This window comes from Gobius niger, assembly GCF_951799975.1.
Source record: "Gobius niger genome assembly, chromosome: 21".
NCBI lineage: Eukaryota > Metazoa > Chordata > Actinopteri > Gobiiformes > Gobiidae > Gobius > Gobius niger.
Window position 1 is genome coordinate 4,361,498 of NC_136872.1, and position 71,912 is coordinate 4,433,409.

At 42.5% G+C, this 71,912-nt stretch overlaps 6 protein-coding genes across 6 annotated transcripts in view; 3 read left to right on the plus strand and 3 right to left on the minus strand.

Moving 5' to 3' along the window:
• Nucleotides 1–334, plus strand: part of LOC306980719 (nuclear factor 7, brain-like) — a gene marked incomplete at both ends in the record, with an annotated part of 1,347 nt that extends 1,013 nt beyond the window's left edge. The window contains one exon of the mRNA XM_079580148.1: nt 1–334. This exon is cut by the window's left edge and continues 1,013 nt beyond it. Coding sequence (XP_079436274.1) covers nt 1–334 — 334 coding nt within the window.
• A 2,160-nt stretch (nt 335–2,494) lies between these two features.
• LOC306980720 (E3 SUMO-protein ligase ZBED1-like) lies at nt 2,495–6,334 on the minus strand (the record flags this gene model as incomplete). Its single annotated transcript, XM_079580149.1, has 5 exons — nt 6,318–6,334; nt 6,108–6,247; nt 4,705–5,758; nt 3,673–3,845; nt 2,495–2,509 (listed from the first exon to the last, which is right to left on the minus strand). Exons 1-5 carry the CDS (start codon nt 6,325–6,327, stop codon nt 2,495–2,497), a joined length of 1,392 nt encoding a protein of 463 aa, XP_079436275.1. The 5' UTR covers nt 6,328–6,334.
• A 4,291-nt stretch (nt 6,335–10,625) lies between these two features.
• Nucleotides 10,626–35,198, minus strand: LOC306980721 (uncharacterized protein). Its single transcript, XM_079580150.1, has 8 exons — nt 35,016–35,198; nt 34,863–34,924; nt 34,704–34,782; nt 26,493–31,178; nt 19,153–19,401; nt 18,822–19,082; nt 17,704–17,964; nt 10,626–15,308 (listed from the first exon to the last, which is right to left on the minus strand). Exons 2-8 carry the CDS (start codon nt 34,866–34,868, stop codon nt 10,642–10,644), a joined length of 10,209 nt encoding a protein of 3,402 aa, XP_079436276.1. The 5' UTR covers nt 34,869–34,924; nt 35,016–35,198; the 3' UTR covers nt 10,626–10,641.
• Nucleotides 35,199–39,755: 4,557 nt separating this feature from the next.
• LOC306980722 (up-regulator of cell proliferation-like) lies at nt 39,756–46,864 on the minus strand (the record flags this gene model as incomplete). The annotated part of the gene is made up of 3 exons (XM_079580151.1): nt 39,756–44,401; nt 46,510–46,734; nt 46,819–46,864. The coding sequence occupies 3 exons, from the start codon at nt 46,862–46,864 to the stop codon at nt 39,756–39,758; spliced, it is 4,917 nt and encodes a 1,638-aa protein (XP_079436277.1).
• Nucleotides 46,865–54,707: 7,843 nt separating this feature from the next.
• LOC306980723 (nuclear factor 7, ovary-like) lies at nt 54,708–56,108 on the plus strand (the record flags this gene model as incomplete). The annotated part of the gene is made up of 1 exon (XM_079580152.1): nt 54,708–56,108. The coding sequence occupies one exon, from the start codon at nt 54,708–54,710 to the stop codon at nt 56,106–56,108; it is 1,401 nt and encodes a 466-aa protein (XP_079436278.1).
• A 4,914-nt stretch (nt 56,109–61,022) lies between these two features.
• The window catches only part of LOC306980258 (up-regulator of cell proliferation-like), an 11,731-nt gene continuing 841 nt past the window's right edge, over nt 61,023–71,912 (plus strand). The window contains exons 1-2 of the mRNA XM_079579568.1: nt 61,023–61,097; nt 68,070–71,912. The exon at nt 68,070–71,912 is cut by the window's right edge and continues 841 nt beyond it. Coding sequence (XP_079435694.1) covers nt 68,078–71,912 — 3,835 coding nt within the window. The 5' untranslated portion in view covers nt 61,023–61,097; nt 68,070–68,077. The remainder of the gene's footprint in view (nt 61,098–68,069) is intronic.

Genomic DNA, 71,912 nt, shown 5'->3' on the forward strand with positions numbered 1-71,912 from the left:
TGTGGGTGTCGTCAGCCAGTCGGTCGAGAGGAAGGCACCGGTGAACAGTGGAGTTTGGAAAATCTTTCTGTATCACGGTAAATACTTTGCCTTTTCCCCCCCGGACCCGCTTATACCTCTGTCTGTGAAGAAGAAGCTGCAGAGGGTCAGGGTCAACGTGGACTTCGATGGAGGGACGGTGTCGTTTTTTGACGCTAACTCCTCAAAACAGTTGCACGTGTTCTCGCACACTTTGGATGAGACTGTGTTTCCGTACTTTGAGACGTTTAGCGATGAGCAGCTGAATATTTTACCAATTCAGTTCAGTTCGATTGTATTCAACCCGTCAGCGTAGCGATACGGCCTATCAGACCTTTACAATCCGATGTCAGAAGAAAGTTGTAGTAAAGTAAAGTATTTTTGATACATTTGATACATGCAGTGCAAAGGTTATTCTTTCCTTTTGCAACAATGATGTTTTTAGCCAGTGCAGACTAGGGATGTCACGGTAACCGGTGTAGCGGTAAACCCCAGTAAAAATTTTGACGGTGAAAATTACCTTCTTGTTTTGTGTTATTATTATTATCTCGGTGAATAACCGCACCCGCGGTGTACGCACGCTGAGCCTCACCAGCCACCGTCTCATCTGCTGCAGTTTCCGCGCATGCGCACTTTGTTGTTTGCAACCCAAACAAAACTTTCTTGAAGCTGGAATCATGTCCGACACGACAGCGCAGGATCAGCCTCAGAGTTCAGTTTGCGGAGCGTGCAGGAAAAAGTGTCTCCAAATGCAGCAATACTTCGAACCTCTGACTCACCTGCGTGACCGTCTCCCACAGCTCTATAGCAGTAAGCTAACGTTAGCGTGACCGTCTCCCACAGCTCTATAGCAGTAAGCTAACGTTAGCGTGACCGTCTCCCACAGCTCTATAGCAGTAAGTTAACGTTGGCGTTTTAGCTGAAATGCTGATGTGGGACTTTGGGTTGAGGGAGAATGTAACGAGTCGCCCCATAGTGCGGCTGCAGCGCCACCACCAGTACATAAACATGTCGCGGATACCTCCGCACGATGGCACAATACGTTACGGGGCTCCCGGTGGCAGATTCACTCTCGCCACAGTTTTATGAATTTAATAATGATGGCATTTTCCCAAATCTGCAAAGCGAAAGCTCACTGGAAGGACAACAACAATTTTCCTGATATAGACGGTTTATCTTCGTTTCTGACGCTATAAATAGTACATGTAAAACCCTCGAAACATCAACAACACATCGTTATAGTTCCTTTACTTTGATGTGAAAAGGCTTTGTCTGTATATTTTTATGTAACAAGCACAGTTACACTTTTTTGAAACGATTTCAGTTTGTGTAGGACCATCAATGCTTTCTGAACATATTAACACACATTTAAAAAAAATACCGCGATAATACCGAAAACCGTGATAATTTTGGTCACAATAACCGTGAGGTAAAATTTTCATACTGTGACAGCCCTAGTGCAGACCCTCCTCAGTAAGTATGTAAACTGTTGTGGACGTTAGCACTAGCCGCGTTAGCATTAGCGAGTGCGTTGAGATTATTCATTTATCATGGAACCAAGGTTATGGCTGTACTGCAGAGATGGAATGGCCGAACAGAATGACCCAATATGATACATTTCCATTAGTGATCAGGTGATACTGACATCAACATCAACATTGGCATAGCATGTATTTCGGAAGTGAAGAATTGAAAACCGTTTTCACAGAAATATTTGCTAAAGCAGCAGTGAAAAATATCTGCTTAACAGAGTTTTTACTTCTACATTTTAGAGCTTGGTGGTTTAAACACATGTATTTTAACAGTGACCTCTGTGTGACCTCAGTTGATGTATCTAAAGCTGCAGTGAAGTGGTCCAGAAGCATCACAATAATAAAGTGTAAAACAACCAGTGACTCATTCAGCCTTTCTTTGACCTGGTTTAGTCTCGGTTTTCACCTAGATTAGCCACAATTTAATTCAATTAAAATGATCTGCACAAACCAAACTCCTTTCAAGTTTACTGAATAAATGTTTAGTGTTACTACAGTGCACGTCGTGTTGTTCCCACAGCTTGGTTAAAGTCGGAACGCATCTGAAGCTCAGACGCCGACCCGCATTGACCTTATGGTTGACCTAATACATCAGGTAATTCAGCGACTTTGATACATCATCACCAAACTTGATCTGGTTTTGGCAGCCCTCAAATTACCTGAGCTACAATTTAGCCATATTAACTTAGCAGCCCTTGTTTATTGGGCTGTCTTTTTTCCCCCCAATGATTGCACTTAACCAGGTAGATGGAGACAAGCACCCCCTGCTGGCCATTTTGTATTTTGTGCTTTTGTACTTTTGTCAGCTTTGAACAAAATGCCTCAATGCGCATAATTTAGGCGCTGAACTCAAATCAGGACTAATCATGGACTAAACCAGTGCCAAGGATGATTAATAAGCATTGTCTGGTACATGATTATTTTTCTAAGCCCTCACTTATAGACTAGACATTCCAAGACTGGAGAAAGAGAGGACCATTGACAATTTTTACATAGACAACAAATTAGCCTCTTTTTCTCAATTACAGTCAAAATATTCTCTTCCACACTCACATTTTTTTTTAGATATCTACAAGTTCGACATTTTTTACAAAACAACAAAATGTTCCAAATTATACTGCTAGACCAAATAACCAAACTTTCTTTGATCTTCTTCATTCTAATCCAACCTCTACACAACTGATAACACGCTTTGCCTATGTCTTTACAGAACCAACGTTGGCCGAGCACATCAGGGAGGCCTGGTCCGAAGACCTGGGTATATCTATAACAGAAGATCAATGGATGGAGGCGCTCAAAAACACAACGCCTTGTTCCGTTAACTCAAGATATAGGTCAATTCAATTCAAGGTAGTCCAGAGGTTGCATTACTTCAAGGTCAAATTGAATATGATTGATGTAATGTGGCTGCTGGTTCATTAGCTCGCTTGTTTTGGCATTGCCCTGTGATACAAACATTTTGGACAGATATATCCCAGTGGTTCTGCTCAAACTACAGTGTGGGGATGGTTCCGGATCCCTCCATAGCAGTATTGGGCTGTGTCAACGACCTCGAATCACTTCCTTGCCATGTAAAATGCACTCTGATGACTGGGATGGTTGCAGCAAAAAAACTCATCCTCTGTACTTGGAGATCATCATCCTCTCCATCAGCGAACGATTGGTTCAACAAAATGAATCTAGTGGCCAAGCTCGAATGCGTTCGCTTTGAGCAAAATGTAGCATTAGATGTGTACAACACCATGTGGTCCCCATTCGTTCGCTTTTTGAATAACCAAGGTCTATAATATAACTTGTAGGATATAGTCTATGTACAAATACCATGAAGGTTTGAAAATGTGGATCTGTTTATTAGCAACATCTTTATCTGTCTTTATACATTTATTTTACTTTTTACTTTTTGTTGTTCTCTTAGATGGTGCTTGTGCCAGAATATTTCTGTAACATCTAAGCTGCTTCCACAGGTGCTTTCAAAGCAAGAGCAGCATTTTGATCTTTTGTGTCAGTACAGGGTATGTGCAGAGCAGCATGGTGGTCATTTATGAAGTTTTCAGTGTACAGAGCACTACAGAGCCTAGCCTTAAAAAGTGTGGCAGTGTGGAGGGCATCTGCCCTCCCCTACCTGTTTCTTGGAGCGCTCCTCCTCCCGCTCCTCCTTGCGCTCCTCCTCACGCCCCTCCTCGCGCCCCTCCTCGCGCTCCTGGCTTGGCACTGATTGTGGGGTGGAGACCCGAGGGGATTTAGGATTAGGTCCGTGGCTCAGATCTCTCTTGCCTCTTCCCCGCACGGATCTTTCTGTGGGTCCACGACGTTGTCTGGGGAAGCGTTTGCGGTGGCGTTACACGCCGTGGTCACCGTGCACTAATCACCGCTTTTACTCCACATTGGTGAGTTTGTTTGCTGCCTTTTACGCACAATCCCTGAACACTTGGCGCTAGTGATGGGTAGATGAGGCCTCGTGAAGCGTTTCGGCACATCCCCCAAACTGTATTGATACTGTGCCGGTACAGTGTCGCTCTGTTGCTCTATACTGACACCTGGTGGATCTTATACATCATTGCATGCAACTCAGTTGAGACTCACAGGACACGCGTATTCAATGAACTGGTCATACTCGCATACACAATATGAAGTTAGTGTATTTCTTACGGTACTAGGTCACATATTATGTGAAAGTGAAAGTTGCGAATGTGATTAACCAATTTAAATGACATTGAGTTTGTTATCATGAATTTTTATTCAAAAAAATAAGTTTGTCCAATGTTTTGGCATTAAGCCTATTGCGTTTTTTTGACACTATTTCCCCAGCTTTGGAGAATACACGCTCACAGGGTACAGATGAAGCTGGGGTACATAAAAATTGTAAAGACAGCTGGAAAAGGTTTGGATAGGTGTTCCTCTGGTTCCCCCAATAAGTCAATGGATCCTCTGATCTCATTATGTTTCCCTCTCCCAAGTAGCGCTGGACCTCGATGATGGAGTCAGCAGTTGCATTCGTGGTTTGTCTGCCAACTTCAGCATCAAGTTGCTGCCACAAGTTGTCTGAAATAAAAATAAAAAATACAATGTAGTGTCATTTATTGTCATCTCCTCCAAGTTCGTGCATACTAGCAACAAGATAAATGCACAAATAAGATGATGACACTGAACATGCCTGAAGAGGGTGACTGCTCTGATGAAGGTCCAGGCTGTGGCTCAGATGTTGTGCGAGCAATTACTGCAGCACACTCACTTTTCAGTCGATTAATCGCCTCACTGCACTTGGAGGAGCTACGAAACCCAAGTGTTTTAAATCTGGGGTCTAGCAGTGTGGACAGGGTCAACACACTTAAGGTCTCCAGTTGAGAAGCAGCGTCTGTGACACGACGCCTAAGTTGGTCCTGGAGATGTATGGCTGCTTGTGTGTGTAAATGGGAAGAATTGCGCTCAAGTGCACAGTATAGCATTTTCATCATCGGGATGACCTTTGATCCTGAAACTCTCCTCTCCTCAGACAACTCCACTGTGGCTTGATGGAAAGGGGCTAGCACAAGAAGCGCTTCCTTTAAGGTGTTAAACTCATCAGCCGTAAGTGGAGTCAAGTCTGTTTGAAGAGAGGCAAGAGACACCCACACTGGTTCTTTCTCCTCATGTAGCCGTGACAGCATCTGATATGTGCTGTTCCAGCGTGTTGGTACCTCGTTGATAAGTTTCAGGGCAGGCCGTCCCATCTGTTGCTGCACTTGAGCGAGCTTTTCTTTGGCTGTGGTGCTGGATCTGAAGAATGTTACTATTTGTCTAGATTTGTGTCTTATGGATGAAAGTTCAGGGATTTGATCACAGGATTTCTTGACAAGTAGATTTAGTTTGTGTGCAATGCAGACTGAATGCCGAATTTGGAGTGTTCTGGTTGCTGCGATCATGTTTGGTGCTGCGTCGGTCACAAGACACCTTACCTTATTTGTTATGGCCCAGTCATCCATAATGCCCCTTTGGAACTGGGCCAAATTGTCTGCAGTGTGACTTTGTGGGAAGTGTTTCACTCCCAAAACTGATGTGCATAACTGCATATTGTCAGTGATGTAGTGACAGGTAAGTGCCATGTACGCCTCCATGTTGCAGGAGGTCCACATGTCAGCTGTGATGCTCACTGCCACCGCTTGCTGCACTTCCATCTTTACCTGTTCGACTTCCTCTGCATGATTTTTGTCTAACTTTTCCTTGACAGTCTGAAAATGGAACAAAATCAAATTAATATACAGTGCTTCACAAATGTATCAGACCACCGGTCAATAAAGCAAGACAACATCCAGCATTATGAAGTTCTCTGCATTTTGACATTTTGAACAGAAGTGAGACATTTCAAACTGTATTCAGTTGTTACACCTAAATATGAGCTGAAACACTGCAGTATGTCATTTCAGTAACATAACAAAATATTTTGGTGATCACAAGTGCTGTTTATTTATGGTTGCTGTGGTATACACCTTTAATCAGGTGATGGTCTAATAAATGTGTTAATCACTGTACTTGTATAAATATTACATGAGTAATGTCAGCAACATTTTCTATACAAACCTTTCTACATGGCAAAATATATGATGGGTCAAGGAGCTGGATAAGCTCCTTGAGCGCCTCACTCTCCACAATGCTGAGGGGTAGGCACTCCTTTATGATCACATTCAGAACGGCCTCGTCCAAAGCATTCTTTCTAGACGCTGATGTTAGAAAATAATGTAACATATATTAATACAGAAACCATGAGGAAGCCATTCAATGTCTGTATACCTGTGTTCATTCTGGGTGTATTTGTCACCTCCTCATGTTCGTGCTTTGCTCTGTAATGCCTTAGCATTGAGGAGGTGCTTTTATTAACATATGACAGCTCTGTTGCACAAATGCGGCATTTAACCTGCATAAAATGAAATGAGTGGAGTCACATAACTATGCGTTATTAATTCTGATATAGATCAAGTGTAAAAATGAAATACAAACAGTTACCTTATTTGCTGTTATAAGATCAAAATGATCCCACACAGCGGAAATTTTTCTTTTTCTCTCGGGCTCCATTTTATTGATGTAGAAGGGGACGTTTTGTATCTTTGGAAGTTTAATGATCTTTCTCTGACAGTGATTCATCCCGTTGACACTTGCAGCTGCGGTACCTTTTAAACACAGTTTGGCGCGTCGGTGACGGGCGAAACAGCAGCAGTATCGGTCACGTGACTTATTCTTACCGCGACACACGCACCGACACGGGGCTTCGCTCTATGAGCTCAACACATGCGCCGGTGCGTCGGTGTTGCAGGACCCATCACTACTTGGCGCTCAACAGTGCTCTCTTTCCAGTGCTCTGGCGCATGTTGACGCCTGGTCGGCTGTCATATACCACAGCTGCTGCTTTGGAATCACCGCTTACACCTCTCTGGCACATAGTTGCTCATCATGCTGCTGTACTGTGCACGGCAGACACTCACGAGTGTTCTTCCTCCTTCCCCAGGTTTGTTGGGCCATCAGCGTGGGATGTTTGGGTAAGCGGCACGCCTTGCCTTGTTGACCCGTCTAGCTGTGCATTGCCCGTCCTAATTCCTTCTTCTCTATTTAGTGTGGTGCTTTAGCAAGTGCATTTTGCACACGTTGTTTGTGGGGGCCGGGAGCGCGCCTCCGTCGGGGTCTAGAGGCCGGTGCTTTTCCTATCGGTAAGTTGCTGGTTTCTGCCTGACTCTTTTTTAAATTCTAATCCGTCGGTCTCCTAACATGGTGCGTTTCCACCTTAGCGGGACCAACTGCACCTCCCGTGTCTGCTGGGGATACCGCCTTGGCCCACACCATCTACGCGCTGCTACCGGGGGCGAAATTCCTCCCACCCTGCTGTTCTGGATGACTCCAAAATTGGTAAACCTCTCGAGCTTTATTTGGTTCTACCAACTCTCTGTTCAACTGGGATACTCCATTGTATATATTATATATTTTTAACTGTAAATAACCGCGTTTGATTTATTTTGCAATCTGCATGGTTTGTATTTTGTTTGGGTTGACTTTATTTTGTCCATTTATACAATTTTAAAGAATATTGGTATTTTAAAGTGTTAAATAAAAAATCATGTTTTATATTTAAAGGTCTTGTCTCTGCCCCGCAATTAACAAAGGTAAAACGAACCTGTCTGCCTTGTGCAGTGTCCTAGGCCCATCCTAGGTGGCGTTGTTGACAATCATAGCTATTTATTTACCTGCATTTCTCACCATGCCACATTAGCATATATTTAAAAAAAGGTTTTGCTCTGTCTGAGTCTGTGTTCACAAGAAAACATTAAATTTGACTTGCATCTGCCTATACGTATAAACCCTGCCTGTACTTATGTTTTGATTATTGGTTTGGCACTGTGGCGGTGTGTTTTGTCTTGTTCCTTTTCTTCAATAAATAAATAAAAAAATAAAAATAAAGCATTGTCTGAATCTATAAAGAGAATACATGCTGTTTGTTTTTGACCCCAAGATTCCTCCAATAAAATCCCATACTCTATACTCTGTTAACATGAGCAGCGCCCCCCGGAGTCCGACTGAGGCAGTGGTCCATGCAGTTGCTCAAGGCGTACCTGTCTTTACTGTTAACTTACCTCTACATTAACTTCCAAAGTGGACATTCAAGAGCCTGTTTTATGCTATTACGCTTTACCCCTTTAACAAATTATAATCTTATTTAAAATAATGACATGAGTTCATGGATGATTTTCATGAACTTCGGCATGAATTCCTGCAGGATTTCATGACACATTCATGCATTACTAAATCATGACATCTCAGGAACAACCATGATCACATGTTGATTCATGGATGACTTCATCCCTGAATTAAACTAACTACTGTAATGAATGTACATGAAAATCTTAATCATTCAAGTTCATGGGGATCCATCCATCCATTTTCTTCCACTTGTCCGTTGCCGGGTCGTGGGGGCAGCTGTTGGAGTTGCCCAAATCACATTGCACCAGCCCCTTATGGCTCCTCCTGCAGGTGGTGGGTCCACAGGAGGACGGCCTCACGATTCTAACCATTCTAACCAGATTCATAACCAGTGTTGGTCTCTCATAAGAGGCTTCTGAACCGCTCTTTGTCTGACCCGTCATCTAGGACCTGTTTGCCATGGGAGACCCTACCAGGGGCACGAAGCCCCCGACAACAGAGCTCCCATGATCATTCGGGTGCTCAAACCCCTCCACCACGTTAAGGTGGCGGTTCTAGGAGGGGATCATGAGGATCACATGAGAATACCATGAATTCACTAAAACAGCAATGAAATGACAATAAAATAATCTACCAATCATGATCAAAGGATTATGCATGAACATCATGACTCATATGGAGGAAATCTACTTGTAAATGATGTCCCCTGAACTACACTGGTGCAGTTCCCTAAACTTTTAACCTGTTAAGACCACCTTAGTCCTGAAGAAGAAGCAATGATTTATGGATTGTTTCCGTAATTGTGATTTTTGTGTTCAAAAAGTACCGCATAATCAAATAAGATCTCCAGAGACCACTTTAGTTGAAGGGACACAATCATAATGAAATCATGATGTATTAACGATCACCAAATGATAAGTTCATGATTGCTGTAAATGTTATCTTATAAAGTTATACGTTGTGTTCTTGTCCATAATTTGCAAGTAGCTTTTTTCCATATGAGTCATGATGTTCATGCATGATCCTCATGATCGGTTGATTATTTTATTGTCATTTCATTGCTGTTTTAGTGAGTTCATGGTATTCTTCTGATCCTCATGATCATGATAAAGACTTTCATGTACATTCATTATATGAAAATGTTAATGGAATTCTGTCCATCTTCTATTTCTCACATTCTCTGTTTCTTCCTCTGATGTCATGAGGTGGTGTCTTCCTTCTCCAGAAAATGCTCCACCATGATGTCCGTACACCACCTGAGCACAACAGTGCCTGAAGCATAAATAATCCATATTAACCTGGGCTGAATATGAAACTATTTAACATCGCATGTTTCAGGTTGAATTTCAGCTTCACCTCACATCTGTGTTGTGTAACGTACAGTGGTTATGAGGTCATGGTTTGTAATAAACAAGAAGGTCCGAATGTTACGGCCAATGGTGTAAATGGAAGCGCACAATCTCCTCTGACTGTGGCGGGAGTCACACATGCAGACACTGACAGATTTCTGCTGGAAGAACTCAAACCGTGTGATACTTCGTTGATCAAGCTGGAAGATTTAAATGTGTTGCTGTTAGCATGAACTATTTAGAGAATGTATGGGTGTTTAATATCCGCTGTTTGAGAAGATAATGGGACCAAACCTGTATCAGCACAGTAGCCTGTTGTGAGCACCTCTGTCATTGTGTCACTCATATGAGATTTTAAGTAACATAATGACAGATTCAATATCGTTCAATTTGCACTGTGCTTGCCTAACTTTAGAGGACCTTTTACTACCTTTGTCTCTAAACTAGATGAAATAAAAATGAAAAATTGTTATGTTGTTAGCATTAGTTAGTTGTGGCCCTGCTTGGATTTTACCTCAGAAATATTAACTGGAATTTTGTTTCAACTTTGTAGTGCTACTTTTGCCTGCTTGTTTTTTTTTATTTTTTTATTATTATTATTTTGCTCAAAACATACAATTCATTATATTATACCTAAAGCTCTAATATAACCTGAAATTGTTAATTTGATATTCCTCACACTGTATGTTGTGCATCGCATTAAAAAATGATATAAAAAAGTGTTAACAAAAGTCCATCTCAAAGTGCTTCAAAACCCTGGTCCTGTTACCACCCCAGCAAAACCACCCCTGGGTCACCCCACAAAAAAAAATCTGGACACATCACTGTGTATTTTTTTGACATTCTATTTATTATAATTATTATTATTATTGTTTTATTATTATTATTATTGTACATCTTAAACTCTGAAAATCTGAAGAAAAAAAAAGATGTTGGCGTGATAGAAGATAGATGAATATTGTTGTACAAAAATGCATAATTGAAAATGTAAGAAACAAGTAAATCAGTATTACTTCATCATACATTATTATTACATATCTTGACGTGGCCTAGGGCCTAGAGAACTTTCTATATTCTGTTCACTGAACGTAGAAAGATTTTTTCAGACTCTCGACCGCTTGCTTCTGTCCAATTGACTTCCATAACTTGGGGATATCTGCAGGTTTGGCATTGTATGCTTTGGCAAAGTCTTTATTGAACTTTGCCAAAACATATTTCCAGTAATCAGAAGCCTGAAGACTGTCGTCTGGAGCTATTTTCCAGGTTGGGTAAATCTCCATGTATCTCTTGTAAAGATGCCATTGGTTATTTGTTTCAGAGCAGCGGAACTTCTCGGTCTCACTTACAACAAGACTTGAGCAGATGTCAGTGACGAGCTGTTCTGATTGGACAAATCTGTACAAACCCAGGCCCTGTGACTGATGGATTGATGTCCAGTGCTCCGTGTGACCTTTCCCTCCAGCTTCACACGGTGCTTTACAAAAGGGACACTGCTGACCACATCCAATCATCCTGTCAGAGAGCTCACGTTGAGGCTTCAGACTGAGCTTACAGAGTTTACTTTTAAAGTCTGTGTCGTTAAACTCTTCTTGAAGAGATTGGATCATGTCGTCCACACATTTTGTGAGCCAGTACACAAACTGTTCCTGATCCGCATTGTTCAAGATCATAAAAGCACCAAGTGCATCCTGGGAAATGACCAGTTTATCACTTAGCTCCTCACAGATGTCATCAACAAAATCCTTTAAGTTGTCATTCTGTGATTTGGCCTTGTTTACAGCGTTGGTTATGCGATCCAAACATAATTGAAGATGTCTTTTCTCAAATTCTGATATTTTAGCCTGGTTTGCAAAGTGGACCAGTACTTGCTGATATATCCATTTCCTGATAAATTTTTCATACGTGCAAATGTAGCTCTGATATCTTTCAAACTGTTCATTAGTGATCAAGTCCAGTAACACATAATACTGGAAAACACTCCTTGTGCTGAACTGGTGGCAAGTCAACATTTCACCAACAATATCGAGGCCCAAAGAGCGATTCACATAATTCTCAAGTGCAGGTTTCAGGCACTGGTCAGTGAATTCCTTAGCCTTTTTTTGGCATTGGTCTTTCTCATTGAACACATCTTTGAAATCTGCACAAAACTTTTCTTTGTTTTTACAGAGACACCTGAAAGGATCATTTATAAACAGAAAATCGTCATGCATTTTCTGAAACTTCCTGGCTGCATCTCCACAGATGTGCTGCTTCAGAGAAACCTCAAAGACAATGTCAGTTTTAAGATGTTGATTCTGGTGCAGATTGTCATCAATACAATTAAGAATCTCCTGGATGTAGGTGTCATGATAATCAGTCCTTCTTTCCATTTTCTCTGACATAAAATGTTGACAAGCCTCTATGGTGCTGTCTGCTATTTGTTGTGCAGCCATTATGTCATTTTTAAAATTCAGATATGTCTGTACAGCATGTTTCCATCTTTTAAGCATTCCCTCAGGTTTTACAACAAATGTGTCCAAACCACAGTCCTGAAGACATTTCTTGTTAACTAGTTCACTTGCATGACTGCCTCTGTGGTGGATATTTGCTCTCAGGGCACAAGCTACTTGTGCAAATATGTCTTTGTTTTTTGTAAAAGAAACTGATTTCTTTAGGTTTGTCACAGTTGTCTCCCACATCTTGTTGAATTCCACATCTAGCTCTTGGTCCGTCATAGAACACTTTTTCTTTCTGCACTCTTCGACCAATGCACACACTCTCTCCTCTAAGTGTTTTGTATGGTCTTCTTTTATTTTGTCAACTGTTTCCATTCCTTGTTTGATTTCTGCTGTTGCCGTCAGCTGATTAATGACAGAACTCTCAATTTCTCTTCGAAGAATCTTTGCACTGTTAAAGAATTCCTCCTTGTATCTTTCCACAAGATGAACATGCCCTTCTGTTTGCTTGAAGTATTCTGTAAGATTATGGAGAAGAGTTGTTTCCCACTTACATAATTCAGTTTGAGCTTCCATCTTTAAAGAAGTGAAAACTTCATCAATGTCACTTTTCCCACTCACTATACCAATGTTGGAAACTTTGGTCTCAGCATTTGTACTCCAGGTGTACATGGCTTTCCTAAACTCCCATTCCCACTTGTTGTTCTCCGTGCACAGTCTCATGTATGCATCAGCCACGAGGCTGTTTCTGAAGCTGAAGATGAAGTTCTCATGCTTCACAGCGTTCCACAGACTTGTTATCCACTCACGGAACTCTAAGATGTCATTAGCAGTTGTTTCACATTTTCCCAAAATGTTAATGACATTTTTCTTGAGTTCATAGACGGCTTCACTGTATCCTGCATTGACTGGGGCCATTGGAGGGCTTCCATTCCACAGTCCTGGGATGTACCAGTTTCCAGTGTCAGGATCATAGTCCATCACATCAGTGAAGCTCTTATTCTCCTCTTTTCTCTCCATTTTAGCAGCGGCCTGAGTCATCTCATTTAACTGCTGCAGGAGCAGTTTTCTGTCTCTGAGGTTCTTCTCATGAGCTGAAACATCTGACACGTTCTGGTGGACAAACTGACATTTGGGCTTTTTCCCAACTTCCTTCATTCGGAGAAACGCATGAACAACGATCTGCAGGATGTCTTTCATTTCTGTGGAATTCTCCATTGCAATATTTATTATAGTGATGTCACTCAATCCAACCACAAGAGTTGCTAGTTCATTGTCATGTTCGTAGCTGTTTTCCAGTGTGGCGAGTTCTGGAGACTTGAGGCCCTCAGTGTCAATGATGACTAAGAAGTCACAGTTGAGGCTTGTTTTCATTTCTTCACTGACTTTGATGAGTAACATAAAGGCACCTCTGGTGCATCGACCACTGCTCACAGCAAACTGCACTCCAAACATGGTATTGAGAAGAGTGGACTTCCCTGTACTCTGAACTCCTAGAACTGTGACCACCAGAATCTTGTTGTTAGGAGACACCAGTTCATTGAGCTGGGCCAGAACATCACTCACCCATCTGAGGGGGATGTTGGAGGCATCTCCATCCACAAGCTCCAGAGGAAAGCCATCAAGCAGCAGTTGTGCACAGAGTCTGGGCAGATGCTGTAACTGTTGACGGGAAGGATCTCTTTCTGGAAGAGACAATGAGGCCTCATAGATTTGACCCATTTCACGAAAGAAGTGTTCTGTTCCCAGTGAGCTGTTGGACAGCTGTATGTCAATTTCTTTTATTTCATTATTATTAGATTCCTTTGACTTTTCTTTGTACTGCTCTCTGAGCCATGACAACTTTTCTCGAGACAGATTGTCAAGGTTTATTCTTAGCCACTTTAAGAAATAGCGCCTTTCTGGACCTGAGATGGCACTGAGAAAGGAGTTCATACTCTCAGAAATGCCATAGGAGTTCTGTTTGTATCGCAGATCTTTCCTTTGTTCTTGAAGATCACATCTGTATTGTTCTACGTTTTCAGAACCAGCTTTTCGAAGCCTGCATTCTTCTTTCTCCAGAGAAGTTACTTCTTTCCAAATTTGGCCTTGCATGAGAAGGTGGGTTTCCTTGAACTTCAGTATGTCTTTTATTTCTGCAGTGATTGCATTTGCATTTTGTCTGGCATTCTGACTCTCGGGGCAGTCTTCGTCAACATGAACTCCTAATTCATGTGCTATGCTCGTCATCCGCTCAATCTGCAGCCTCACGTTTGAGCCATCAATTGCTCCTCTCATTGTTTTCTGTAGTTTCTGAACAAAGTCTGCATCGTTGATTTGTTTAGTTTTCAAAATGATGTTGTTGTTTGTTAAACCTAATTCTTTTGCAACATTTTGTAAAGCACGCAGACTACTTTTGTCACTTTTATGGTTACCAACAAGGAACATCTCTGCCTTGCCTTTTATTGTCATTAACTGCTTGCATTCAAAATCTGTGTCAAAAAACACAAAAATCGCTGAAGACGTCTGACATAAAAAGGCATACTGTGTTTCAAAAGAGGCAATATCACCACGAAGGTTCACAACTGCCACTGGCTCATCAAAAATATCAATGTTCTTGTTTCCACAAGGAAGGTACCAGGTCATTTCAGCAAGTCCATTGGAAATGGTTCTTGGACAGTCTCCCCCCTCCATGTCGCGATGGACAAATGTGTCATGATACTGTTGAGAATTGCTCAGGAGCTTGTTCAGAATCTCAGACTTGGATAAAGAGCACTCCCCAAGTCTCACAAAGGAGATCATTGGGATTTCAGCCTGAACAATGCGTTCTTCTTTGAAGCCCTTTGCTTCAGAGAGGGATTTAGGCCTGTATTTTTTGACTATGTCTCTCAGGGCCCAGAGCATCAGGGTGCACTGGTTTGAGTCACAGTTAGGAAGCAGCAGAGGAACAGCAAACTGACACATTGACATTTTGAGAGATAATTCCTGCTGCACAAAACCATCAGAACAAAGGAACAGAGCTGTGATGATGTCGAGAGGGTTCAGCGTATCGGCCGTGGATAAACTTGTTACTAAGTTGCACAGATCTAGGATAGAATCATCTGAACTTGGTGCGCAGCTCATGTCAGTCACGGGTGTGCATCTTACACTCCGAGCTGTTACATTAACCATCATCAGTTTCTTTAGAAAATACCATGCAACATCTTTGTTTGACATGACAACATCATCACAAATGGCCTTTTCATCAATTTGTAGCATCATGTTCAGGCAAAGCTTCTTATTGTAATACTCGCCCAGGCCCAAGTCCTCCAGTGTAGACTGAACATGTGTTTCTGTGAAGACAAATACAATCATTAGTACGTCTCTACAGTTAAAAAAGCTTTGAAAATAATCAGCAGAAATAGTCACATAACCCAAAATCGAACCCAGAATTGTTGCTACTTTATCATGAAATTGTACTTTTCTCCCATTGGGCTTTTGCGCAGAAGTTGCAAAGTTAATGAATACTGTAGTTGCAAAGGAAATTGCGGATTATTGGAATAGTTGAGGGAAAGTTACAATGCCACACTGATTTTGCAGAGTTTTCTCGATTTTGCGGTACTATTTGCGATCGCAACATCACAAAATCTTAGAGTGACTCATAAGTGTGTTATCTTAAGTTCGGGAGCAGGACGCACCTCACGTATGCCCATTCCAGTCTCTGTCCTATAAATAGTTCCTGATCCCTCTCCTCGACATTCCCTCAGCGTTTCCTTGGCATTTCTGTTTACTTGCCCCTCCCTCCCATCTATATTACACTACTATCGATTGTGATGAAAGCCCAACATTTTGTCATCAAGATGTTTTTCCAAATCCTAAAATGGCAAACATTCGCCCTTAAGTGTCATCTTTGCTTGTTTAATAAAGTCTATTTTACTCAATTTTTAGGTTGTTGTCCTTGGGAGTTACTAATATGTATCATCATTTTAGATCCACACATCAGCATGTGCAATATGTGTGTGTGCATTTTGAGTGTAAAGTCAAAATCTGACATGGTGATATTTGTTTCATTTTGCTGTAGATTTTTACAAATGGTCATCTTGGGCCGTGCAGTGCATTATGGGTAAGGTCAATATTTTGGCTATCAAACAACCCTAAACAGTGGGGAAAAAAAGTATTTGGTCAGTTTCACATAGACATTGTATTGGATTTTGGCCAAATACTTTTTTTCCCCACTGTATATAACAAAAAGCGATGAAGCGAGTTGGACCATTTCAATCACTGTAAAGTTGATGATATATCTACTAGTCGCCGTGGATTTCAAGTTACAACCAGGACTGTGAAGACAAAAGAAAGAAAAGACTGAAATGTAAGGAATGAAGAGAGATGCTGTCAAAAGTGACAGTCCTTGTTCATAGTTGGAGACAAATACATTTCTGACCCTTGAAGGAAGGTTGGACACATAGATATAATAAAGGCTGAACGAAACCCAGGGTCTGAAACCGTGGCCTGCAGAATTGCAGAATATTTAAACAGGGATATATACATACAGTACATTTGATCTAATTTTTTATTTTATTATTATTATTTTTTTTGTGAGTGATATAATTTAAATTATCGAGTGTAATTATCCAGATAAATGGCTAATTATTATTAGCCATTTATTCACTACATTCAACATCAACAACAAAATTTTACTGTGATTTCTGGACGATTTTCTTTAAATGATGTAAAAAGTGAGAGTGTCAGTGTCTCCTTTCTCTCGACTCGTTCCCCTGTCCGCTATGGTCTGTTACTGTCTAGCCTCTGTCTCTTCCCTCGGTTTTTACAAGATATTGACCAAATAAATGTGTGCAAGAAACGTCCCTTAAGGCTTAAAGTGTTCAAGCCAATGCCCTTAAGCTTTACGGTTCATGGTCATGGCTCTGAATTTATATACTTCAGTGTTCACGATCTGCTATTCGAACAAGATGGACTTCTGTGGGTTTGTGAAAGACCACAAGAATTAAGAATAAGGGGAAGGCTGGAAAACAGATCAGCTCTCTAAAAGTTATTCCAAAGGGTTTACAATATGTGTTTAAAGGGACTTTACGGAGTTTAAAAATGTTAAAAATTAAATATTTTCCTCCCCCTACATGTTTCAACAATGTCTTATGAGCCCAGACCTGTTCACCACAACTGCCTCTAAAATCCTGAACTGTCACTCAAAAAGGTGTTAATTCAGGTCCGAAGTGCCGTCATGCACGAGCTTAATATAGAAGCTGCAGTTACACGTATGGCCTGAGGTGGCAGTAGTGAGCATAAAATGGCAAATTTGCATCTAGCCCCTTTAAATACAGATTTTAATGAGTAGTTAGTTTACATCAGGGCTGGGGGAGAGACCTATGTTTTCACTGACATTAAACACATAACTGCAGCTATTGTGTGGCTTATTAAAATGTGCTTAGGCAATTACAGTCTATTTGAAAATTGTGCTTAGTTGAAACAACCCAACTCTAGCCCTGGTCTGGCCCTCTTGGCAAGTTCAAAAACCCAATGTGGCCCCTGTATCAAAAAGTTTGCCCATATCTGGTTTATATTCTGTAGCTGTAGAGCCGTTCTTCTACTCATATCAGCATTTAAAATATAAAAAAATAAAATAAAAAAAAATAAATAGAAATCTTCTGCTGCTAAGTAAATCAAGTAGCTTGATGTGTGCTATGAGGGTTGAAGGAAGGTGCATGCATGAAAGTGCTGACACAAACTCACTGGTTCTGGCAGAGGTCACTGTGGGGTCACTCTTGAGCCCGTTCTTGAGCTGCACACACACAGAGAGGTGGTACTGCTGTCCTGGCTGCAGGTCTCTGATGGTCACACTGGTTTCATCAGTTTGGAGCTCTGGGACCAGCTCTTCTCCACTGCAACAGCTCACAGTGTAGTTCTGTACTTCACCAGCAGGGGGCTCCCAGGACAGAGTCACACAGTCTGTGCTGATGTCACTCACTTTGAACTCTGCAGGAGGGACTGGTTCTGTGGAAAGATGGGAACCATGGTTATTCACTGATCTGTATCGAAGCACATATAACCACTGAGCCACTGTCGCCTCATAGTCAGAAGGATGGGCTAATGTCCTGCTCAGAAGGGGCAGGAATTCCTGTTGTAGTTCTTGAGTTCTCAAGTCCAGCTTAGATTACTTTCATATGTCATATAGAATGTATATAGCATTTGGAATCTGAGCCACTTGGTGCTGTACTGTGGAAAGTAACCAATTACATGTACTCATGTTACTGAGATTGTTTTATTTGATAATAGTACTTTTTTGTGTATATTTTTCACCCATTTAGTAATGCAATTGTAATTCACTACATCTGAAATTATGTCCTGCAAGCATGCTTTTATTGTCTGAGCCTCTTCCCTTTTTCCTCCTCCTAAGGCCATATAACTATGGCCAAATTCTGCCATGGTATGTAAACGTTTAACTACAACTGTAAATGTAGATTCACATCAGTGATCTGCCTGATAATGTATTTTTAAAAACATGTGGGAAAGGAAGTGTATTTTCCTATGTAAAGGTGGACCTTTTAGGTTAATATCCAATCAGAGATGGTCTAAAAGACACGATTGGCTTTCACAGTCAGCTGTGGAGGTGAGGGTGAGAAGATAAAAAAACAGCATAGTCAGAGGCTTTTGCTGAGCAATCTCCTCGTCTGAGGATTAAATTACAGTTTGTGCAGCAGAGAGTGAAATGCAGGACGCTGCTCCAATTTTTTGTGAAGCAGGATTTGAGTTGAACATGAAAACGTCTAATGAGGTCATGCACAACATTCATATCAGCGCCTTACAAATACCAAACCCCAAAATGTGCATAAATCACTACAATAACTGACTTGTTCCAGCAGAGGTCACTGTGGGCTCACTCTTGAGCCCGTTCTTGAGCTGTGCACACACAGAGAAGTGGTACTGCTGTCCCGGCTGCAGGTCTCTGATGGTCACACTGATTCCCTCAGTTTGGAGCTCTTGGACCAGCTCTTCTCCAGCACAACAGCTCACAGTGTAGTTCTGCACATCTCCTGCAGGGGGCTCCCAGGACAGAGTCACAGTGTCTGTGCTGACGTCAGTCACTGTTAACCCTGTAGGAGGGGGAAACTCTGTGGAGACGTGTCACACAGCACGTTAAAATACTGGTTTATCTTATGAAAGTGACATTTGAAGTCTTACCTGTAACAACACACACGCTGGTCTGTGAGCTCTGTAGCCTCCTCGTGAAGGTGAACGTGTACTCTGTCCCAGGATGCAGTCCTTCCACCTCCACAAAAGGGGAGTCCTTCTGCACAACACTGGCCCTTTGGTCAGCGCAGCAGTAATCGATCACCAGGTCACACTCTTGAGGAGAGGCATGTGGCTCCAAGGAAAAGGAAACTCTTTCAGGAGAGACATGCACCTCTGCTACCTTTGGTGAAGGGATGCCTGTGCGTGGGAAAAACATTCAGTTATCAGGAAACTGAGGCCGTCCACGCTTCATGTCCAGGTTCTTAACATTACGTTTGTTTCCTGCTTCTTTTCCTAAAGTTTGTTTTGTTTACTCATTGCCAAACTACGTAATGCTCATGCTAAACACATTTTGGTTAAGACAGCTTTTTACAGACTTAGGAGATTGTTAAATATTGAGCACTACATTTGCTCACTTTGTGTTTCCTACTTTAGCATCATTGCTCTTCTCTACTTACACCCTGTGAGCAAAGGCATGTAAATTAGTAGAACATATTCAAACTATACTTTCACACTCATTTCAGTATTACATTTGGATATATTCATCTCTAAGTTAAACTGTGACCGTGGATGTGTTTATTTGTTATCCACAAACATATGGCCCCATGTTTTTCATGCACAGCCTAGTCATTATTTGATGTTGTGTAGTAAACACTTACGGTCCATGCCTCTGTCACAGCTCCGCTCCTGCGAGGTCTCTGAGGCTTCATAAAACTCCTGTTAAACAATCACAGTTACTTTACAATAACACATAATCTGCTCCTCATCATTTTGCGCTTTAGTACCTCCTCCAGCACATCCTCTTCACATTTGTTTTCGGCCTGCGCACTCTCCTCCATTTTGGACTGACCTCCTCTCACCTCTGTACAGGGAGAATAATGAGGAACTAATTAATACCAAAGTCTAAACCCACAAGCAAGCAGTAAACAAACTGCTGAGTTAATGAGTACCTTTAATGAAACACACGCACACGCACACGCACATGCACACACACACACACACACACACACACACACACACACACACACCAGTGGTTGCTGTTGTAATAGTGACAGTTAGTGGGGGTTTCCTCCCTCATGCTTGGCGGGCTCCGCACACGCCCACTCTGCACATAAGTCAACCTTTTGCCGAAACGAGCAGGTCTTTCAAGTCAAATATTGAACAATGAGCTTTGAGATTTTGGAAATAATGTTATTTCATGTAGCTTGAGATTCATGATTTCATTTGAAGTGCAAAAAGATGATGCTTTATTGTAATTGAAATCCACAGACATTTTTCTTTCTTTTTTTTTCTCTCATACATATTTTTAGAAACTAGAAGGTCTTGGCTTTCAAATGAGGTATCACACTGGCACATAGGTTGTAAACTCTCCAGTCAATACGCTTTGGGATTTGTATATAAATAACTGTTAACTAACTTCCCTAACATTTGTTGCATCCCTTTTCTTCACGGTGATGAATTCATGAGTCTCTTTTTTGGGTCACTGTCACAGAAATGCTTCAAAACTAATGTGCAAGTTCAAAAAATTGTTTCAAATCCAAATCATAATTAGAGGCAGAGTGTTTTTCCTGCAAATGTCTGAGTTTACAATACACTAAAGGAGGACGAAGCAAATGGTGTTCCATTATTGTAATATAAGTCAGGTAATCTTTAACTTTACAGTTCCACACTCAGTGAAAGACGTGCACTCTTCTTGTCGAGTGTAAATCGACAGCAGCAGAGATATAATGTAGTGAACTCATTTAGACCAGTCAAAACTACACAAGGCAGAGAAATATTCAGTTTTGGAATATAAACACTAGAGTGCAGGCGTCACGTTTGCTCTGGACTAAATGAAAGTCAGTGCTTTGTTTAGTGAAGCTTCATGGGAAATAGTCTTAGCTCTCTGAATCCAAGAAGTTACAGATTTAAGTACAATAAAGCTCTGACATCTTAAATGAGTAACTCACCTTTCTAAACAGATGACTCCATCTCGTCTTCTTACTTACGATGTGATCTCTGTGGAAGTTGCTGCTGACTGAACCACTCCCGGTGCAGACAGAGAGGACGCTCACACTGCTGCTGCTGCTTTATATTGCCAAGTGTAACTTAACTTTCACTTTTGTTTTCTGAGAACAGAGTGTCAGCTTACACAGAACGGAAACTGAACAAGGCGTCTCCCAGTGCGGTTTGGGCTGGAGAGTAAACAACCATTTGATTCTCGGGGTGAAAGTGAGCCATGACGTACAGCTCAGATTAAGTTTAATCCAAAAGGAAACGCTATAAAATATACATTTTTCAAGCCTGTACTGTATACTACGATCCCAGCAGGTTAGGGTTAAACTGTACCTTTACAGCCATACTAGTCTGTTATTTTGAACATTGAGATTTGATGCATTATTGCTGCTGTAATGAACACTTAGGCCTGTTTGTTTGCCTGTTTAAGGATGTTTTAAAGCTTAGGTTTTACTTACCACTTTATAATGATGGTACATCAGTTCATGCATGATTCTCATGAACTTCAGCATGAATTAATGCATGATTTCATGATACATTCATGCATTACTAAATCATGACTTCATGATTACATGTTGGTTTGATTTCCTCCATATGAGTCATGATGTTCATGTATGATCCTCATGATCATGATTGGTTGATTATTTTATTGTCGTTTTAGTGATTTCATGGTATTCTCATGTGATCCTCATGATCATAATCAATTATTAAGATTTTCATGTACATTCATTACAGTAGTTTGACGTTTAATTCCGGTCATGATTTAGTAATGCGTGAATGTGTCATGAAATCAGGCATTAATTCATACATAAGTTCATGAAAATCAATCATGAACTCATGTACAATTATTCAAATGTGTTACGACATGACAGTACAAGGGGAACAGGGAGAGACATTCAGCAACATCACTGACAGCACAAGGCTTTTGCTGCCTGTACTGTAGTGTTGAAAAGTGTCACCTTATTATCACACATTTTATGATTTAACATTATGTCCTGTTGGGAAACACATTCAGGGAGAGAAACAGGTACAGCCGTTTAAATAAAGATTAAATGTCTTTGTAAAATAAAGCTTGGGATCGTGATGTCAAACCTGTCAAACCGGCTTAGTCCTGTTCCTCCCCTGTAAGACCAAGCGCCGAACCTGGGGAGACAGAGCCTTCTCCATCACCGCCCCCACACTCTGGAACTCACTGCCCCCACCGCTCCGTGCCTGTTCTGACCCCCTCACCTTCAAGAAAGAACTGAAAACCCACCTCTTTAAAAAGGCTTTTAATATCGAGTAACTGCCCTCTATTTTAATGTGCTAGTTTTATGTGTGATTTTATTCTTGTTTTCTGTAAAGCGTCTTTGAGTGTCTTGAAAAGCGCTATACAAATAAAATGTGTGTAGCGTCCTTAGAGTGGACCAGTATGAGAAGCACTAACATCTGCTAGGTACGTCCAAGAGAGAGATTGGAATGATTTGCCAAGATTTAAGAAAAGATGAACAACCTGTGGTTTATTGCTCAACAAATATGGCAACCACATTAACATATACAATGTGTATACAATAAAATAAAACAAAGAAAATAAAATAGAGTTCTTTTCCCCCCAAAAATGTGCGAAGTTCAGTTTGTTTAGTTCTAAGGTTTGGTTGCAACGTTGCTACCCGGGCAGTGTTGTGACCAATGTTTCAGTCTTATCTCAATCCAATGGATAGGGTCCAGTCTCGGTTCTTCTGCAGTGGAATGCGTCTGGCTGGCCACACCATCACACTCGCCTGCATGGATCATGGGCTGGGCTCGCCATCACTTTTCAGGGCTCACTATCAAACCAGTCTACACAAAGTGCAGAAAGTAAATTAATTCCAGTTCTTTTCCCCACGAGACCTCATTTGATGTTCTTCAATAAAGGTCATTTCAATTCTTTACACAATTGCTAAGGACAACTGCATTAAATGAACAATTTCTCTAGATTTTAGCTTTGTCAGCCAATGAAGAATTACCACATTTTTAGCAGTAACACATAACAATGATGAAATTTAAACACATGAACTAATTTTTAAAATAAAACCTTCAAATGGTCAGCATTGCTTATTTATCATATCCTTTTAACTTGTATTTTTAATGTATTTATCAAAACTAATGAACTGACCTTTTACACCAAAATTGTACAATGTTTGCCATTCTTAACCAAAATAATGTATTGTGATTTCAAATATGCAGTATTTATATCAAATACAAACATTCTGCTCCGCTAAGAGCATGTGCTTTTGTAATGTAGTGCTAACACTGGCCAAGAAAACCATGACCACATTAGCCATTAGCAACAACAGCTAGCATTAGCCGCTTAGCATTTTCTATTACATTCCGATGAATTGCAATGATACATGTGTGCCAAAGCAGGTAAAATATTGGGCTTACATCATAAAACACCTGACTGTTTTTTTATACGAAATATCTGTTTCAGTGTTCTCAATTTATCTGACTGAGTACACATTAGCCTCAAGCTAAACATGAGCACTCACCGGGGTTTTCTTCATAGATTTTTCAAAGGAGTCACTTCTGCAGCACACAGACTTGTACCTTTAGCCTGTTTACAGTACAGTATAAGTAATTAGAATCATAATAATCATATTTAGTTGCTATTTTTAGTACTTACTCGCTCCGTTCGATCAGACACACGAGGAGCGTGCTTCGAGTGACAATGACCGCATGGGTGAGGCTTAAGTTATTTGAGGCGCTGTGGCACACTCTAGTGGACAACTAGTGCAATTGCAGCTTAGACAACATGTACGGGTCTAGTAGCCCATTGTTTCACGTGGGTTACATGTATTATTATTATTATTATTAAAAAGAGATTAGCTGGATAATAAGACTGGCATCTCCGGTATGTATCATAATAATAATAAACCAACAGAACTGTAAGATGCTGGAGTTATGTTTGGGTTACAGCTGCTGCATTTACACTGCAGTTGAATGAGGTGTTCCACAATTTTTTATTTTTTTTTCCATTTATGTATTTACTTGATTGGGACAATGCACATTAATGATCATCTGCACTGAAATAACAAAAACAGACCTAAACATACCGGATTACAGCCACAGGTCTAATTTACATCCATGGTCTCTGGGCAGACACTGTATTCCTGTTTTTAAGGGGAGACACTACAGGAAAAACTCAATTTTTTCAGTTTTCAGGTTTTGGGCCAAATTGGTCTCTGAACATACAAGCTTTCACCCGGAAACAGAAAATATACCTAATCTTCACAATAACATGTTTAAATATTGCGCTGATTCAATGTTCCCCCATAGACTTATATGGGAGAACACAATTTCAAGAGCCTTTTTCTCAAAACACATTTTTCTGTCATTGTGGCGACACTATATCCACGTCAGTCGGACCTAAAGACTTCAAATTTTCCAGCCTTGGACTGAACAATGTTTGGAAGATTTTTTCAGAGGGATTTTTTATTATTTAATCCCTAAGCCCCATTTATTGAGTTTTGAATGTCAAAAAATAAGGCGAATTTTTTTTTTTTTTTTTTACAAAATTTTTCCACTAAAAAACAGCTTATTTTAAAACTTCCAATCCAAAATCCCCTTTGAAAAAGTCTCGGTAGCTCATTTATCAATAAAATGAAACCATACATTTGAATGTAGCTCTATCCATTATTCAGATTTCAGAAATTTGGGGCATTTTTAGGCATAAAACACCTTGTTCTTATATGAAAAGATAAAATGACAGAAAACTTGCAATGTATTTTTTTCTCACATTTATGCCAGTGATCGACAGCAAAAGTTTCAAATTGATATCTGTAAAAAAAAAAAAAAATCCCTATTCACCTGCAGTGTCTCGCCTTAAATAGAGGAAATGTGGGACAATCCAGTGACTCTTTGTAAACAAAACATACATGTTTAAAATGTTTAAAAAGGATGGAAAGACATTTACTTTTAATCAAATTTATTTAAAGGAACAGGCCACCGTTTTTCCATACTGAGATATGGAATGTCGCTCACAGCAAAAGCACAATGTTTGTTTCTACATTTATGAGGTATTTTTCAATGATGAAAATATCCACCATCAAGTAAATGCTTGTATTTTATTTTTATTTATTGGGTGAAAATTTTCATACAAACAGTTTTTTTTAGTTCGCAGGCAGGATTTAAAAGGCCATTCATTTACAGGGAGCAGATCTCATAGATGTCGGCAGTTTCTCACAATAAACATAGCAACTTTTTACATTCATGTTACAGAATGGTAACTTTTTAATACAGTGCACTTCAACATCCACCTCCAATGCATTTCATAACAGTTTACATCTCCTCATCTACAGAGGTAATTCATTATATACGTTTCACCAAGTGTGAATATCAAAATACAAGTTTTGATTGAAGTAAATAAACTCTTAACAATTAACATAAGTATAACAAATAAACAAATGTACGTGACATTATTTCAACAACAGAACTTTACACCTTTTATCCTGTTTTCAGACCTTACTCAGGGGCTGGTTGCTACAGCTGAACTATTAGCTACAGCCCATAAATCACATGACTACCAGAAGAAAAAAAACTGCTTTACAATAGAATTATGAGCATAATTAAGCATTGATGAGTCACAATGGGATCGAGCTGGTTGAAAATGCTCACTGATGGTTTCTTGTTGAGACAGAAATGTTACCCTCATGTTGGACGTCCTGTGTGAGCACATGTGGACTTTAAAAGCTTGTCGTTAAAGGAATAGGCCACCGCTTTTCCATACTGAGATGTGTCTGGTCTCTGCGCCTGTGGAAGAGCTCGGTCGCTTCTAACTTCACCCCCGTTTGGAGCTAAAGGAATATACTGGGAGAGGCCAAATGCTAACAACATCTTTGGTCTTTGTGCATGACTGAGCGCACGCACAAAGACCAGACAGGTACGTGTCAACTCGTCTAAGCTCAGGCAGGAACATATCTCAGTATGTGAAAATGGTGGCCTGTTCCTGTAAAGAGATAATGACCATCAGAAGTTGAGGCATATTAGAAGGAATGGTGGACTTGGCTGACTGCTTAGTTAATGTATTTATTTGTTTATTTGGTCATGACAGTGCATGTTAATGAACATTCATGGATGCATGCATGTAAACACGCCACGCCAGATTGTAGCCTTGAGGTTAAGGTTAATGTTTACTTTGTTAAATTCCTTCTCTTCCTTGGGCTAAGTTCCATCCGTCGTTCCCCACTCGCACTTTCAAACGCTCTCATTCATCCTGGCCTACATGTTTTTAGTGGTAGAGGAAACCTGGGAAACTTTATGGCTGTACCAGGCACGACCTATCCCCGCAAACAACGTGCTCAGAGACTTAATATTGAAAGATGCTTTGATACTTTCTTTGGCCCTCTTTTTGTCAATTGTCTTCCATGATTGTGGGATTTCTGCAGGTTCTGCACCATATTCTTTTGCAAACTCATTGTTGAACTTTGCCAAGACGTACTTCCAGTAGTCTGATGCCTCTAGGCTGACGTCTGCAGCTATTTTCCAGTCAGGGTAGATGTCTCTGTATGTTTTGTAAGGGTGCCACTCTCCCTTTGTTGCAGCACTTTTAAACCTTATATCGCTGTTTACTGCTGAAGAGCAAATATCAGTGATAAGTTTGTTTGATTCAATCCATGTTCGGCCACCCAGTGCCCGAGAGCGATGCAGTGATGCCCAGTGCTCAGTGTGTGCATGGCCTCCTGCATCACAAGGAGCTTTACAGAAGGGACACTGTTTCCCACAGCCGATCATTCTGCTAAAAAGCTCATCCTGGGGCTTCACATTAAGACTTTGGAGCTTCTCCTTGATGTCTCTTTTGGATGTTTTGGTTAGAGATTGTCCCATCTCATTAACACATTCCATAAGCCAAGAGGCGAATGCTTCTTTGTCTGCGTTGTTGAGGACCATGATTGTATCTAGATCTGTTTTCTTAATGGCTAATTTATCACCAAGCTTCTTGCATATTTCTTCAACTAATGATTTCACATTTTCACTGTCTCCTTCTTTTGCTTTGGTGACTGCATCTTCTATGCTGCGGACACAAGACTCAATATGTTTCTTCTCAAAGTCTTGAACAGCAGATGAATGTGCATATATCTTGTTGAGAATCCACTCCTTCACATAGTCCTCATAATGCCTTGTGTATTGAAGGTAGTCATTAAATCGATCCTTTTCGAGCAGATCCAGTAAAATAGAGTATTGGAACACTATTCGTGTGCTGAACTCTTCGCATGTCAGCATTTCCCCAATGATATCAGGACCCAAAGAGCGGTTGATGAAGTTTTTAACTGCAACTTTCAGACATTGATTGGTGAATTCCTCGGCTTTCTTTTGACACTGGTCTCGTTTATTGAACACATCTTTGAAGTCATTGAGGTATTGATTTTTGTCTTTATTGAGACATTGGTAAGGATCATTTTCACTCAGAAAATCTTCATGCATTTTCTGAAACTGCCTGGCTGCTGTTGCACAGATGTGCTGTTTCAGAGAAACCTCAAAGTCCATGTCCTGGATCGTCTGATCAGTGTTTAATTGTGTATCAATTATACGTAGAATCTCTAAGATGAATGTTTCATGGTAATTATGTTTTTGTTGAACTTTTTCAGTCACAAACATTTGGCAGGAAGCAATGATTCTGTTTGCTAATGTTTGTGCAGACTTCACGAGATCCTCTTTAGTGAACCATTTGTACAACTTGTTTTTGGCTTGTTTGATCCATCCCTCAGCAGTATATTTGAATGGATTCAGTCCACACTCTCTTAGACTCCTTTTACTTAGTTCTTCACAAGCGTGGCTCCCTTTGTCTTTCAGGTTCTGTCTAAGGTGGTACGTCACATGTACAAAGATGTCTGAAGGCTTTTGTTTACGGAATTCAAGATCTTTTAGAGCTTTATTCCACATTACTTCAAATTCTCTGTTGAGTTCTTCATCTGTCATCTTGGCTTGTTTCTTTCTACAGTTTTCAATCAGTTTACAAACCCTGTCGCCAATTTCGTTTGTGTGTTTCTCCTTGACTTTATCTAATTCTGCTTGTCCCTGTTTCATGTCTGCTGCTACCGTGAGTTCACTAAATATAGATTGTTCTAATACTTTTCTAAGGCTTTTAGTGCTGTTCTCAAATTCCTGTTTGTAGCTTTCCACAAGATAAACATGGCCTTCTTTTTGTTTGAAGTATTCTGCCAGCCTTTTTAAAAGGTTAGCTTCCCAATTTAGCAGCTCTGTAGTTGCTTCCATTTTCAAGCCAATGAGAAGTTGTTCAATATTTTGATGTTCCTGAGATACCAACGAAACTGTTCGGAAATTTTTAATTTTGGTCTCAGCATTTGTACTCCAGGTGTACATGGCTTTCTTGAACTCCCATTCCCACTTGTTGTACTCCGTGCACAGTCTCATGTATGCATCAGCTACAAGGCTGTTTCTGAAGCTGAAGATGAAGTTTTCATGTTTCACTGCCGTCCAAAGACTTTTTATCCACTCATGGAACTGCAAGATGTCATTAGCGGTTGATGCCTGATTCTCTAAAATGTGTATTACATTTTTCTTGAGTTCATAGACGGCTTCGCTGTATCCTGCATTGACTGGGGCCATTGGAGGGCTTCCATTCCACAGTCCTGGGATGTACCAGTTTCCAGTGTCAGGATCATAGTCCATCACATCAGTGAAGCTCTTATTCTCCTCTTTTCTCTCCATTTTAGCAGCGGCCTGAGTCATCTCATTTAACTGCTGCAGGAGCAGTTTCCTGTCTCTGAGGTTCTTCTCATGAGCTGAAACATCTGACACGTTCTGGTGGACAAACTGACATTTGGGTTTTTTCCCAATTTCTTTCATTCGGAGAAACGCATGAACAACGATCTGCAGGATGTCTTTCATTTCTGTGGAATTCTCCATTGCAATATTTATTATAGTGATGTCACTCAATCCAACCACAAGAGTTGCTAGTTCATTGTCATGTTCGTGACTATCGTCGAGCTGTGCCAGTTCTGGAGACTTGAGGCCCTCAGTGTCAATGATGACTAAGAAGTCGCAGTTGAGGCTTGTTTTCATTTCTTCACTGACTTTGATGAGTAACATAAAGGCACCTCTGGTGCATCGACCACTGCTCACAGCAAACTGCACTCCAAACATGGTATTGAGAAGAGTGGACTTCCCTGTACTCTGAACTCCTAGAACTGTGACCACCAGAATCTTGTTGTTAGGAGACACCAGTTCATTGAGCTGGGCCAGAACATCACTCACCCATCTGAGGGGGATGTTGGAGGCATCTCCATCCACAAGCTCCAGAGGAAAGCCATCAAGCAGCAGTTGTGCACAGAGTCTGGGCAGATGCTGTAACTGTTGACGGGAAGGATCATTTTCTGGGAGAGAAACTGAGGCCTCATAGATTTGACCCATTTCACGAAAGAAGTGTTCTGTTCCCAGTGAACTGTTGGACAGTTGTTTGTCAATTTCTTGTATCTCTTCCTTGTTCTCTGAATCATTGCATTTGCTTTTATAAAGCTCTCTGAGGCCTGACAACTTGTCATGAGAAAGATTATCAAGGTTTATTCGCAGCCATTTTAAGAAGTAGGATCTCTCGATGCCAGGGCTTGAAATGGCATTGATGAAGCAGGACATTGCATTCGTCATGTTATGAGAGTTCTGTTTTTTCCTAAGTTCTTGTCTTTGTGCTTGAAGAGAACATTTGTAATGTTCAATGCTTTGAGTTCCAACTTTCCGAAGCCTAAATTCCTCCTTTTCTAGCAAAGTCAGATTCTTCCAGATTTTTCCCTGCATTGGAAGCTGGGATTCTTTGTACCCTAGTATGTCATTAATTTCATCAGTTAATGCAAACGCTTTTTCTTTGCCTTCCTGACACTCTGATCTGTATTCATCAACACTCATTCCCAAGTTAACCGCTATGTCAACCATTTTCTCAATTGATACTTTAGTTGTGATGTTCTCAGTTACAGTGTTGAGAGAGTCACGCAAAGCTTTAACAAAATCCGCATCATTTTTTGTTTTTGTCTTTACAAGGATTCTGTTCTTTGTCAAACCCAACCGGCTTGCTACTATTTTCAAATTTTCTAGATTAAAAGTTCTGTTTTTCTGATCAACCACTAAGTGGATCTTTTCCTTTTGGTGAGTTTTTCTAAGAAGGCTGTAATCTAAATCAAAATTGTCAAAAAACACAAAAACCGCTGAAGACGTCTGACATAAAAATGCATACTGTGTGTCAAGAGAGGCAATATCACCACGGAGGTTCACTACTGCCACCGGTTCATCAAAAATATCAATGTTCTTGTTTCCACATGGAAGGTACCAGGTAATTTCAGCAAGTCCATTGGAAATGGTTCTTGGACTGTCTCCCCCCTCCATGTCGCGATGGACAAAGGTGTCATGATACTGTTGAGAATTGCTCAGGAGCTTGTTCAGAATCTCAGACTTGGATAAAGAGCACTCCCCAAGTCTCACAAAGGAGATCATTGGAATTTTAGCCTGAACAATGCGTTCTTCTTTGAAGCCCTTTGCTTCAGAGAGGGATTTAGGCCTGTATTTTTTGACTATGTCTCTCAGGGCCCAGAGCATCAGGGTGCACTGGTTTGAGTCACAGTTAGGAAGCAGCAGAGGAACAGCAAACTGACACATTGACATTTTGAGAGATAATTCCTGCTGCACAAAACCATCAGAACAAAGGAACAGAGCTGTGACTATGTCTACAGGGTTCAGTGTATCAGAGTTTGAACTGTCGAGCAGATCATCGAAGTTTAACGCTGTGCTTGACTCAGAACTGCCCGGGTCACTCACCGAGACACATTTCACATTTCTAGCTGTTACATTGGACAACATGAGTCTCTTCAAAAAATACCTCGCCACATCTGTTTTGGACTCGACAGTGTCATTGGTTGTCGCCTTGGCGTCAATCTGCAGAACTGTGCTTAAGGACAGCTTCTCTTTGTAGTGCTGCGCCAGGTTCACTTCCTCCAGAAACCTCTGCAGTTTGGAACCTGTGAACAGAACATTTGAGTTGGCAGCATGTATAAAGTATCATCTATATAAAGTATGTATAAAGTATAAAGTATCATAAAGTATCATCTTATAGCTGGGAACATGTTATAAGCTATACGCCATTTTGACAAACAGCAGTGCAGAAACATGTACCCTAATTTCCGGACTATAAGTCGCTACTTTTGACCCATCCTTTGAATCTTGCAGCCTATACAGCAGTGCGCCTAATTTATAGATTTTTATGGTCATTCTGAATATTGTGTCATTTGTCACCCTACCACTGTGTTCCTCCACCTCTGTCCGCGGTGTTTTCTGCACACCGGAGGAGCGGAGGCAGCAGGATGCCCTCCCGCGCTATAGCTAACGTGGCTTCAGGTGCAAAAATAAATGTGCAGCAGACGCAGCGACAATTAGCGGCTAGCAGGTCAGCATTATGACAGAAGTTCACAAGAAGATCGTGAACAGATAAACATCTGAGTGACCTGCTCTGATGCAGCTGAAATCCTGTTTAATAATCCAATCTATTATAGAAAACGCTATCTCAATGGCCGCCGCCTGGGCGCCGCCATGTTTATTTCCCATACCGACTTTGAAGCTAAGCAGGAAAGTGCCTGGTTAGAACTGGGATGGGAGACCGTTCCTCCGATGCTAAGCAGGGAAAGGCCTGGTTAGGACTGGGATGGGAGACCGTTTGGGAAGACCAGGAAGCCTGGCGACAGTACTGAGTGTGTGCGTGGTTGGTGTTATTACATCCGCGGCCGGCCCCCCACGTGACGGTCCCACCGCTCGCGGGCATTGGCCACGGGTCCATATGGACCGCGGTGCTGCTGTCCGAGGACAACCCGCCGTCACAAAAACGCGAGTGCACGAGATCTGACTGCCGTGCGTGTGCGCGCGTACAAACAGGGCGATGTGTGTGTGCGTGTGTGTGTGTATGTATGTGTGCGCGTGCGCATCCAAACAGGGCCATGTGTGCGTGTGTGTGCGTGTGCGTATGTGTGTGCGTGTGCGTGCGTGCCCAAAACCTCCTCAAACACGAGCCTCTAATCACACGCGCTGCTCCGACTGATTTATCCTCCGTGTGCGTAAAAGCGAAAATGACACTACAACTTAACGAGCGCATGGCCTGCACTGCGTAGTTTTTTTTCTTTTTATCTTTTTTTTTACTTTGCTCCTGTACCTTTTGTTTTCTATTTTGCTTTCACGTATTGTCAGCCCAGAGGTACATTTTACTATAAAGCAGCTTTGAACGCATTGCCAATTTTATGGTAAGGTTATAAATACTGTCTAACAACGATAATTAGGCTATTTCATTTCTAAACCTACTCATTATTTTTTGGATTGTAAACTACCGTGATGCACCAAACCACGGGTCCTGCACTTTGAACCAAAGCGTTAGAGCTGAACCCCTAATATTTATCCATAATTATTCCACTGTCTCTTGAATTCTATTCCCTGAGTTTAGCGAAAATATTGTCGTTGTAGTTTATAAGACAGGAGCACGGGTGCATCAAACACTCCAATTGCAGTTTGTTTGACATTTTTTTTTGCATTCATTCTTTTACTCATTTGTAGTGGCCATAGTTTTTGGCATGGGTTGGGAACCACTGGTCTACAGCTGCACTGTGTGACGGGTTGGACATTTCTTTGTAATCACTCATAATCTCTGAATATCAAATGTGGAGACTAGCGAGGCCCGGCCGAAGGCCGGGTCTCAGCTAGTATCTAAAGAGAGCCGTCAGGTCTTTTTCCTCGTCATGATTTCTAAGCAATCACCGGGAGCATGTGTGGCCTATGGTGTGGAGGGGGGTGAGGGGGGAAAGCCAGGTGAGGAGGGGAGGAAGGGGCAGAGCAGGGTTCACTACTGACACACTGACAAGAAAAATCTAAAAGACGTAGCTCAGGACAGCTTTAAAGAATAATATAATTGACCGCGCATGAAGAGAAAAGTCCAATGTTTACACTGATGATGTCTCTACAACGCTCCAGGATCCATATAGGTATTCTGGTGAGGGGTCCATCAGTGGAAAAACTTCCAATTGATCCTGGAGTGTCCCATACACCACTGTGATGGAAAGTAAAGGCCATGCTGACCACTCATACAGCCACTGGGTACTACATGGTCAAATACGTACAAATATCAAGTTTCTTTCACACAAAAAAGAAAACTATTTATATTTATTTGTAAAGTATCCCCGCCGATAAAGACACCAAACCTAAACCCTTGGAGTGAAACAAATTTTTTATTTGTATTTGCTTTTATTTTGATCTCCATTAACAGGGTGAATTTACGGTAATTTGGAACATCAGGTGATTTGGGACAGCATTAGTAAATGGCCTATTACTGCAGATGTAAAAAGTGTAAGCTGAAGTCTACAGCCTTGAATTCTTGCTCTGGGGATCTTTTATGAGGATAAATAAAGTTTTACCCTGTGGCATGAAGTGTGAGGTGTGGCCAGCATCAAAAAGGAAGTTTACCCCAAAAAACATGGAGTCCGAGAAATGTCATCTCCCTCTGAATGATTTAATCTTAAAGGTATATTTCAGGATTTTTTACATAGAGCCTCATTTCCTAGTTATCAAGAGTGTTTTTCTGAGTTACATGGCGCTAGGCTAGTGCAAGGCTAGTGCATGTCTATGGTATCAGCTAGCCTGCATTAAAAACAGTCTGACCCGCTCCACAGAGCACCTGTGGCAAATCACTTATAACACCAGACTAACCATATAAATGTCTGTGTCCATAGAGTAATTTTAACCATTTTGCATTTAAAATACCTTATATTTGAGCAGCATCAGCTTCGTGGTTGTATACGTGAGGGATCTGCTATAAAATAGTCCCTCAAAATGCGATCATTCATGTGATGCAAGGTCAGTTATATTCCAAAGAATTATTCTATGGACACAGACATTTATACGGTTAGTCTGGTGTTATAAGTGATTTGCCTCAGGTGCTCTGTGGAGCGGGTCACACTGTTTTTAATGCAGGCTAGCTGATACCATAGAAATGTGTTAGCCTTGTACCAGCCTAGCGCCACGAAACTCTTCAAACATAAGAACTGCATGAATTACAAAAAAAATATCTCCAGAAATCAGCAACACTCTGGATAACTCGGAAATGAGGTCCTATGTCAAAAATCCTGAAATATCCCTTTAAGGGTCTGGTATCAAACTGACTGTTGATTATGTTATGTTAAATATCTACTGGAACTTGGAATAAAATGGTGCTCTGTCATTTTTTGTGTTTTGTTCATTTGGTTTATTGTAAAGTTATAGACTAGGTTTATGTCCAGTTCAGTCCGGTCATTTTCGGAGACTCTGAAACAGCACTTTAGTGGAACTGGACGGCATGAAAGAGCAACACATTGTTTTGCCTTTCAAATCCCATAGGAAACAACCGTGTCCCAAATGACCAAACACAACCCCAAAAACCTGTTCTCTGTCAATCCCAACAAAAATGTGAGTTACATTTTGTAAAAACATCCCCCACAAAGCACTCGACTACTTTGACTACGAACCTCACTGACCTTTTGTATTTGTGGTAACAGCATCCTCTATAGATGCACTCTCTTCTCCTTCTGCACTGTACAGGTCAACGCAGTCGTCCTGGATGTTATAAAAGAGAGTGCACACAATAAAACTGTGTCCATAAACAGATACATTTGTACTTTTGTCACATACTGTACCTCCATTGTTGCAAAATGGAGAGTATAACCACGGCAGGTCAGCGCATTCAGAAGTCTTCTCTCTAATGCCAAAACATTGCTTCAGTCAGAATGGATTTTGATTATACATCAGTTCTTTGTACACATCCAGTGAATGCATGAAACAGCACTTACTATGGAGTGTTTCCTCCAATGCAGAGTTTTCTGTTCACTTCAGTGTCGGGTCCATGTTCAGAGAGTCCTTTGTCAGAAGTGAGAGAGATTAGAGATAAAGGGCCATTTGATTGACAGCATGCAGAAAGTTAAAGTAAAAGACTTCTTTCTGGAGCCTCTTACCTTCGTTGCAGACAGCACTGCAGCCGGTGGAGCTCTGCTGTGGACTGTGCAGTGTGCAGCCCCACAGACCCTTTTATAGAGCAGCAACACTTTCACTTTCACTTCCCATATATGGAAGTCTGGAGTCATGTGCTTTACAGGAAAGGCTGGCTTTTACTGGACACTCTCTCTGCAGCTTACATCATCGATTCAACTTTTCATTAAGCCTTTTTAACCTCTAAAGCACTGATGGGACAATATTAAGAATGTACCTATTGCTCAGTGTTTATAGCCTGGATTTGAGTGAGGCACTGTATGCACATGGCAGAACCTTTGTGGTAAAATGATAATTTTTAGTTAATATGGCTTTGTCCATACAAGCCCGGTGTTTTGGGGGTCTGTAAATGAACATTTTCCAAACTAGTGGAAAGATCTCAAAACGCTGTTTACCTGACTCCGTTGTTACGACGTCTCCACTTTGACTAAAACGATGACATCACAGCTCCAGAGTGGTGTCTGTTATCCATAATCTACTGACCTTAGAATGAGTTTTACTCATGGATCTATGATGGTTTGACTCCGCTCCTCTTTGCTCCACTGCAGTCCACAAGCCACAGGTGTCAAGTAAAAAAACCCGGCCCAGTCAGTCTGTGTTTTTGGACTGAAGTCACTGACAGGTTTTTCTGCTTTAGACCCGTTACGTCTGAAGAATAAACTCTCCTCCTCGTCTCTTCTGTAGATCCTAAATCCTTGAATCATTTTCACTGTTTACATTCCACAAAAGTTTACTGCACATTCGCCTCTACATCTTGTTCTATTATCTGTGTTAGCGTCACAGCGCCTCACACAGGCCTGGAAGATGAATCACACCGTTTTCACAGACCTGAGCCGACCCATGTGGACGCACACATTTACTAAACTGGCTTCAGGCTTACAAAGAAAGTTTCTGAAAACATAAGCGTTTTGTCTTCGTGTGAATACAGCCTAAGTGCTGCATTTGTCATTGAGCCCCTGTCCAATCAGAGACCATCATTGTGTGACCTTTACCGTTCCTTGTACTACATTGTGACAGCAGCACAATGTAGTCAGGACTTTGTTTGTTTCTGTATGGTGCTCCTCTGAGTATTCCTCAGAGTATTTGTAATATTAAACTATACTCAAATAGAGATCTGTCTGTTGTTTAATGTTAGGTTCTTACCTGCAGAACTTTAATTATGATTGACAAACTAAAAATGATCCGAACACACCCTCATTGGTATAATCATTAGTACTTTTCATATTTTTAGCGATGCAAGTCTTGTATAAATGAGATTGAGCTGTGACCTTTCAGCGTTTATGAGAGACAAAAATCTCTTTGTATACTTTTGTTCACACCCAATGATCTATACCCTTTAATTGACAACCACTTCATTGTGGAGTTGCAGTTTACTCACATTATTTCATTCGTTAGTTTGTGTGTGCACTTTAAAGCCATCCTGAGGCCGCTTAGGAGTATGGAAAACAGAATTCAACATAAGACCGTTAACGAATGTACTGAGTTGTCATTTGAAAGCAATACTTTATTTGTGATTAAATAAATTTGAATCTAGATGGGTGTGTAATAGACAAAAACTTTCTCAAGTAAGAATGTAGTGCAATGCCAGAAAGCACTGTACTTCAGTTGCAAATGTACAGTTACACACAGCTCTAGTCTGCAGCACTAGGAAGGAAACAGGAAATGCTGGCCCAACAGACTCTCAGCGTGAACTCCCTGCACTTATGCTTCTTACACAGTATATACTCACCTTGCTAGTGATGTGTATATTTATTTAAACAAAGATACAAATACACCGCGCTCCATCTGACTTTTTTCTCTGATTTTCCAAACTGTCAACTCAAATGAGAGTCGGCATAATTTTCAAGTCTTTAACTGGTAGAGGATCATTTAAACGTGGTTGAAAAAATCTCCCAGTGATAACAGTATTTTTTTCAAAAATAAATATTGTAAAAAACTCTGCTGTTCCAAATTATTATGCAACTCATCATTTCAATACATTTTAAAGCTTGTAATTAACTTAAAATGGTCATTTGTTGTATTTGCAGCATTAGGAGGTCATATTTACTGAAATCAAAAGCTATTTCAATCAAAAATTATTAACAGGTCAAGTTATATTTTACCAAAGGAGCCCTTGTGTGATAACAGCTTCAAAATTCTTAAATCCATTAAACTTGTGAGTTTTTGGACAGTTTCTGCTTGGATTTCTTGGATGTTAGAATAGCCTCCCAGAACTGCTGCTTGGATGAAAACTGCCTCCCACCCTCAAAGAAGCTTTGCTTGTTGATGCTCCAAAGGTTCTCAACAGGGTTGAGGTCAGGGGAGGAGGGGGTCCACATCATGAGTTTCTCTCCTTTTATGCCCATAGCAGCCAGTGATGCAGAGGTTTTCTTTACAGCAGGACATGGTGCGTTGTCATGCATGATGAGGATTTTGTTAGGGAAAACACGGCTCTTCTTTTTGCAGCATAGAAAACAGTGGTCAGTCAGAAACTCCACATATTTTTCAAAGGTCATTTTCACACCTTCAGGGAGACTAAAAGGGCCTAAAGGGGCCGACCAGCTCTCTCACCATGATTCTGGTCCAAAACATGACTCCGCCCCCTCCTTACTGACATCACAGCCTTGTTGGGACATGGTGGCCATTTACCAACTATCCGCTACTCCATCCATCTGACCATCCAGGGTCACATGGCCTCATCAGTGAACAAGACTGTTTGAAAATGAGTCTTCATGTATTTCTGAGCCACTGCAGCCGTTTCTGTTTATGAGCTTCAATGAACAGTTTAGAGGAGGCCGAATAGAAGGTTTATGCACAACTGCAGCCTCTGGAGGGTCCGACACCTTGAGATTCTAGAGGCACCAGCAGCTTCAAATACGTGTCTGCTGCTTTGTAGCAGCAGTTCTATTCATCTGATGTATTTGTCTAGCTGAAACCGTACTTATTGTGCCTTTATGTGCACAAACCCGTGTGTGTCTGAATCAGCCACAAATCTCATACGATGATTACGCTTAATCTTTCATGAAATATCGAAGGTTTTCATACCTACACCAAGGCATTCAACTATTTCACGCTTTTCATCAGCAGAGATCCTTGTTCTTTCTCATATTGCTTGAAAATGTTGGTCTGCTTAATAATGTGGAACACCCTTTTTCAGTAGTTTTTCCCTTAACTGGGCTTAACCTGAAAACTGATCATCCCAGGTCTCTGAGATTAATGTCAGTGATTCAAAGAGCCTGAGACACAAAACCATCCATGAGTTTCATTGAAAAACTTTTTTTTTTTTTTACCTTTTTGAAATACAATTTGCATAATAATTTGGAACGCGTTATAGACCTATCATTTTCTTGTGAAGACTATGATATACAAAGAAAGATATTTTAAATAATAGGAAAGGGAAAGGGACCTTTTGCAATGGTTGAAATACCTGATTCCGAAACTCTCAGAACAGTGGTTTTATCTGTTACCATGTATCAGCCTTATGTCATGCTTTAAATATATGCCAGACATAATGAGGATTAAGACTCACTTCCAGTTTTCAAACATGCATACTCCGCAGAAGGGATCATGAGGACAACAATCTGTAGAGTCAGTGTATGTATGTATGTATTACCCCGGGCCAGTGTGATTTCGAAATGCACCTGGAGAGAAGTTTCACTCCTGGTCCACCATCACTTCAGAAACTATTCACAGCCAATGATGTATGATATACTGCCGGTTCTAATGTGGTGCTGGTATTGAAGAGCGCAGGATGGATCCTTTTTGTCAATTTTTATGCCCCCGTTCCATCCACTTAATGTATGGTCTGGAGCTAAAGATTTCACAGAGCAGGACCACGAAGAAGTTGGAGACAGGTGAGGAAGTAATGAAAAGCAGTAAAAGTTTGCTCCCTTTTTAATAGGCTTCACATTTAGCATTCACAATTTATTCACAAAGACAATCGTTAGTTTTTAGGAGAAAAAATATAAATAAGTAACCAATCTTTAAAAATAGTATGCAGAATTTGCAGTTGTTTGGGCTGTTTTCGAGGTTCAGGAGGTTCTGAGTGGCAAAATATGGAGATTTCAAAGGTTTGTGTCACAACAACAAAAGAGTGATTGAAACAAATGCATGAAACCAGAAAGATTTGATTTAGATCACAGTTTACATAACTTATAGAGACGTATGTGCGTGATTTTTACTTGCATTTGGACTTTCCCTGGATTCTTTTATGCTTTATCTGATAAATCCTTTTACCTCAGCTGCGGACATGCGGAGATGGGGCCAAGATTGGAACACCCGGGAAACATTTAAACCTGTCTCTCCAAAATTCCACAATTTGTGAGTGTTATCTGTTGTACTCATGAACAAAGAGGTTAGCAAGTGCTGTCTTATTTATCACTTTTTCCACCTCAAGTTTTCAGCATTGTGGCAAAAAAGGACTCTGTTTTACATAATCATTGACCTCCATGCGCAGAATTTCAATTGCTCCTGTTTTGCACATGAGCAAACACTTGAACTGACGCCACATTGGGTAGATTGTAAATAGAATCATTCTCTGCCCACTAAAGAAAGAGTGTGATTGCCTACTTAATGTTAAATGATGTTTTTAAACTTTTCACTGCCCTGCTTTTGGTTATTGACATCCATATGTTGGGGATGTCTGCAGGCTCGGCCTGATACACTTGTGCAAACTCCTTGTTGAACTCCTTTAACATGTACTTCCAGTAGTCCGATGAGTCAAGGCTGATGTCTGGAACTATTTTCCAGTCTGGATAGATTTCTCTGTATTTTTTGTAAGGCTGCCATTTGCCTTTTGTCGCAACACTTTGAAACCGCCTGGCACTGTTTACTATTGTTGAGCATATGTCTGTGGTAAGTTTGCCTGTTTCCCATTTGAAATTGCCCAAAGCCTGTGGGCGATGCAGGGATGCAAAGTGTTCAGAATGTGCACTCCCTGATGCTTCACATGGAGCTTGACAGAAGGGACACTGTTTCCCACAGCCAATCATTTTGTTGAAAAGCTCATCCTGTGGCTTCACGTGAAGTCTCTGAAGTCTCTTCTTTATGTTTTTATCTTTGTTTGGAAGGGATTGTCCCAGATCATTAACACAGCTTGTCAGCCAAAAGGCAAATGTGTCCATGTCTGCATTGTTGAGGACCATGAAAGTATCGAGAGCTTCTTTTGAAATGGCCAATTTATCACCAAGTTCCTTGCATATTTCTTCAACTAAAGATTTGACATTTTCAGTATCTCCTTCTTTTGCTTTGGTGACTGCATCTTCTATGCTGCGGACACAAGACTGAATATGTTTCTTCTCAAAGTCATAAACAGCAGATGAACATGCACATATCTTGAGGAGAATCCACTCCTTCACATAGTCCTCATAATGCCTTGTGTATCGGAGGAAGTCATGAAATCTATGCTTTTCGAGCAGATCCTGTAAAACAGAGTATTGGAAGTCTGTCCGTGTGTGAAACTCTTGGTGTGTCTGCATTTCACCCATGATATCAGCACCCAAAGAGCGGTTAATGAAGTCTTTGACAGCCACTTTCAGACATCGCTCTGTGAATTCCACTGCTTTCTTATGACACTGGTCTTGTTTATTGAACACATCTTTAAAATCTGCACTAAACTTCTCTTTGTTTTTATTTAGACACAGGTAAGGATCATTTTCACTGAGGAAATCTTCCTGCATTTTCTGAAACTGTCTGGCTGCTGTTGCACAGATGTGCTGTTTCAGAGAAACCTCAAAGTCCATGTCCTTGATCATCTGATCATTGCTCAAATCTGTGTCAATAATGTGCAGAATCTCCAGGATGAATGTTTCATGGTAATTGTTTTTTCGCTCAACTTTTTCACTCACAAACTGTTGACAGGCTGCTATGATTTGTTCGGCTGAGTTTTGTACATTCACAAGAGACTCATTCCTGACCAGTTCGTATAACTGTTGTTTAGCTTTTTTCCACACATCAGCAGTGTACTTGAATGGACTCAGTCCACAGTCCATGAGACTCTTTTTGCTTAGTTCCTCACAAGCATGACTCCCTTTGTTTCTCATGTTCTCTCTGAGGTGCGAGCCCACATTAGCAAAGATATCTAAAGGTTTTTGTTTGAAGAATTCGAGGTCTTTTAGTGCTTCGCTCCACATTTCATCAAATTCTGTGTCTAGTTCTTCGTCTGTCATCTGAGCATGTTTCTTTCTACAGCTTTCAATCAGTTTATTAACCCTTTTTTCTATTTCTTTTGTGTGTTTCTCCTTCACTCTGTCTAGCTCTGCCTGTCCTCGTTTCAGATCTACAGCGACATGGAGCTCATTAAAGACAGAAGATTTTAATTGTATTCCAAGCATTCTCGTACAATTTTCAAACTCCTGTTTGTATCCTTCAACTAGATAGACATGACCATCCTTTTGTTCGAAATATAGAACCAAATTATTGAGAAGTTTCCTTTCCCACTTTGCTAATTCATTAATTGCTGACATTTTCAAATCAGTGTGAAGTTGTTCAATGCTCTGGTGTTCTTGAGATGCACAAGCAACTGTTCCAAAGTTTTTGATTTTGATTTCAGCATTTGTACTCCAGGTGTACATGGCTTTCTTGAACTCCCATTCCCATTTGTTGTACTCCGTGCACAGTCTCATGTATGCATCAGCCACAAGGCTGTTTCTGAAACTGAAGATGAAGTTTTCATGCTTCACAGCGTTCCACAGACTTGTTATCCACTCACGGAACTCTAAGATATTGTTAGCAGTTGATTCATGATTCTCTAAAATGTGCATCAAGTTTTTCTTGAGTTCATAGACGGCTTCACTGTATCCTGCATTGACTGGAGCCATCGGAGGGTTTCCATTCCACAGTCCTGGGATGTACCAGTTTCCAGTGTCAGGATCATAGTCCATCACATCAGTGAAGCTCTTATTCTCCTCTTTTCTCTCCATTTTAGCAGCGGCCTGAGTCATCTCATTTAACTGCTGCAGGAGTAGTTTTCTTTCTCTGAGGTTCTTCTCATGAGCTGAAACATCTGACACTTTTTGGTGGACAAACTGACAGTTAGGCTTTCTCCCAACTTCTTTCATTCGAAGGAATGCTTGCACAACAATCTGCAGGATGTCTTTCATTTCTGTGGAATTCTCTGTTGCAGTATTGATGAGAGTGATGTCACTCAACCCTATTACAAGAGTTGCCAGCTCGTTGTCATGTTCGTGACTATTGTCGAGCTGTGCGAGTTCTAGAGACTTGAGGCCCTCAGTGTCAACGATGACTAAGAAGTCACAGTTGAGGCTTGTTTTCATTTCTTCACTGATTTTGATGAGTAACATAAAGGCACCTCTGGTGCATCGACCACTGCTCACAGCAAACTGCACTCCAAACATGGTGTTGAGAAGAGTGGACTTCCCTGTACTCTGAACTCCTAGAACTGTGACCACCAGGATCTTGTTGTTAGGAGACACCAGTTCATTGAGCTGGGCCAGAACATCACTCACCCATCTGAGAGGGATGTTAGAGGCATCTCCATCCACAAGCTCCAGAGGAAAGCCATCAAGCAGCAGCTGTGCACAGAGTCTGGGCAGATGCTGTAACTGTTCACGTGAAGGATCACTTTCTGGGAGAGACAATGAGGCCTCATAGATTTGACCCATTTCTCTGAAAAAGTGTTCTGTTCCCAGTGAACTGTTGGAGAGTTGTTCATCAATTTTTTTAAACTCTTCTTTGTTGTTAGATGACTTTGATTTTTCTTTGTACTGCTCTCTGAGATCTGACAGGTTTTCAGAAGACAAATTATCAAGGTTTATTCGCATCCACTTTAGGAAGTAGGACCGCTCTGCGACTGGGGACAGTAATCCTTTTATGAAACAAGACATTGCAATAGAAATGTCGCACTTGTTTTGTTCCTGGAGGAGATACAATTTACATTTCAGAAGATCACTTTTGTATTCCTCTATGTTTTTAGAGCCAGCCCTTTGAAGCCTGAATTCCTCTTTTTCTATAGAGGTCAATTTTTTCCAGATTTGGCCTTGTCGTGGCAGCTGTGTTTTCTTGAATACCAGTGTATCGTGGATTTCTGCAGTGATAGCATCTGCATTTCGTTTGGCATTCTGGCACTCTGGACGGTCTTCATCAACCTGTACTCCTAAGTTATGAGCCACGCTCGTCATCTCCTCTATCTGCAGCCTTAATTTTGAGTCTACAATGAACTTTCTCATTATGTTCTGTAATTTCTTGACAAAATTGGCATCATTCATTGTTTTCGATTTCAACATTATGTTGCCTTTGGGCAGTTGAATCTTTGTTGCAACTTCTTGTAAAGCACTTCTATTCGTTTTTTGGTTACCAACGAGAAATATGTGTGCCCGACTTTTTGTCATTAAGTGTGTGCATTCTGAATCAACATTGTCAAAAAATACAAAAACAGCTGAAGACGTCTGACATAAAAAGGAAAATTGTGTTTCAAAGGAGGCAATATCACCATGAAGGTTCACTACTGCCACTGGTTCATCAAAAATATCAATGTTCTTGTTTCCACAAGGAAGGTACCAGGTCATTTCAGCAAGTCCATTGGAAATGGTTCTTGGACAGTCTCCCCCCTCCATGTCGCGATGGACAAATGTGTCATGATACTGTTGAGAATTGCTTAGAAGTTGGTTTAGAGTTTTAGATTTGGACAAAGAGCAGTCGCCAAGTCTAACAAAGGAGATCATTGGAATTTCAGAGTGAACAATGCGTTCTTCTTTGAAACCCTTGGTTTCAGAGAGGGATTTAGGCCGGTACCTTTTGACTATGTCTCTCAAGGCCCAGAGCATCAGGGTGCACTGGTTTGAGTCACAGTTAGGAAGCAGCAGAGGAACAGCAAACTGACACATTGACATTTTTCGAGATAATTCCTGCTGTACAAAGCCATCAGAACAATGAAACAGAGCTGTCATAATATCAAGCAGGTGTATTCTGTCACCTAAACACATCGCACTGGTTAAACCATCCAAATCAAATACTGAATCATCATCCGTAAGTTCACCAGCTGACATATTTTGTGATGTATAGTCTACATTTCTGGCTGTCACATTTACCATCATCAGTTTCTTTAGGAAATACCATACTACATCTGTGTTTGATTCAGGTGGCGCATCAGTAATGGATTTCTGATCTATCTGCAGAATCTTGTCCAGGGACAGCTTCTCTTTGTAGTACTGCTGCAGACCGAGGACTTCCAGTACATCTTCAAAGCGTGTCTCTGTGGGATCAAAACATAACTTCAAAATTTGGACGAAAAGTGATGATGATGACGTGATTTGTGTCCAGGAGCTAATATCAGAACAGACAGTATCCAGGTTAATGTCAGAACATATCCAGGCTAACGTTGGAACATATCCGGGCGAACGCCTGAGCATACAGTGGTATAAAAAAGTATCGGCCCCCCTTTAACTTTTTGACATTTTCCAATTCAAATTCCAATTTTATCCAATTCACAAAGAGAGGGAGTTATCTCAATCATCTTCAAACAAAATCCTGATGGGAAACATAAAGATCCCAAATTCCATTGATCCTGCTTGTGATACTCGTATTTTATCTAAATGTATTGCTTAAAGAACAAAAAACATAATTGGAGGTTTTATAAACAACGACCAAGCAGGTTTTATAAAGGGAAGATTTATATTATACAAACATTTGACAGCTTTTTTGATGCCTCATAGATGCGCAAAAAAAAATTGTTCTTGCATGTCAGGCTAATTCATCAAGTTCCAGGGGCTAAACAGCTAGCTTACGAGCTAAAGCCATTTGAGACCTACAAATGTCTTCTTCTGAGACACTGAAGAGGCACCAAGACCCCCCCACACCTGCAGCACAGTGGAGGCTTCACAAGAGGCGCTACTGGAAACAAGGAAGGGACAAAGGAGACAATGGTGAAAGACTGTTGTGGAGCGGAGGAAGCTGCGCAGGGGGAAGAGGAGGTGGAGGAGCTGACCAGTGCGGGACACCACGCTCTGAAACAAACAGGAGGCGGTGCACTGGTTCAGAGGATCAGAGGAGACTGAAGGCAGCTAGGTTTCCTCTGACTGATACAGTCGGTACCCTGACCTCCATAAACATGCTGGTCAGGATGGCCCACAATGGCAGCATTCTCAGTTGCAGCGGCTCAGGACAAACACCCCAACACTATTTCGTTGTACTTTTAGGTCGGTGGTGATGAAAGCCTGAGAGCTTGCCGTGGTCTCCTACGAAGCCCCAAAGCGACAACAGAAACATTATTCGCCTCTGTCATGTTGCTTGCTCAATAAAGTCGTTTCAATCAATATTAATTTCTTTTCTTTTTTAAAGTGTCTTAAGGGGAGACACTGCAGGCAAAACTCAATTTTTTTCAGTTTTCAGGTTTTGGGCCAAATTGGTCTCTGAACATACAAGCTTTCACCCGGAAACCAAAAATATCCCTAATCTTCACAAAAACATGTGTAAATATTGCGCTGATTCAATGTTTGCCCATAGACTTATATGGGAGAACACAATTTCAAGGGCCTTTTTCTCAAAACACATTTTTCTGTCATTGTGGCGACACTATGTCCACGTCAGTCGGACCTAAAGACTTCAAATTTTCCAGCCTTGGACTGAACAATATTTGGAAGATTTTTTCAGAGGGATTTTTTATTATTTAATCCCTAAGCCCCATTTATTGAGTTTTGAATGTCACAAAATAAGGCGAAAATTAAATGTTTACAAATGTTTCCACTAAAAACAGCTTATTTTAAAACTAAACAAGAAATCCTAAATCCCCTCTGAAAAAGTCTTGGTAACTCATTCAACAATAAAATGAAACAATAAATTTGAATGTAGCTCTATCCATTATTCAGATTTCAGAAATTTGGGGCATTTTTTGGCATAAAACACCTTGTTCTTATATGAAAAGATAAAATGACAGAAAACTTGCAATGTATTTTTTTCTCACATTTATGCCAGTGATCGACAGCAACAGTTTCAAATTGATATCAGTAAATATACATTTTTTCCCTATTCACCTGCAGTGTCTCGCCTTAAATCCTATTTTCACAATTAAAACATATTTCACTGGAGCTTTTTGTTTATGGACCGGTAGGATATATTTTGGCCCCCAGGGAAACTTACTTGGAGACCCCTGGTATACAGCCTTGGCCATGGGTGCTAAATGAGTTGGCGTAAACAGAAAGCTCATTTGTGGGTGTTTTTTTACTTTTAAGTACCTCAGATTGAATGAGCAATTGATTTACTAAATCAGTTAAATGAGACTTCCACTATCCCATTTATTACACGTCAACATCTATTTGTCAAGTACATGTGATGTTTGATTTCTTATTTTTTATCACTACATACTTGTTCCAGCAGAGGTCGCTGTGGGCTCCCTCTTGAGCCCGTCCTTGAGCTGCGCACACACAGAGAAGAGGTAGTCCCGTCCTGGCTGCAGGTCTCTGATGGTCAGACTGGTTCCATCAGTTTGAAGCTCTTTCACCACCTCTTCTCCTCTGCAACAGCTCACAGTGTAGCTCTCCACTTCACCAGCAGGGGGCTCCCAGAACAGAATCACACTGACGTCACTCACTGAAATATGCAAGAGGGACAGGTGCTGCAAGTTTATATCATTTCCAGTAGACTCAGTATATTTAATTATAGCGTAATGCATACCTCTTACGACAGTGGGCGGGACTTGTATGCTTTTGTTTGCAGACATTCTTGCACCTCACCTGTAAATGAAGAAAAAATCATGACAATGATAATAGTCAGGCCACATAGGCACTGCTATTGTGCATGCACTTGAAGACAAGGCAACAAAAGGTTATGTCGAACACAATGACAATATAAAACTGCTGACCACATACAACTGCTAATGATACTCTATTAAGTTCAGCAATGCTTGACCTACTTTGAGTGAAGTTTATGGATGAGAATGCACTTGTATGCTGTACGCCTTAAAAGCTCTACACCAGGGTCTCTTTAATAAGCCACCATTGCATAAAAATAAACCAAATGAACAATTTTTTTTTACATAGTAAATAGTTAGATAAATGTTCAGAAGAGGATCCATTTTATGATGAGACAATATGTTAAAAATCACTCTAAAACACTCACCTTCAGCACTTCCTCATGATACAACATGTTTATGCATTTTCCTCCAGATTTTCATGAAGCTGAAGAGTAGACTCAACCTGGATGGCTCCTCTGCCTCAGTCAGTGTACGCTGAGTCCTCCCTTCGATATCCTGCCTCTGCATAAACACACCCTGCCTAAGTGTTCAGCCACTTACGATTGGCCTCCCTATCAGCATTTTTCAAAGGAGACATTCGACAAGATCTTATGACCTTGTTCATCCATCCATCCATTTTCTTCCACTTGTCCGTTGCCGGGTCGTGGGGGCAGCTGTTGGAGATGCCCAAATCACATTGCACCAGCCCCTATGACTCCTCCTGCAGGTGGTGGGTCCACGGAAGAACGGCCTCACGATTAACCGGGCCTGTTGGTCACTCATAAGGGGCTTCTGAACCGCTCTTTGTCTGACTCGTCACCTATAGGACCTGTTTGCCCTGGGAGACCCTACCAGGGGCACGACGCCCCCGACGACAGAGCTCCAGGATCATTTGGGTGCTCAAACCCCTCCACCACGTTAAGGTGGCGGCTCCAGGAGGGGATGACCTTGTTCTTTCATTAAAAAAACATCTAGTATTCTGCTTTATTCCTGCTGAGTAATGCGGATTAAATCTTCAATGAAGGTTCTTGAGTCATCGTCTGTACTCTGTAGTTGAAGTCTCTCATCCAAAAGGCTTCGTCAGCGAGCTCCGGTTCAGCTCAGCCTATGGATCTGTTGTTGGCTGAGTCTCATTGGTGTGACAGCGCCCTGTCAGCTGGTTGCGAATGAGAGTAGTATAGTATATTAGCTGACAGGGCGCTGTCCTGCCAATGAGACGGCCCTTCCGCCAACAACAGATCCATAGGCAGGTAATCAGCAGTGGTCAGCTGAGAATAGGGCAGGGCTGACCGAAACTCTGGGGTGAGCAGACCATTAGGAAAAAAGGGGTTTACCCACTGCCGGGCCAAGCTCAACTCCTCCTTGTGGTCTTTATCTGGGCTGAGCTGAACCTTAGTTCGCTGATGAAGCCTTTTGGATGAGAGGCAATGTCAATTTTATTCATAAAGCACATTTAGCTACTGCGCAAGTACAGAAACAATATGTACAATATACACAGTAAAGCTTAAACACAGGTAATATAAAGGCACAAACTGGTCACTGGTCTACATTGAACCGAAGGCCAAAGCAAAAAGGTGAGTTTTTATTTGGTTTTGAAGAATGAATGGGCAACTCCCCAATTGTTTGTCGACAACGCCAACTCTTACAAGCCGAGATACAAACAGGCCAACAAATTTAAAGATATAGACATTATTTATTCATTAATCAAAGGAGGTTAATTCCCCGAAACATTTGCTGCATCAACCGCTGGGAGGAATCGACATCAGCAATCTGAATTAGTGAACACCGGTATACGGCAGGCAAACCCGCAAAACCAACACAACTTCACCGCAAGCTTTGGTTGTTTCAAATAGCACCGCAATTCAATCCACACAGCAAACGATCAGATTGTCAATGTTCTACGGGAAGCGGCGATGAGGGACTAGGTACGGGGAAGTGACCAAAGACATGTAAACCCAAAACATACAAAAATAAGGAAAAAGAAATAAAACGAGTTAGTCCGTCCTGACAACTCCGAGCGAACGGACTAACTCAAAACTAAACTCAAAAGAAAAACAAAACAAGGACAGCAGGAAACAATGTTGGTCACTGAAAAACAAAAATGGCACCTCGCGGGCAAACACGCCACTTCCTACTTTGTGGTCTGTGAGGCAGCAGCGACCCCTTGAGGTACCACCATTACATCCTCTACAGACTGAGCCGAGCGCACATGTAGCAGAAGGCTGTTCCAAAGTCTAGGGGTCGGTCACCTTTGGACACACGTTTGGATTTAGGAACAGACAAGAGCAGCTGGTCTGCAGACCTCAGCGCTCTGGACGGATAGTAGAGATGCAGCAGCTCTGACACAAACTGAGGTCCCAGCAAATTTAGGCATTTCAAAACAATCAGCAGAATTTTTAAATTTATTCGAAAAGGAACTGGGAGCCAATGTAAAGAGGACAGAATGGGAGTAATGTGCTCCCATTTTCTTGTGTCGGTTAGCAAGCGGGCTGTGTTTTGGACTCCCTGCAGGTGGTGAAGGGATTTCAGGTCCAGCCCTGATCCAATGTGTTTTTCAAATTTGAAACAAGTATCAAAAGTCACTCCAAGATTTTTAACAGTGGGGCGGATAAAGGAAACCAGAGGCCCAATAACACTGTCTGTATTTACGTTTGACAGGGGGTTACAATTTCCAAATAGGGCTATCTCTGTTTTGGTTTTGTTCAAAGCCAGGAAATGTATATTTAGCAAAGACTGGACGTCACTCAGGCAGTTTGTCAAGGTTGTCAAGAACCTTTTACTGGTGTCGACTGTAATTGGCAAATATTTCAATATTATATGCAAAGCAGTGATAGGAAACATTATGGTTCTGGAAAATGGAGCCCAGTGGCAACATACACTGCGTTCCAAATTATTATGCAAATGACATTTTTCTAAGATTTTCTAAATTGTCAACTCAAATGAGAGTCAGCATAATTTTCAAGTCTTTAACTGGTAGAGGATCATTTAAATGTGGTGGAAAAAATTTCCTAGTGATAACAGTATTTTTTTCAAAAATAAATATAGTAAAAACCTCAAAATCCACTGTTCCAAATTATTATGCAACTCATCGTTTCAATACATTTTAAAGCTTGTAATTAACTGAAAATGGTCATTTGTTGAATTTGTAGCATTAGGAGGTCATATTTACTGAAATCAAAAGATATTTCAATCAAAAAACTATTAACAGGTCAAGTTATATTTTACCATAGGAGCCCTTGTGTGAAGCAGCTTCAAAATTGTTAAATCCATTAAACTTGTGAGTTTTTGGACAGTTTCTGCTTGGATTTCTTTGCAGGATGTTAGAATAACCTCCCAGAGCTACTGTTTGGATGAAAACTGCCTCCCACCCTCATAGAAGTGTTTTTTGTTGAGGCTCCAAAGGTTCTCAATAGGGTTGAGGTCAGGGGAGGAGGGGGTCCACATCATGAGTTTCTCTCCTTTTATGCCCATAGCAGCCAGTGATGCAGAGGTTTTCTTTACAGTATGACATGGTGCGTTGTCATGATGAAGATGATCTTGTTCGGGAAAGCTCGGCTCTTCTTTTTGTAGCATAGAAGACAGTGGTCAGTCAGAAACTCCACATATTTTTCAAAGGTCATTTTCACACCTTCAGGGATCCTAAAAGGGCCTAAAGGGGCCGACCAGCTCTCTCACCATGATTCTGGCCCAAAACATGACTCCGCCCCCTCCTTACTGACGTCACAGCCTTGTTGGGACATTGTGGCCATTCACCAATTATCCACTACTCCATTGATTTGACCATCCAGGGTTACACGGCCTCATCAGTGAACAAGACTGTTTGAAAATGAGTCCTCATGTATTTCTGAGCCACTGCAGCCGTTTCTCTTCATGAACATTCAATAAACAGTTTAGGGGAGGCCCGGATAGAAGGTTTATGCACAACGACAGCCTCTGGAGGGTCCTACACCTTGATGTTCGGGAGACTCCAGAGGCACCAGCAGCTTCAAATACCTGTATGCTGCTTTGTAGCAGCTGTTCTCTTAATCTGTTGTATTTGTCTGGCAGAAACCGTCCATATTGTGCCTTTATCTGCACAAACCGGAGTGTGCTCTGAATCAGCCACAAATCTCTTATCAGTACGATGATTACGCTTAATCCTTCATGAAATATCGAAGGTTTTCATACCTAGACCATGGCATTCAACTATTTCACGCTTTTCATCAGCAGAGAGATCCTTTTTCTTTACCATATTGCTTGAAAATGATGATCTGCATAATAAAGTGGAACACCCTTTTTCAGTAGTTTTTCCCTTAACTGGACTTAACCTGAAAACTAATCATCCCAGGTCTCTGAGATTTATGTCAGTGATTCATAGAGCCCCAAGACACGACACCATCCATGAGTTTCATTGTTATTGTTTTTTTTTCACCTTTTTGACACAAAAATCCAATTTGCATAATAATTTGGAACGCAGTGTATATAAAGCAAAGAGGATTGGACCCAAAATGGATCCCAAGGGACCCCACAACTAAGGGGAGACACAATGGACCAGTACTGTCCCAGGTGCACAGAGAGCGTTCTGCCAGTAAGGTATGAGCGGCACCACTGGAGGGCCATACCCTTGATGACCACGCAGGGAGTTCAGCTTCCCGATGGCCTTGTGTATGAAACTGTTCTTCAGTCGACTGGAACTGGCCTGTGGATTCCGCAGTCTCCTCCCTGAAGGCATTACCGTGAAGAGACTGTGTGATGGGTGCGTAGGGTCCCCTTTGCGGGTGAGACGGGTGGAGCACATGTCCTTAATAGAGGGGAGAGGGGCTCCGCAGATCTTCTCCGCTGCTCTCACGATGCGCTGGAGGCTCCTTTGGCAGGAGGCAGTGCTGGCACTGTGCCACACGGTGATGGAGCTGGTCAGGAAGCTCTCTATAGTCCCTCTGTAGAAGAACCACACAGTGATGGAGCTGGTCAGGATGCTCTCTATAGTCCCTCTGTAGAAGAACCACACAGTGATGGAGCTGGTCAGGATGCTCTCTATAGTCCCTCTGTAGAAGAACCTCACAGTGATGGAGCTGGTCAGGATGCTCTCTATAGTCCCTCTGTAGAAGAACCTCACAGTGATGGAGCTGGTCAGGATGCTCTCTATAGTCCCTCTGTAGAAGAACCACACGGTGATGGAGCTGGTCAGGAAGCTCTCTATAGTCCCTCTGTAGAAGAACCTCACAGTGATGGAGCTGGTCAGGATGCTCTCTATAGTCCCATTGTAGAAGAACCACACGGTGATGGAGCTGGTCAGGACGCTCTCTATAGTCCCTCTGTAGAAGAACCTCACAGTGATGGAGCTGGTCAGGATGCTCTCTATAGTCCCTCTGTAGAAGAACCACACAGTGATGGAGCTGGTCAAGATGCTCTCTATAGTCCCTCTGTAGAAGAAACACACAGTGATGGAGCTGGTCAGGATGCTCTCTATAGTCCCTCTGTAGAAGAACCTCACAGTGATGAGCTGGTCAGGATGCTCTCTATAGTCCCTCTGTAGAAGAACCTCACAGTGATGGAGCTGGTCGGGATGCTCTCTATAGTCCCTCTGTAGAAGAACCTCACAGTGATGGAGCTGGTCGGGATGCTCTCTATAGTCCCTCTGTAGAAGAACCTCACAGTGATGGAGCTGGTCAGGATGCTCTCTATAGTCCCTCTGTAGAAGAACCTCACAGTGATGGAGCTAGTCAGGATGCTCTCTATAGTCCCTCTGTAGAAGAACCTCACAGTGATGAGCTGGTCAGGATGCTCTCTATAGTCCCTCTGTAGAAGAACCTCACAGTGATGGAGCTGGTCAGGATGCTCTCTATAGTCCCTCTGTAGAAGAACCACACAGTGATGGAGCTGGTCAGGATGCTCTCTATAGTCCCTCTGTAGAAGAACCACACAGTGATGGAGCTGGTCGGGACACTCCCTGGGTGTGATGTGCACACCTAGGAACTTTGTGGTGGTCACTAGAGGAGCATGCTGGACCCGCGCTCTTCGAAAGTCCACAACAATCTCTTTTGTCTTCTCCACAATTAGAGAGAGATTGTTCCGTGTGCACCACATGGTCAGACTGCTCACTCACTCCTGCAGTTTGACTCGTCTCTGTTGCTGATGAAGCCCACCACTGCTGTGTCATCTCAGCACACAGCCTTGGGGAGCCAACGTGTGCAGTGTGATGGTTCTGGAGGACTTGCCGCCAACACGTACAGCCTGTGGTCTCCCCGTCAGAAAGAAGGTCCAGTTACTTCAATAACCTTTAAAAGATGAGGTGGGATGTTATCCATAGGACAGGAGGAAGGCCTTAGTTGCTTCAAAATTTTAGTCAGGCACAGAGTGCACACCTGCTCAAAGTTCTCAAGAACAGAGCAGCACATAAGAGCAACAGCAGGATCACAAGCACTGATAGAAGGGGATTGCCTGACATCAGATACTTTGTTGTTAAAATAACTTAAAAAGAAGGTGACTCAAGAACTTTCATTGAAGATGGACAAGTCCTGTACCACTGAGAGCCTACACAGACACAATGCTGATTATAGTTTCTTCATCTAATATTTAAAAGCTATATTTCCTATATTTTGATGCATAGATCCGGAAGTCCCCTCCGGAGTTTCAAAGCTTGTAAACCTTCCCTCAGACCCCTTCATAGCTTTTGGTCACTCAAACTACGCTTCCCCTTACACCGTGCACATGCAGTTAGCAAAAAATGACTGCTTGTATTGCTGGAGAACTTCATCTCCTCTTCAGTCGCCACCTCAAAATTACTGGCCCTTTTGACACTTCTTTATTGGCACATTATTATTGGCTCCAGTGCCTTCATTTGGGTCGAGGGTCGCTCAGTGTCTTGATGGACGGGCAATCAGTGCTGGGACATCTTTTTTTGTTCCATAACCCTCAGGATCTATAAGAAATTCAAAATGACTGTCTTACTGTTTTTCTTTTTGTCTTTGCCTATCAGAACGTCATGACAGTGTGAATACATGCCTGACAGAAAATGACACCGAAATGAATCATTTTGGCACAGATTTGGTCCTTGGTTTATTTTTTGTCTCACTCCCATTTCTTCTTGTTGCATAGTGAACTTCTACATGAACCTTGATAAGAAATACCATTACCATTTTTGAACTGGGCTCACACTTTTGATCGGGACTGTACTACAGTACATTGCTGCATGCTGGGCAACACCACAGCACACTATCATACGGAGTTTACAAGCTCTCAGCAAACAAGAAGATGTTTGAAATTCATGAATGATTGATTGAACACACCCTTTAGTTTGGCAGAGTGTGAGCTTTGGCAGTGAGAGCCGAGTTTTACATTTTTGCTCTATGTCTTGAGCAACAGAGCTGTGCATCATAAATATGTTTTTGCAAGAATAGGCTGTACTGGCCCGACTGGTTTATGGGAATCATGAGTTTGTTTGTGTCAAAGGAAGACTGTGAGCAACTGGCAACAACAAACCACAAATCACATGGAAGATGTGTGTGCATTTTCTCTGTAAGAATTAGCAAGTGGTTCCAAAAGCCAGATCCACTCTTTTCCGCTGAGCTTGTGCAAAACATCGACCATCAAATGTCTTAGACTTGGGCTCGCTCCTGAGGTGAAGTACATTTCTTTCCACAACACAAGACATCCACTTACTTTTATGACACAAATGAAAAAAAAAAACGGTTGTCTCTGCATGTTTGACACCGGGCCTTATCAAGTTTATGTGGAACTTTGAACCTTGGCATCTGAAGTCAATCACGTGACTTAGTGCTAAACTACGGAAGAGCAGAAGCCATTCCAGCCCACACAGTCTCCACAACAGCTCGGACCAAGAGGGAGTGAAATGGCGGAGGTGGATTTTAAGGACTTTCTGACCTGTGCTGTGTGTTTGGACATATTCACTGAGCCTGTGTCTCTGTGCTGCCACCACAACTTCTGCTCCAGCTGCCTGCAAAACTACTGGGACCAGAACCAGACCAGGAACTGCCCTGTCTGTCGGAGGAAGTCTTCTAAAGATCATCCAGATGTAAACTTTGCACTCAAAAATCTTAGTATCTCAATCAGGCAGAAGCAAGATGCAACAGTGCACCAAGATCCAGTGTGCGGCGAGCACCCAGAGGTGCCCCCTCTCTTCTGCAAAGACGAGACGCAGGCTTTCTGTCCAGTCTGTGAGATCTCCAGGCACACTCAGCACACGGTGGTGTCTGGAGAAGAGGCGGAGAGAGAGTTGAAGGAGATGCTGCGATCACAGCTGCTCTCCCTCACCTTACAGAGACAGAGCTATGAAGAGCTGGAGAAAAGCTACGAGCACATAAAGCACCACGCAGACGAGCAGGCGCAGTACTGCGAGCATCAGGTCAGAGCGCTGTTTGAGCGGCTGCAGCAGTTCCTCAGGGAGGAGGAAAACAAGGCCTTGTCCAGCCTGAGAGCGGAGCAGGACAGACAGGCTCAGAGCATGGGCCCAGAGCTGCAGAGAATCAGAGAGCAGCTCACCTCTCTGACCAACAGCATCCAACACCTGGAGCAGCGACTGCACTCAGAGACACACTCCTGTCCCCCTGAGAGCGCCCCACCCTGCCTACGGCCCAAAGCAGGACTGCTCATAGACCAGGCCAAAGTCCTGGGTAACCTGGGCTTCAGAGTGTGGAGGGACATGAGGAGCCTGGTGACCTCCAGTCCTGTACTTCTGGACCCTAACAGTGCTTCCCGATGGCTGCATGTGTCTGAGGATATGAGCGTGGTCAGGCGTGCAGACTTTCAGCAGCAGCTTCCTCTAAACCCAGAGAGGTTCACCAAATACACCATGGTGCTGGGCTCACAGGGCCTCAGCGCTGGCACACACCAGTGGGACGTGGAGGTGGGGGACTACCCTCGATGGGACATCGGCGTGGCCACAGAGTCAGTGGACAGATCAGGAGAGCTTTACGCTACACCCACATATGGAATCTGGTGTTTATGGCACAAAGATGGCAAATACACAAACGGTGGTAATAAAGTGGTGCATGTGAGACGGTCTCCTGAGCGGATCCGAGTACAGCTGGACTACGACAAAGGAACACTGTCTTTTTACGATGCAGATCACATGACTCACCTGCACACTCACAAACACACGTTCACACAAAAACTGCATCCGTACTTTGAGATCGGACCGGCCGCTGACGCTAAAACTAAAGAGATAAGAGTCTGTCCCGCCGAGGGACCTCCGGAGAAGTCTGACATCAGCACACAGTGCTCTACAGTCTGAAAGATGAAATACTACAGCGGAAACAGTTTGGACAAATATCGAGATTGATCTGCGTCTACAGGAGAATGGAGTTCCGCACCTACATAAAAATAAATCTATTGCGGCTGTTCTTATCTGTTTATTTTGATGATTCTTAATGTGATCTTGTCACAAAAAGCATGGACGTTGCAGTTTTTATACTTGATTTACATTTTTTTTTTAAATCAGAGAGCTCCTGCAACATAGTCACGAGCACAAGTTTATGATATGATGAATTATCTGCAGTGTTGATGAATTCTTAGCTTAACTGTTGGGAACCACACTATAACATATAATCATTGTTGTATCTTCAAAATCAAAATCTTGTTTGCTATTTTTCTTCGTCCTGACACCTTCACAACAACTGATCCCCCAATTAAACCCTTTTAAATGGCTGCTATTGTTTGTAGTATTATTTAAAGGGGCTGGATGCAAGTTTTTCACTACTGCTACCTCAGGTCATATGTGTAACTGCACCTTCTATACTAAGCTCGTGCATGGCGGCACTTCGTACCCGAAGTGACACCTTTTTGAGTGACAGCGCAGGATTTTAGAGGCAGGTGTCGTGAACAGGTCTGAGCTCATTCTACACATTAGGACATGGCTGGAACATGTAGGGGGAGGAGAATACATCATTTTAACATTTTTAAACTCCCTGTAGTCCCTTTAAACTGCCTCATTCATCATTTGATCCAGCAGAGGATCAGTCCGACTCTGAACACAAGCTCAGATTGACATTAGGATCACTTTGAGCGTGTTGTAGAAAAAAACAGTGACTCCACTTTATGACCTGTTTATGAATGCAGCTTTTGTTTCCGTATCTCGTGACAATGAAACAGCTTCTGCCAGAGGGTTACAAGCAGATAACAGCTTTGGACTAAGGAATCATAAGTTACATATTAAACTTTAAAAAAAAAAGCTTCTACAATTCACAATTCACACATTTATATTGCAAGTGAATATTAGTAGGTATCTACTACTCTACTTAGTATCTGGTGGCTACAATCTTTTTATACTTTTTAACGTAATTCTATGCGGCAACAGGATGTGTTCAAGATGCTCACAGATCTAGGTTACAACAACATTCACTGCAACTTGTTAATAAAAGGGTATAGATCCTTTTGGGTTTGCAAATGTATAATACAAATGTTTGTAGCAACATTTACCAATATCAATGTGTCAAGTATTGTGTTCTGTGAAGATCATGTGAGGTTCACATTGCTCTCATATCTAACAAGGCCAGCATAGACCTTGTTTAAGATGAGATAAGATGATACTTTATTGATCTCACAGATGGAGAAATTGCATTCGATGAGAGAGCATCCGGCAGCAGCACCCATTCAGTGTGCACCACTCTTTTTCCACTCTTTTTCCACTCTTTTTTTTCTTTGGTGAAAGATGGTTGTGTCGCGGCCGCCATCTTCACTGTTTTGGTCACAGGAGGAGCACTGGTTGATGGGAAATCCGTAGACGATGACCACGGCGGTGGAGCTCTTGCGCTTGGCCACGATGTTCTTGGCCACACAGGTGTAGTTGGCCGTGTGGGACAGACGCGCCTGCTTGATGATCAGGTTGTGTCCACGGTGATGTAGAAGTTCCTGTCCTCGGCCGGGTCCATGATCTCGTTGTCCTTCAGCCACTCCACCCGCATGACCTTGGAGGATGGAGAAACTGCCCTCTGTCTCCTCTGATCATCTGAAACGGTGCACCGCCTCCTGGGCTTGTCCCCGTCTCAGAGCGTGGTGTCCTGCACTGGTCAGCTCCCTCCACAGTCTATCACCATCTCCTCGTTGGTCCCTTTTGTTGTTTCCTGTAGCTCCTCTTGTGACGCCTCCTCCGTGCTGCAGGTGTGGGGGCTCTTGGTGCCTCTTCACTGTTCAGTGTCTCAGAAGAAGATGTTTGTAGATCTCAAATGGGTTTAGCTGATAAGCTAGCAGTTTGTTTACCTTCAAAAAGCTGCTTTCTTCAGGACCATTTTGGACTCTCAAAGTAAACAAATCCACCAAACCTCCACAAAAACACGGTAAAGACGTACAAAAGTATCCAGAAAAACAACGTGGTTCACTGAAAAAGGCAAACAATTCACTGAAAAAGGCAAACAATTCAGCTGCACCAGGAGAGAGGGAGGTCACTTCCTGTTTTCACGTCGCCATGGCGACACTTTGTCACTTTGTTTATGAGCAAAGAAACATTACATAAGTCGTGTAAAGTGGACTCCTGATAGGCTATTGCATCTATTGGCTACTTGACAACAGGACTTGGATCTAGACTCTTGATCCTTGTGTTATAGTTGTTTTCTTCATGATAGTTGAGAATGAGCCGAGTGAACCAATGAGACCCCGTGTGCGACAGGAAATCTATTCTCAGCTGCGGAGGGCGAGTCTCTCTTTCCAGAAAATCACGTGTCTACAAACGTCCATATTGTCCATATATGGGACGTGAAAGTGTTGTGGGTCTGTAACAGGGGCCACAGATGAATTTATGTAGCAAATTCGTTTCCATTCTAATTCAAAAAGCCAATTTCATGTCAAATAACTTTTTCCACCCAATTAACCTGAGGCCCGAGAGCTAATATAGTAGCAAAGAAATAAGTGATTGTAAATGAACACCAATTTAAAAAATATATGAAATTTAAACATGCATTATGCAATTTTATATGAAAAACAAATTACAATTAATTTTGTGTTAATTTCAACGTTTTTGGCCAAAACAAAATGTTTGATAAATGTTTGTAGAGGAGAGTGAGCAGCTAGGTTAGCTACTGTTAATAACATATGAGCTTTCCATTTCTATTGAAAACGGTTAAGGCTATTCATCATTTTCAGGCGTACATAAAATGATCCTGCATTGAAGCATATTTGTCTGGATTAGTAAAGTCAAACATAAAAGTTTCAGTTGGGGGGGCCCAGGTGTGAGCGACTCCACCGCAGCTGTTTCCATAAACAGTTGAGCTGGTTGAGCTAGCTAGCTAGCTTCAGGTTAAACAGCGTAAAAGTGAAATAACTCCTGCCCACGAGTGCCGCACATCGGTGTTTACTTCCAGGGAAAAGTGTTTCCGGGTTAGTCCTGTTGTGTTGTGATTCTGTGCTGATGTTGTGTCGTTGAGCCTGACTGAGATCCTCGTAATAGCTGCGGAGAATGACTCGCTCTGAGACGAGCCTTCAGTGACCGGCTAATAACCCACATAAAATAGTCCCGGTGGTCTGGCATATTTAGTGACTTTAGTAAATGAAACAAATATTTATATAAATGTTACGTTTGTGGGACCCTGGTATAAGCGGATTAAACAACGAGGAGCCGCGTTAGACGTTATAATGCAGGAGGAACAACACTGTGTCGTGGTGTTCTCGACTCCACGTCGTGCATTATAACCGTCTAATGCGGCTCCTCGTTTAATCCTTACATATTTGACCTTTCAGGGACCCGGGGGCTGTATGGGCGGTTAGCATAGCTCCATCCTGGTGGCCGCCATGACGCCCCAGGCTCCATATCACTAGGTAGGTAGGTATGTTTTGCTGAATGAACTACGTAACCATGAAGACGGTCCAATCAGCAGTTATAACCTACCAGAAACACTAAAAAGTATAGAGTTCGGGACAGTGTGCGAAACACCCGTCGATATTCGGGGGGGGTCCCCATCTCTGAATTGTTGCGCAATACAGACATCAATTTTCTCAGCAGAGCCTTTGCAATGTTGTGCGTTGTTACAATTGCTTTAGCTTACCACGGACCCCAGGGGTCTGATGGGTTAATCAGGGGGGTCAGACCCCCCCGCACCCGCCCGTATTTCGCACACTGGTTCGGGAAAATCCACAGTTGCCATGGAGATCCGCCATGTTTGCAGCTGTTAGCATACATTTTCCACACACTAACTAATTAGACTAACTATTAGCTAAAAACAGTACAAAAAGTGCAAAAAAAACCAACAACAACCTTCTGCATTTTGTGGGTCTGGGATTCAACAAAATATACGCATTTGTAGGAACAGTCTCAGCATGAAAGCAAGGGTTGATATGATTACTATGACGCTATGTTTAAGGGGCCACCGGATGGAAAGGAAAGGCACTATGCTAACCACCCAAGCAGCTTCTGGGTCACTGGAAGGTCACATTGGTTTTGTATGTGACCTTTCAGTGACCTTTCTTCTTCTTCTTTTTTTATCTACACAAAAATGTAGCAAAATGCACCCTTAAATTATAATTATTTGACTTTGAGCAATTCTAACTACTATAAGGCATGTGTGCTGCTAAACATTCATCTTTTGGATGAGTCCAGAGATTGTGATTCATGATTTATGTTTAAGTCTTACTAGAACGAGTCATAGTGATATTCAAAAAGTCTTGTTCTAAACGATGCTAAGTTGTAGAGAGAGGGTCTAGTCAAGCCCACTCTTTCCTGTAAACCACATGGCTCCAAACGTCCATATATGGGATGTGAAAGTGAAAGTGCTGCCGCTCTATAAAAGGGTCTGTGGTGCTTTCCGCTGCACATTCCACAGCGGAGGTCCACTGTGTCGACTGCAGCGCTCTCGGACTCTCTGCAATGAAGGTAAGAGGCTTCAGCAGAACACAAGTGTTTTAGTTTGACTTTTGCATGCTTTCAATCAAACAGCCCTCGGTATAATATAAGGCCAGAAAGGTATGCAGGCACCATACATTGCAACAACAGTGAGGCTAAGAACAAATGCATGAATGTGTATCCAAAAGCAGTTCGGACTGAAGTTTAATGAATGTTTTTGTCATTAGGGAGGAGGCGTTTGAAAAAGCTGTCTTCTTGTGGTCATACACTCGGGTCGCAACAACAATGGAGGTATGTTACACATTTAGAACAAGATGCTCTCTAGTTCATGGACAAACTCTTTCATTATCTTGTATTCTCTGTTTTGTATCAAGGACAACAGTGTTGACTTGTACAGCGCGGATGGAGAAGAGAGTGCAACAGGAAATGATGCTGCTACCACAAGTACAAAAGGTAAGAGGAAGAAACTCTCCAATATTGGCAGTTTTCCCAGTCACTCACTCCATCTGAACCTGTTACCTGCTGTCTTAGACTTATTTTCTCCAATTGTGCATATCTAAATCTCAAAGCGTATTCACTGGAGAGCTTACAGCCGCTATGCCAGTGTGACGTCTCATTTGAAAGCCAAGACCTTTTAGTTTCTAGCATGTGTAGCATCTGTGAGAGTGAAACACAACTTACATTGCATTTGCAAGTAACGGCAAGTAACAGGTTGACATGCTGTTAGGCCGACAAGCTGAATCTGATCTCCACTTTGCCACACATAACTCTGAGCAGACAGTAGGTCGACCCGGGTCTGTGCAGATACACACCCAGCACACACACATATCATTTCCTCTCGTGTCCGCACTCATGTTTTTCTCCACCGTGCACAGAGATAAACATCAACCACACCCTGATTTAAACATTGTCTCAGGCAGAGGAAAGTCCCATCTGAACAGTAGTTTGAGGATTGTACGGTGGCCCACTGGTGCAAAGCCAAAATTAACTGTGATCCACACAAAAAATGCAAGAAATATATTATATATTTTTTGCATGTTTCCTTACAGAGTTTAAAAATGTTAAAATGAAGTATTTTCCTCCCCCACTTGTTCAAGCCATGTCTTAATGTGTAGAATGAGCTCAGACCTGTTCACCACAACTGCCTCTAAAATGCACTGTCACTGACAAAGGTGTTACTTCGGGTCTGAAGTGCCGTCATTCATGAGCTTAAGACCTTGTAATTAAAACAAGATTGTATGAAAAATTAAAACAAGACAATTTATTTAATTAATTTTCCATAGAATCTACTGTACTTTTAATTGTACTTTTTTAACCAAAGCAGCTGTGATCTCACACAACATAACATCATAAGACCGTCTTATTTTATAAACATAATACAGAGATGATATACATGGAATTCCACAAGGATCAATTCTTGGACATAAATTATTTCTTATCTAAGTAAATGATCTCTGTAATGTTTCAGACATTTAAATGATGTTTTGTTTGCTGATGATCCCAACCTGTACAGCTCTGGTGAAGATCTAAACCAGCTCCTAGAAATAGCAGAGAGAGAGAGAGAGAGAGCTACAGCAGCTCAAAGTCTGCTTTAATATATATTTGTCTTTAAATATAAAGAAAACAGAATGATTTTATCGAATGAAAACATTGAGAGTATAGTAAAGTAAAACTAATTTCAATAAAATGCCATTAGTTCATGAGAACACATTTGTAGGAGTTATAATTGATCATGATCTAAGTTGGAAGTCACAGATTAATAATATCAAAATTGAATTAAAGAGGGGGTATTCTGCTTTTTTCAATCACACAGCACCAGTCTATATCACACTACAATGATGACCAAACCTGCTGTTGGTCTGTAAATGCAGTGAATTAGAATAACTGCCTTGTATAAAATGTCTCTCTCAAAATGGCTGTAGTGAATGTCTTGAAATAGGCCTCTGTCTCTTTAAGAACCTCTGAGCCTTTCCGACACGCCCCCTCCACACGCTGTCTGTGGCATCAGTGGGGAGGCGGTTCTGCTGAGGAGCAGTGGTTGGTTACTCGGCTGGTGACGAAAGCTCGGAGGCGTCTCCAGGAGGTGGGGGCGTTCCTAGGAGGACTCAGGCAAACCTATCCCTAAAATGGCCGCCATCAGAGTTTTTACAGATTACTCAAAAATACGTGAATGTACCAAGGCAACACTTCAGGCATGTTTTTAATGACGGAATGACATAATAACATGATGGAAAGCTTGAAAAAGTTGATTTTGCATAATACCCCCCCTTTAACAAAAGCAATAAAAACAATGAATGTTGAGATATAAATCAAATGCCTATAAATCAAAACTAAACCAACCCGTCCCTTATTCATAAACCTGCACATTGATATTCTATGATTTAGTTATAGTAATATAAATTAGTTTATGTTGTTTATGTTTATGAAGAAAAGATTTCAAACCCCACGAGAGTTTGTGTTTCTGTTAAAGGAGTCGATCAAATGATGCCCCTGACATGTGGGTCAGGTTGACCCACAGGTCAGGACTGACACCTAAACACTATTTCATTACTTACTTACTCTCTTCCACCAAAAGAGAATGTAAAAGAATAACACTTGTCAAATACATGAACTCTGAGTACTAGTTATCTGAGAAATTACTTTGGACTTCCCCTCAGTGTGTGCACAAGGCCGTCACTGAAACCAGCTGTAAAAGTGAAACTATATGCATGCCGACAGGGAGCACACTCTGGGGCAAAGAAAAAACACAACAGAAACAAGCCTGTTTTGAAAATATAAATACTTGTGTTTTAAAAGTAACATTACAACAATTTGAGTATTTTACACAGTGAGATGAATTAACAACATTATAGCTCAGGAGTAAAACCACTGGTCCAACAGAGCAATACACTTGTACTTTACTATGTTTTATAGAAAAATGTTAAAGTGTTGTGAAAAATATTTTCCAATTTATAACCTGAACCTCTGGGCAAATATATCTCTGTACGTACATTTACAGTATGATATTGGACAATTGTAACTTCACAGGACCAAAGACCATAGGATAAAATACTGAAGAGACGGGTTAGTCTCTATGTTTAATGTGACCTGGCAACAGACAGATTTGTATTTATTTATTCATGTATTTGCAGGACATGCAGTTCGACATAGTACAAAACAAGCTTGTAGCTGATGCGATGCAAAAAGAGTTTATAGCTAGTGCTAATTTTCAACTCCAGTCCCTGTTGGAGATTGATATTACATCATCAATCTGGGATCACTCCAGTTTGAGTCGTTGTGCAGCTTTTGCTGCTGATTGGATCAAGCACACTGCAAATCCATGATGTTAACTTTTGAAAAGTGTTCAGTTTGTTTTAAAGTATGCAGCAGCACTCATTTTCTGTTGTCGCCATATTGTTGATTAGCATCCATTTAGTCCAAACCACTGTTGGTGCAGATTCTATCAGCTCCTGGGGAGCAGGACATGATGGATGCTCGTGTTTGTGTGTGAACTCACAAATACTGGGAGAATTCATGCAAGGGGGGGCCCAAAAACTTAAGTAGAAAAAAAATAAAAATCAACTCCAGTTAAAAACTGTAAAATATCAAAAAGACATGTGACGACAAGAGACAAGAGATGAAGAAAAATGTTAGGAAGTGTTTTATTTTCTCGCTCCTGTGGACGCGTTGGCTCTGCACAAATGATTATCATGGCCACAGGATGAAGGTGCTCACTCATCACACATTTCACAAGGAAATAATATGGCATAAGAATAGCATGATAAGTATTTTATTTATTTATTTATTTATTTATTTATTTATTTATTTATTTATTTATTTATTTATTATAGGGACAGTGCAACCCCATGAACTGCTACAACCCCATGAACTGCTACCTTAACGTGGTGGGGTTGTTTGAGCGCCCGAATGATCCGAGGAGCTATGTTGTCTGGGGCTTTATGCCCCTGGTAGGGTCTCCCATGGCAAACAGGTCCGAGGTGACGGGTCAGACGAAGAGCAGTTCAAAAGACCCCCATGGACGTACACTATACAAGGACCGTGACGTCGCCCGGCATGGCGCAGCCGGGGCCCCACCCTGGAGCCAGACCTGGGGTTGGGGCCCGAACGCGAGCGTCTGGTGGCCGGGTCTCTGCCCACGGGGCCCGGCCGGGCCCAGCCCGAAGGGACGACGTGGGCCCGCCCTCCTGTGGACCCACCACCCGCAGAGGGATCCGTAGGGGTCGGGTGCGGAGAGGACTGGGTGGCAGTCGAGGCCGGGTGCCTCGACGACCTGGTCCACATGCACAGCTTCTGGCGTTCGGGACATGGAACGTCACCTCGCTGGGGGGGAAGGAGCCTGAGCTTGTGCGGGAGGTGGAGAGATACCGACTAGATATAGTCGGGCTCACCTCCACGCACAGCTTGGGTTCCGGATCCCAACTCCTGGAGAGAGGCTGGACTCTCCATTTTTCTGGAGTTGCCCGCGGGGAGAGGCGGCGGGCTGGGGTGGGTTTGCTCATATCCCCCCAGCTCAGCCGCCACGTGTTGGAGTTCACCCCGGTGGACGAGAGGGTCGCGTCCCTACGCCTTCGGGTCGGGGACAGGTCTCTCACCGTTGTTTCGGCCTACGGGCCCAACATCGGTGCAGAGTACCCGGCCTTCTTGGAGTCCCTGGGAGGGGTACTAGATAGTGCTCCGACTGGGGACTCCATTGTTCTGCTGGGGGACTTCAACGCCCATGTGGGTAACGACAGTGAGACCTGGGAGGGGGTGATTGGGAAGAACGGCCTCCCCGATCTGAACCCGAGTGGTGTTCTGTTGTTGGACTTCTGTGCTAATCACAGTTTGTCCATAACGAACACCATGTTCGAGCACAAGGGTGTCCATAAGTGCACGTGGCACCAGGACACCCTAGGCAGGAGGTCGATGATCGACTTTGTAGTTGTGTCATCTGACCTCCGGCCGCGTGTCTCGGACACTCGGGTGAAGAGAGGGGCTGAGCTGTCAACCGATCACCACCTGGTGGTGAGCTGGATCCGCTGGCAGGGGAGGAAGCCGGTCAGACCTGGCAGGCCCAAGCGTGTTGTGAGGGTCTGCTGGGAACGTCTGGTGGATCCCTCTGTCAGTGGGGTCTTCAACTCCCACCTCCGGAAGAGCTTCACCCAGATTCCGGGGGAGGCGGGGGACATGGAGTCAGAGTGGACTCTGTTCTCCTCCTCCATTGTCGATGCGGCTGCTCGTAGTTGTGGCCGTAAGGTCTCTGGTGCCTGTCGCGGCGGCAATCCCCGAACCCGGTGGTGGCGCCCGGAAGTAAGGGATGCCGTCAAGCTGAAGAAGGAGTCCTACCTGGCCTTGTTGGCTTGTGGGACTCCTGAGGCAGCTGAGAGGTACCGGCAGGCCAAGCGTGCTGCGGCTCGTGCGGTTGCGGAGGCAAAAACTCGGGTCTGGGAGGAGTTCGGGGAGGCCATGGAGGAAGACTATCGGTCGGCCTCGAAGAGATTCTGGCAAACCATCCGGCGCCTCAGGAGGGGGAAGCAGTGCTTCACCAACACTGTGTACAGTGCGGGTGGGGGGCTGCTGACCTCGACTGGGGATGTCGTCGGGCGGTGGAAGGAGTACTTCGAGGACCTCCTCAATCCCGTCGTCACGTCTTCCAATGAGGAAGCAGAGGCTGAGGACTCGGGGGTGGGCTCGCCCATCACCGGGGCTGAAGTCACCAAGGTGGTGAGAAAGCTCCTTGGTGGCAAGGCTCCGGGGGTGGATGAGATTCGCCCTGAGTACCTTAAGTCTCTGGATGTTGTAGGACTGTCTTGGCTGACACGTCTCTGCAACATCGCGTGGCGGTCGGGGACAGTGCCTCTGGATTGGCAGACCGGGGTGGTGGTCCCTCTCTTTAAAAAGGGGGATCGGAGGGTGTGTTCCAATTACAGAGGAATCACCCTCCTTAGCCTCCCCGGTAAGGTCTATTCCGGGGTGCTGGAGAGGAGGATCCGGCCGATAGTTGAACCTCGGATCCAGGAGGAACAATGCGGTTTTCGTCCTGGTCGTGGCACACTGGACCAACTCTATACCCTTCATCGGGTACTCGAGGGTTCGTGGGAGTTCGCCCAACCAGTCCACATGTGTTTTGTGGATCTGGAGAAAGCGTTCGACCGCGTCCCTCGTGGTGCCCTGTGGGGGGTGCTCCGGGAGTATGGGGTCCGGGGCCCTCTGCTAAGGGCTGTCCGTTCCCTGTATGACCGCAGCAGGAGCTTGGTTCGCATTGCCGGCAGTAAGTCAGACCTGTTCCCGGTGCGTGTTGGTCTCCGCCAGGGCTGCCCTTTGTCACCGGTTCTGTTCATTACTTTTATGGACAGAATTTCTAGGCGCAGCCAGGGGCCGGAGGGTGTCCGGTTTGGGAGCCTCAGAGTCTCATCTCTGCTGTTTGCGGACGATGTTGTTCTGATGGCTTCAACGAACCAGGACCTTCAGCACGCACTGGGGCGGTTTGCAGCCGAGTGTGTAGCGGCCGGGATGAGGATCAGCACCTCCAAATCCGAGGCCATGGTTCTCCACCGGAAAAAGGTGGCTTCCCCTCTGCGGGTCGGTGGGGAGTCCTTGCCTCAAGTGGAGGAGTTCAAGTATCTCGGGGTCTTGTTCACGAGTGAGGGACGGATGGAGCGTGAGATCGATAGACGGATCGGTGCGGCGTCAGCAGTGATGCGGTCGCTGTATCGGTCTGTCGTGGTGAAGAGGGAGCTGAGTCGGGGGGCAAAGCTCTCGATTTACCGATCGATCTACGTTCCCACCCTCACCTATGGTCATGAGATTTGGGTAATGACCGAAAGGACAAGATCGCGAATACAAGCGGCCGAAATGAGTTTCCTTCGCAGGGTGGCTGGGCGCACCCTCCGAGATCGGGTGAGGAGCTCAGTTACCCGGGAGGAGCTCAGAGTAGAGTCGCTGCTCCTTCACGTCGAAAGGAGCCAGCTGAGGTGGCTCGGGCATCTGTTTCGGATGCCTCCTGGTCGCCTCCCGCGGGAGGTGTTCCAGGCATGTCCTAGTGGGACAAGGCCTCGTGGAAGGCCCAGGACACGGTGGTGGGACTATGTCTCCGAGCTGGCCTGGTGTCGCCTCGGGGTCCCCCCAGAACAGCTGGAGGAGGTGTGTGTGGATCGGGAAGTTTGGGCATCTCTGCTGAGACTGCTGCCCCCGCGACCCGGCCCCGGATAAAGCGGAAGAAAATGGATGGATGGATGGATGGGACAGTGCATATTAATATACATTATACATGCAAATATGCCAGAATTAGCCTAAGGGCTATTTTTCATCTGTAGTCCCTGGACAGTTGTTGTGTGTCCTCCTGAAGGGCGTAAAAGTACAATTATACACATTAAAAGCGTGTGTGAAGAGCTGGATTTAGTTTGAAGAAAATATCCAATCTAACGATATGTCTGTCTTTTTCAGGAGCGCAGATGCAGTCGGTGCTGGAGAGACTTGGCCTGCAGGAGTACTACAAACACAAGCTGTCCTTGGAAAGGCTACTACAGATCGATCACAAAGCCACTGCTGAAACTCCACCTGACAACAATGATGTTGTGTGGTTTTTCATAAAGAAACTCATGTTGGTAAATGTAACAGCCAGAAATATAAAAGCGTCATTGCTAAGTGAATCCTGTTCTGAAAACCTAAACGATGATGATATATTAGATCTGGATGCTTTAGTGGGCAGCTCTATATCTGAAGATAAGCTCAGTCTTCATGACATCATCACAGCTCTGTTTCTTTGTTCTGATGGTTTTGTGCAGCAGGAATTATCTCTCAAAATGTCAATGTGTCAGTTTGCTGTTCCTCTGCTGCTTCCTAACTGTGACTCAAACCAGTGCACCCTGATGCTCTGGGCCCTGAGAGACATAGTCAAAAAATACAGGCCTAAATCCCTCTCTGAAGCAAAGGGCTTCAAAGAAGAAACAATTGTACAATCTGAAATTCCAATGATCACCTTTGTGAGACTTGGTGACAGCTTTTTGTCCAAGTCTGAGATTCTTAACAAGCTCCTGAGCAATTCTCAACAATACCATGACACCTTTGTCCATCGTAACATGGAGGGGGGAGACTGTCCAAGAACCATTTCCAATGGACTTGCTGAAATTACCTGGTACCTTCCATGTGGAAACAAGAACATAGATATTTTTGATGAACCAGTGGCAGTAGTGAACCTTCGTGGTGATATTGCCTCTTTTGAAACACAGTATGCCTTTTTATGTCAAGCTTCCTCAGCAGTTTTTGTGTTTTTGGATTGTGTGGATTCTAAAAACAAACCATTAATAACCACCAAAGGCAAGACACAGATGTTCATTGTTGCTGACCAGAAAAGTAAAAACTTCTGTCTGAATGATTTGAAGTGGGTTGCTGGACAATTGCAATTGAAAAACACCAATATTCTTCTGAAAACAAAACCAATGAATGATGCAGACTTTGTTCAGAATGTGCAGAAAACAATGAGAAGTGTGATTAAAGACACGGGAATAAGAATGAGCCTGGAGCAGATGGCTTCCATCGCACATGAATTAGGAATACGTGTTGATGAAGACCGTCCAGAGTGTCAGAAGGCCAAACAAAATGCAGACGCAATCACTGAGCAAATAGAAGACATACCACGTTACAAAAAGGAGCAGCTGCCACGACAAGGAGAGACATGGAAGAAACTGACATCTCTGGAGAAGGAAGAAATTAGACTTAAAAAGGTTGGATCTCAAAACATAGATGTTTACAAAGCCAAACTTAGAGGTAACAAAAAAGACCTTCGCCATAAACAGAACTCTTATGACATTTCTGCAGCAATGGTCAGTTTCATCAACTCATTATCAGGTCAAAGCACAGAGAGGTTATATTTCCTAAAATGGATGAGGATAAACCTTGATAATTTGTCCAGAAAAAAATTATCGGGCCTCAGAGAACAGTACAAAGAAATGTCTAAAAAACCTGACAACAAAGAGCTGCTCAAAAGAATTGATGAGCAACTGTCAGACAGTTCATTGGGAACTGAGAACTTTATTCGTGAAATGAGTCAAATCTATGAGGCCTCACTGACTCTTCCAGAAAGGAACCTTTCCCGTAAACAGTTCCAACATCTTCCCAAACTCTGTGCACAACTACTGCTTGATGGCTTTCCTCTGGAGCTTGTGGATGGAGATGCTTCCAACATCCCCCTCAGATGGGTGAGTGATGTTCTGGCCCAGCTCAATGAACTGGTGTCTCCTAACAACAAGATTCTGGTGGTCACAGTTCTAGGAGTTCAGAGCACAGGGAAGTCCACTCTTCTCAACACCATGTTTGGAGTGCAGTTTGCTGTGAGCAGTGGTCGATGCACCAGAGGTGCCTTTATGTTACTCATCAAAGTCAATGAAGATATGAAGACAAGCCTCAACTGTGACTTCTTAGTCATCATTGACACTGAGGGCCTCAAGTCTCCAGAACTCGCCACACTGGAAAACAGCTACGAACATGACAATGAACTAGCAACTCTTGTGGTTGGATTGAGTGACATCACTATAATCAATATTGCAATGGAGAATTCCACAGAAATGAAAGACATCCTGCAGATCGTTGTTCATGCGTTTCTCCGAATGAAAGAAATTGGAAAAAAGCCCAAATGTCAGTTTGTCCACCAGAACGTGTCAGATGTTTCAGCTCATGAGAAGAACCTCAGAGACAGAAAACTGCTCCTGCAGCAGTTAAATGAGATGACTCAGGCCGCTGCTAAAATGGAGAGAAAGGAGAAGTACAAGAGCTTCACTGATGTGATGGACTATGATCCTGACACTGGAAACTGGTACATCCCAGGACTGTGGAATGGAAGCCCTCCAATGGCCCCAGTCAATGCAGGATACAGTGAAGCCGTCTATGAACTCAAGAAAAATGTAACACAACTTCTTGAAAAATGTGACACTTCTGCCAATACTGTGTTGGAGTTCCATAAGTGGATAGAAAGTCTTTGGACTGCAGTGAAGCATGAGAACTTCATCTTCAGTTTTAGAAACAGCCTCGTGGCTGATGCGTACACAAAACTGTGCACCGCATACAACCAATGGGAATGGGAGTTCAAGAAAGCCATGTACACCTGGAGTACAAATGCCGAAACAAAAATTAAAAACTTTGGGATGGGGAAAGTTCAATCTGATATTGAAACACTTGTGAATGGTTTAAAAATAGACATGCAAAAGAAACTATCCGAAAATGAGTCTACTCTTCTGAACAACCTTAAAGCATACTTCAAAACAAAAGAAGGTCACGTGTATCTGGTTGAAAGCTACAGAACAGAGTTTGAAAAGAGCGCTGAAAGCCTCGGAAAACAATTGAAAAATTCAGTAACAAATCAGATCATTGCCACAGCTGACATTAAAAGAGGGATGGCCGACGTTGAAAGAATCAAAAAGGAGAACACAGAACAAATCGAGAGACAAGTGTGTGAACTGATCGACAACTGCAGGCAGAAAAAGGCGGAGATGACAGGCCATGAACTCGATGGGGAGTTTGATAAAATGTGGAAAAAGATCATGCAAGAAATAAGCTTCACGAAGCAAACACCCTTAGACATTTTCAACAAAGTGGATTTATGTCTAAGACAAAACTTGCAAGTCAAAGGAGGCCATGCTAATCAGCTTCTAAACAAACAAAGCCTGACACACTATGGAAAAGGTCGCTATGAATATTCTGCCGAGAGTCTCAAGAGGGACGTCAAAGAGTTTATGTATAAACTTTTTAGGATTGAGGACATTAAAAAACATCTGCAGAGTTTAGCGGACAAGATCATTGATGAATGTGACAGATACATTGAAAATAAAGTTGTTGGACAAAGCAACTACCATGATACTTACATTGAAGAGATACTACGCATTATTGATGATCGTCTAAGAAACGAACAACATGTGCACACTGAGTTTGAGGTTTCTCTGAAACAACACATCAGTGCAATTGCAGCCAGAAGATTTCAGAAAATGCATAATGACTTTCTTCACCACAATGATCCTCACAGATGTCTATTGGAAAACAAAGCCAAATTTCATGCAGATTTCAAAGATGCATTCTATAAAAAAGATCTGTGCCAAAAAAAAGCAGTACAATTCACTGAGCAGTGCCTTGGTCCTGCAGTTGAAGACTATATCAAGCGCTTCTTAGGTTCAGATATTGTTGCTGAAATGCAAACATCCCCTGAACTGAAGGAACGGATGTCTTTCCAGAGAGCAGTTTTAGAGGAACTGCTCCAGAAGGATGCACTCAGTGAGTATTTGAAATATACAAGGCAAT

What these genes read in the sequence shown, in the direction of transcription:
- LOC306980721 (XM_079580150.1), bottom strand. An exon ending in CACGTTGTTTGCGGGGATAG is followed by an intron (nt 19,402 to 26,492) that starts GTCGTGCCTGGT and finishes TCCCACGCACAG; the next exon opens with GCATCCCTTCACCAAAGGTA. An exon ending in AGTGACCTCTGCTGGAACAA is followed by an intron (nt 17,965 to 18,821) that starts GTCAGTTATTGT and finishes ATCTTTCCACAG; the next exon opens with AACCAGTCCCTCCTGCAGAG.